Source organism: Sorex fumeus, unplaced genomic scaffold (assembly GCF_029834395.1).
Source record: "Sorex fumeus unplaced genomic scaffold, SorFum_2.1 ptg000017l, whole genome shotgun sequence".
Lineage (NCBI taxonomy): Eukaryota > Metazoa > Chordata > Mammalia > Eulipotyphla > Soricidae > Sorex > Sorex fumeus.
In genome coordinates, this window is record NW_026606074.1 from 1,487,085 (window position 1) to 1,545,563 (window position 58,479).

The 58,479-nt window shown below is 67.9% G+C and overlaps 8 protein-coding genes across 11 annotated transcripts; 5 read left to right on the forward strand and 3 right to left on the reverse strand.

Moving 5' to 3' along the window:
- Nucleotides 1-2,420: 2,420 nt before the first annotated feature.
- LOC130021539 (histone H2B type 3-B-like) lies at nt 2,421-2,832 on the forward strand. The gene has a single exon (XM_056112300.1). It carries the CDS (start codon nt 2,439-2,441, stop codon nt 2,817-2,819), a length of 381 nt encoding a protein of 126 aa, XP_055968275.1. The 5' UTR covers nt 2,421-2,438; the 3' UTR covers nt 2,820-2,832.
- A 2,787-nt stretch (nt 2,833-5,619) lies between these two features.
- LOC130021538 (histone H2B type 3-B) lies at nt 5,620-6,007 on the reverse strand. The gene has a single exon (XM_056112299.1). The coding sequence runs from the start codon at nt 6,005-6,007 to the stop codon at nt 5,627-5,629; it is 381 nt and encodes a 126-aa protein (XP_055968274.1). The 3' UTR covers nt 5,620-5,626.
- Nucleotides 6,008-6,352: 345 nt separating this feature from the next.
- Nucleotides 6,353-6,885, forward strand: LOC130021537 (histone H2A type 3). Its single transcript, XM_056112298.1, has one exon. The coding sequence runs from the start codon at nt 6,382-6,384 to the stop codon at nt 6,772-6,774; it is 393 nt and encodes a 130-aa protein (XP_055968273.1). The 5' UTR covers nt 6,353-6,381; the 3' UTR covers nt 6,775-6,885.
- A 4,473-nt stretch (nt 6,886-11,358) lies between these two features.
- Nucleotides 11,359-14,285, forward strand: TRIM17 (tripartite motif containing 17). Its single transcript, XM_056112303.1, has 6 exons — nt 11,359-11,816; nt 12,213-12,308; nt 12,394-12,624; nt 13,430-13,452; nt 13,537-13,637; nt 13,730-14,285. The coding sequence occupies exons 1-6, from the start codon at nt 11,388-11,390 to the stop codon at nt 14,275-14,277; spliced, it is 1,428 nt and encodes a 475-aa protein (XP_055968278.1). The 5' UTR covers nt 11,359-11,387; the 3' UTR covers nt 14,278-14,285.
- Nucleotides 14,286-15,653: 1,368 nt separating this feature from the next.
- On the forward strand, nt 15,654-22,800 carry TRIM11 (tripartite motif containing 11). Of its 2 annotated transcripts, none has more exons than XM_056112266.1 (6): nt 15,654-16,106; nt 20,754-20,849; nt 21,205-21,432; nt 21,668-21,690; nt 21,756-21,856; nt 22,019-22,800. In XM_056112266.1, exons 1-6 carry the CDS (start codon nt 15,699-15,701, stop codon nt 22,564-22,566), a joined length of 1,404 nt encoding a protein of 467 aa, XP_055968241.1. In that variant the 5' UTR covers nt 15,654-15,698; the 3' UTR covers nt 22,567-22,800. The 2 variants fall into 2 exon arrangements, with proteins under 2 accessions (XP_055968241.1, XP_055968240.1); XM_056112265.1 differs by having other exon boundaries at nt 21,202-21,432; nt 22,019-22,585.
- Nucleotides 22,801-28,007: 5,207 nt separating this feature from the next.
- On the forward strand, nt 28,008-31,030 carry GPX3 (glutathione peroxidase 3). Its single transcript, XM_056112293.1, has 5 exons — nt 28,008-28,163; nt 29,825-29,978; nt 30,124-30,241; nt 30,323-30,422; nt 30,503-31,030. The coding sequence occupies exons 1-5, from the start codon at nt 28,089-28,091 to the stop codon at nt 30,719-30,721; spliced, it is 666 nt and encodes a 221-aa protein (XP_055968268.1). The 5' UTR covers nt 28,008-28,088; the 3' UTR covers nt 30,722-31,030.
- A 161-nt stretch (nt 31,031-31,191) lies between these two features.
- Nucleotides 31,192-38,370, reverse strand: TNIP1 (TNFAIP3 interacting protein 1). The gene is made up of 17 exons (XM_056112260.1): nt 38,358-38,370; nt 37,521-37,550; nt 36,473-36,608; nt 36,259-36,363; nt 35,878-35,963; nt 35,468-35,725; nt 34,610-34,704; nt 34,146-34,230; nt 33,981-34,046; nt 33,807-33,872; nt 33,303-33,434; nt 32,856-32,984; nt 32,662-32,757; nt 32,485-32,589; nt 32,004-32,144; nt 31,808-31,895; nt 31,192-31,520 (listed from the first exon to the last, which is right to left on the reverse strand). The coding sequence occupies exons 3-17, from the start codon at nt 36,597-36,599 to the stop codon at nt 31,516-31,518; spliced, it is 1,584 nt and encodes a 527-aa protein (XP_055968235.1). The 5' UTR covers nt 36,600-36,608; nt 37,521-37,550; nt 38,358-38,370; the 3' UTR covers nt 31,192-31,515.
- A 3,143-nt stretch (nt 38,371-41,513) lies between these two features.
- Nucleotides 41,514-55,491, reverse strand: ANXA6 (annexin A6). Of its 3 annotated transcripts, none has more exons than XM_056112255.1 (26): nt 55,445-55,491; nt 51,318-51,355; nt 50,720-50,810; nt 50,449-50,543; nt 50,253-50,366; nt 50,083-50,173; nt 49,536-49,615; nt 49,270-49,326; nt 49,007-49,100; nt 48,717-48,812; nt 48,204-48,262; nt 47,607-47,729; nt 47,463-47,521; nt 46,733-46,811; nt 45,817-45,898; nt 45,609-45,703; nt 45,137-45,250; nt 44,694-44,784; nt 44,526-44,605; nt 44,177-44,230; nt 43,751-43,768; nt 43,451-43,544; nt 43,213-43,308; nt 42,444-42,502; nt 42,036-42,158; nt 41,514-41,740 (listed from the first exon to the last, which is right to left on the reverse strand). In XM_056112255.1, exons 2-26 carry the CDS (start codon nt 51,333-51,335, stop codon nt 41,681-41,683), a joined length of 2,022 nt encoding a protein of 673 aa, XP_055968230.1. In that variant the 5' UTR covers nt 51,336-51,355; nt 55,445-55,491; the 3' UTR covers nt 41,514-41,680. The 3 variants fall into 3 exon arrangements, with proteins under 3 accessions (XP_055968230.1, XP_055968232.1, XP_055968233.1); XM_056112257.1 differs by lacking the exon at nt 55,445-55,491 and adding an exon at nt 52,211-52,232; XM_056112258.1 differs by lacking the exon at nt 43,751-43,768.
- Between the last annotated feature and the right edge of the window lie 2,988 nt (nt 55,492-58,479).

A 58,479-nucleotide genomic window follows, 5' to 3' on the forward strand; every position in this document is an offset into this window, starting at 1 on the left:
CTGGGAGAGGGGCCGGTCAGAAGGGCCCAGGTTGGCCCCGGCCCGCGCGCACCTTCCCGCGCGGTGCGCTCCTCCGGTGCTCGGCGTCGGGGGTCTCGGGGCGCAGGTGGGAGGCGCGGTATAGCGGGCCCGCGTCCGCGCGGCACAGCAGCTGCAGCGCTGCCTCGCAGGCCGCGCCGTCGCGCGTGGGCGTCGCGGCCGCCTTCTCGAGCGTTACCAGGCGGCGGCTGAGCGGCGGGCGGCCGGGCCCCACGGCGCGCTGCCAGGGGCGGCCGGCGCACGCGGAACACGGGAAGGGCCCATCGTCTCGCTCCCAGACGCGCAGCGCGCACGTCCGGCAGAAGCGGTGGCCGCAGTCGGCGCGCACGGACTCGCGGGGCACGCCCTGGCACAGGGCGCAGGCGGCCTGTGGGGGGCGGGCGCGCAGCGCCAGGGCGGCGGCCGGACCCCCGGAGGGCGCGGTCACACCGTCCAGAATGTGGGACCCCGGGAGGGCGCGGTCACACCGTCCGAGCGACTGTGAGACCCCCTGAGGGCGCGGTCACACCGTCCGGGCAGCTGCGGGACCCCCAGAGGGCGCGGCCACACCGTTCGGGCGGCGGCGGCGGCGAGACCCTAGGAGGGCGCGGTCACACCGTCCGGGCGGCTGCGGGACCCCCAGAGGGCGCGGTCACACCGTTCGGGCGGCTGCGGGACCCCAGGAGGGCATGATCACACCGTTCGAGCGGCTGCGGGACCCCCGGAGGGCGCGGTCACACCGTCCGGGGAGCGACGGCGGCGACGCGCTCCGTGCAGGGACCTCGCCGGGATGCGCTGAGCGCTGTCGCGGGCGGCGCGCTCCGTGCCAGGTCCTGGCAGAGGTGCGTACCACTCGGCCCGGTGCCCGCCGCCGGAAGCTCCACTCTCCGGCCCGCGCCGCTGGCCCGCGTCCTCGCACCCCGGAAGTCCGACTGGAATCGCCGCTCTGGCTACAGCTGAGCCGTGGAGAGGCCACGCGGCATTATGCGGAGCGCCACCGAAAGGGCTTTGGTAAGCTGCTAAGACCTGAGCCGCCGGCCGCTCAGCGCCCGCGCGGGGCTGGGGCGGGGCCGGCAAGGACTGCGTGGGTCCCCCGCGCGCCACGCCTGCGCAACCCGCCTCGCTCGCGGTCAGCGTCCACGGCCACTCGCAGCGACTCCCTGCGGCTGCCCCGGCAGCCCCCCTGAACTGGAGGGGAGGGGAGCGCAGAAACGTAAATTAGGACCCAGGAGGGGCCGGCCCGCTCAGGCATCTCTTCCCCACCTTGCTGGTTCTCTGGCTTTCCAGGGCAAAAAGCATCTCGTGTGGGGTTCTTCAAATCTGTACCTTTGTTGGTGCCCTAAAGCGCCCGGCCAGAGCCTCTGACTAGCCGTTTTGCCCGGGGAACGGGCGGCGCTGGAAGCAGGGAAAATGAAGTGTCCGCTTGGCGCTCGGGAGCTGCGCTCGGAGCCTACGTCGCCTCCAGACCGCACAGAACTGCAGATGGTGACGTGCACAAGGACCTATTCAAGGCGCAGACTCTGATGCAGAACCTTTGGGCGAGGGCCCGGGATTCTGTATTTCTACCGAGCTTCCCAGGTGAAGCTGAAAACTGTGAATTCCTGCCATTCTGTTTCTATCTGAAGCTAACGGGGCATGTCAGCCTCGTGTATATAGGAATTAATTTAAGGGGAAGGGAGGGGCAGTTCAGGAACTATTGACTTCCATAATCCTGTGTTGATGGATAATTAGGGGGTAATAATACGACCTAATTAGGAGATACCAGGAGACAGATGTGATCGCTGTAATAAGCTGGTAGGAGGGTTCAGCGTTTGCTTTCAGACCAATTTCTTCCCTTCTCCAGTTACGTCGTCGGCCTCGTTGCTCCACTCGATGTAAGAACCTTAATATATTTTCCAGTGCTTCCTAAAGAACCGTTAGCATTTGCGCTTGGATTCGAGAAAGAATTGATCTCGGTGGCTTTGTGAGGGTGGGAGGGGAGATGGGAGATGATGTTGAAGAGGCAGCCGGAACCCGCCCTCCCAGTTTCCCTAGGGCTGCGGGCCCCGCTCCTCTGCTCGTGGGGCTCGGGATCACCCCCATCCCCGTTGCCCTGTAGCCGGAGAAGATCGCGCCGAGGGGTGAAGGCGCGGTTTTGCGTCCGTGCGTCCAGACTCCCGGCTGAACAAAGGGCCCCTCCCCGGGATGCTGCAGAGGGAGGTCCGCACGCAGGTGCCCGCCGGACCGGGCGCGCCCGAGGCACCTTCGGATTGGCCGGACGACGGGCCAATAGCAAGGACGAGCCGGCATCCGCGATTTGCATAGCGCCTCGGAGCCGGCCGCCGTCCAATGGGGCGCGAGGGCCCGGGAGCCCTCATTTGAATAGAGAGCCGATAAATAGCGGCGCGCGCGCGGGCCGCGCCCGTGCCCAGCCCGGCGTCATGCCCGACCCGTCGCGCTCGGCGCCCGCGCCCAAGAAGGGCTCCAAGAAGGCCATCAGCAAGGCGCAGAAGAAGGACGGCCGCAAGCGCAAGCGCGGCCGCAAGGAGAGCTACTCCATCTACGTGTACAAGGTGCTCAAGCAGGTGCACCCCGACACGGGCATCTCGTCCAAGGCCATGGGCATCATGAACTCCTTCGTCAACGACATCTTCGAGCGCATCGCCGGCGAGGCGTCCCGCCTGGCGCACTACAACAAGCGCTCGACCATCACGTCGCGCGAGGTGCAGACGGCCGTGCGCCTGCTGCTGCCCGGGGAGCTGGCCAAGCACGCCGTGTCCGAGGGCACCAAGGCCGTCACCAAGTACACCAGCTCCAAGTGAGCGCGCCGCGGCGCCCGCACCCAAAGGCTCTTTTCAGAGCCACCTCCGGGTTCAAAAAGGAGCTTGCAACCTGGTCTGGCCGCGGCCGGCACTGCGTCCGGGGGGATGGGGTGGGGGGCGGGCTAGTCGCATGTTGGGGGGCAGGGCCGGCTGAAAAGCTAAGCTCTCCGGGGGGAACATGAACCCCAAAGACCTACCGGGTCAGTGCGTTTCATCCCCTGCCAGAAACCTGGGGGGTTGCGGAAAGCCCCTCCTAGCGACGGCGTCAGTGCCTGGGCGGGAGCAGGGCTAAGATCGCCCCCTGGGAAGCCTCACAGCCTCCCTCTCTACGCCCCTTCTGCCCTTGACTGATCAAAACGGTGGGACAGTTACTGGTCTGCACCTTCATCCCGCAGCGAAAATGTCTGGTTAGGTGGTATGGGTTCTTGAAGCTGAAATAAATACACTAATGTTTTTCAACCTTGTTACTAGATGGAATTCTCTTGCCTTTGTAATAGGAGCGGAGATGAGCTCTCTCCCTGCATGGCAGGCACGTCTATGGAGGGCTCCGGTGCAGTGGCCTTGTACTGGAAACATACAGCCCTAGTGTGGCCTGGTCACAGACGACACAGCCCAGCAGCTGGGGCTGCTGTCCTGTGTTTCCCCACATTGACTCTCTTCTCTAGCAAGAAAGTCGTTCGTGGGATTTGGGGTATTTGGATGTTTTTGTGGGCGTGCGCTCCCTCCCCCACCCCCCATCTGCGGATGGGTTTGTTTTTGCTTTGGGGTCGTGCTTGGGAGCTAATTTGCTTGGGACTTGAGGTCCTCTCCAGGGCTCCCTGCACTCCGTCCCTTTAAGCCATCCCCCCACCATTTATGGACCTTGGAGAGGAGGGGTGGAGGCACTGCTGAGGCATCATGTGCCAGGGTGCCATGGACCCTGGGGTTAAACAAGCACCTTAGCCCCTCTCCCTCTTCAGCCTTTTGGCTCCTTAAAAGAACAGCTTTCCCTTCTAAATCTTTGCTTTACTCCATAATTAACATATGACCAAAGATTTGCAGCCAATGGGGCTGGAAAAATAATACAGGGTAGGAAGCTTGTCTTGCATGCAGCTGACCCAGGTTTAATCCTCAGCATTCCTTATGATCCCCTGAGCACCACCAGGGGTAACTGCTGAGTGCAGAGCAGAAGTAACGCCTGAGCACTGCCGGGTGTGACCCAAAAAATTTTGCAGTCAAGAGGTCCGAGAGAGGGGCTGGAGCGATAGCACAGTGGGTAAGGCATTTGCCTTACACGTGGCCAACCCGGGTTCGATTCCCAGTATCCCATATGGTGCCCTGAGCACCGCCAGGGGTAATTCCTGAGTGCAGAGCCAGGAGTAACCCCTGTGCATCGCTGGGTGTGACCCAAAAAGCCAAAAAAGAAAAAAAAAAAGAGATCCGAAAGATAGTATAGCAGGTAGGGCACTTGCCTTGTACATAGCTGACCTGAATTTGATCCCCAGCACCCCATAAGGTCCCAGGGTCCACCAGGAGTGATCCCTGAGCTGAGTGTAAGCCTCAAGCACTGTTAGGTGTGCTCCCACAAAAAAAAAAAAGCCATGTAAAATACTTCATACCTCATTGTTGAGGCCAGAGATTCATTAGCAGTCTGGGGCACAGGCTCTGAGTGCTTGGAGGCCCAGGTTCAATCCTGGCACTGTATGGTCCCCTAAGCACTGAACCAGGAGTAGCCCTGGAGTAGCACCAGTGTGTGGTCACTTCTGGCAGTGCCAGACATTGATCCAAGGTCAGCTGCATGCAAGGTCAGTGCCTATAAAATCTTAACCCCTATACTCTATGGCCCAGAATTTATTTTTCTTTTTGGGTCACACCCGGAGATGCTCAGGGGTTACTCCTGGCTCATGCACTCAGGAATCGCTCCTGGCAGTGCTCAGGGGACCATATGGGATGCTGGGAATCGAACCTGTGTCGGCCATGTTGGCTGCGTGCAAGGCAAACGCCCTACCCGCTGTGCTATCGCTCCAGCCCCTGGCCCAGAAATTTTAACTATTTCAGTTTAGGGGCCACACCTGGCCATGCTCAGGACTGACTCCTAGCTCTGTGCTTAGCGATCACTCCTGTCAGAGCTCGGGAGCCCATTTGTGGTGCTGGAGACATAACCCAGGTCATTTGCATGCAAGGCAAGTGCCTTCCCCATTGCACTGTCTCCAGCCCTCCATCAGCATACACCCTATTTACAAATAAAAGGGGGAATTGGGCCCTCATGTTAAACCTCTCACGGAGAATTGCTAGGCTCCCTGCCCCAAATAGGGCAAAAGAAGAAAAGATCACAAAAAGGCTAGATGTGCTTTCTTTCCCTTACCCAACTTGTCTCTCCCAGTGAGTGCCCAGTTCAGAGCAAGGCTGCTTGGCATCACAGAATCCAAGGATGCTGATGGAGGAGGAAGCTCGTTAGTACAGAAAATTTACTTTCATCTCCCTTCCCCAAATTAAATCTGCAGCAGGGACGGGGGTCAGAGTCTGCTCGCCCCCGGGTGCCTCCTTCGGGCTCCAAGACCCAGTGAATCTGCTTTTCTGGGGCAAAGCATGGTGCGGGAAGGGATGCAGCGCCGGCGCGTGGCCAGTGGTGCTGGGTGACATCACCGGGGCGTCACCCAACGAGGCGGGGGAGGCGCGAGGGGCGGGGGGCGGAATGGCACAAGGCCCCCTCGCCCATTGTCTCCTCGGACCCGCCGCTCGGGCGTCCTGAGACCGTGTTCCAGCCCCTTCCTCGGCCGTGTGGGTGGCTCTGAAAAGAGCCTTTGGGTGCGGGCGCCGCGGCGCGCTCACTTGGAGCTGGTGTACTTGGTGACGGCCTTGGTGCCCTCGGACACGGCGTGCTTGGCCAGCTCCCCGGGCAGCAGCAGGCGCACGGCCGTCTGCACCTCGCGCGACGTGATGGTCGAGCGCTTGTTGTAGTGCGCCAGGCGGGACGCCTCGCCGGCGATGCGCTCGAAGATGTCGTTGACGAAGGAGTTCATGATGCCCATGGCCTTGGACGAGATGCCCGTGTCGGGGTGCACCTGCTTGAGCACCTTGTACACGTAGATGGAGTAGCTCTCCTTGCGGCCGCGCTTGCGCTTGCGGCCGTCCTTCTTCTGCGCCTTGGTCACGGCCTTCTTGGAGCCCTTCTTGGGCGCGGGCGCCGCCTTGGAGGGGTCGGGCATGACGCCGGGCCGAGCTGGGCTGGTCGCGGGCCGAGCCGGGCACGGGCCGCGCCGGGCACGGGCGGCACCGCCGCCGCGCGCCGCTATTTGTACTTCCTGTATGCAAATGAGGGCTCGGGCGTCCCCGGCTCCCGATAGGGCGGGCTCCGGGGCGCCGCGGCCGCGGGGCCGCCCCATGCAAATGAGGGATGGCAGCCTCGCGCTCCGATTGGCTCCCCGCGCGGCCCAATCGGAAGCCGCCGCCCGGCCGCCCTGCCGCCCGTATATAAGCGCGGGGGCGCGGCGGCGCGCCGCTGTGTGGGCTCTGGTCCTGCGGCGCGCGGTCCCCCCGCTCGCGCCGTCCCCCGCTCGCGCCGTCCCCCGCTCGCGCCGGGATGTCGGGCCGCGGCAAGCAGGGCGGCAAGGCGCGCGCCAAGGCCAAGTCGCGCTCGTCGCGCGCCGGCCTGCAGTTCCCCGTGGGCCGCGTGCACCGGCTGCTCCGCAAGGGCAACTACTCGGAGCGCGTGGGCGCCGGCGCGCCCGTGTACCTGGCGGCCGTGCTCGAGTACCTGACGGCCGAGATCCTGGAGCTGGCGGGCAACGCGGCGCGCGACAACAAGAAGACGCGCATCATCCCGCGCCACCTGCAGCTGGCCATCCGCAACGACGAGGAGCTCAACAAGCTGCTGGGCCGCGTGACCATCGCGCAGGGCGGCGTGCTGCCCAACATCCAGGCCGTGCTGCTGCCCAAGAAGACCGAGAGCCACCACAAGGCCAAGGGCAAGTGAGGCCGCCGCGCCCGCCCGGGCCCGCCGGGCCCAGAGACAACAAAGGCTCTTTTCAGAGCCACCCCCAGCCTCGAGAAAAGAGCCGCACGGCGCGCGCGGGGCGCACGCGGGCACCGGCCAGGCCGGCTCGCCCTTGGGTGCGCGGCAGTCGGGCGCGGGGAAGACCCACGTGCATGAGGATTGTTAAATGTCAGGACAGTCAGCTCTGCCCAGCAGGACAGGGAGATCCCGTGGTTAGCTGTCAAATATACTGAGCTTGAGTGGTCCAGATTTTTAAAGGTCTGGTCTAGGGGGGCTTGAAGTGGTCGCGTTAGCCTTGTGGAGCCGGGCTGTGTGTGTGTGGGGGGGGGGTGGATAATCGGATACGTTTCTTTGGATTTATTATTTAATCAAGCCCAGGGCCTGCCAGGCATGTGCTCTACGCATCCCTGATGCACTGATCCTGAGATGTAAGCTTTCAAAGAAATGTCATTGTAGGTTGCATATTCAGAGGAATTAAAACGGTCGAAGATTCCTTTAGTTGATTGCTAAAATCAGAATAAAATAATTTTGTGCAGTTTGACAAAGAAGCAAGGTTTGCAGCTGTAGTAAGTGTGCACTGTGGGGACGTCCAAAGGACCAGGTTATGCAATGTGTGTGCTATTTCAGAAAGCAACGGTGGGCACCATTTTCTATGCTGAAGCTTGGCTGGAGAACCCCAGAACACTGGCGCAAGGCAGGCTGAGAATGGGGTGTTAGCGCCTCCCTCTCAGTCGGGGCTTTTCCAAGAAACGCATACAATCAGGTGGACGTTGGATAGTGTGAAAAGACAAAAGCAGAAAATCTGCTGCGATCTCCATTTATGCTGCTTTGGGGCCACAGCTGGCATTCTCAGGGGTTACTCCTGGCAGTGCTGGGGAGGAGGACCCTATGGGATGCTGGGATCGAATCCTAGTCAGCTACTTGCAGGATTAACACCCTAACCGCTGTACTGTCTATCACCTAGCCCCGGTATTTTGGTCTCTGTTACAACAGTGAATTCAAACCAGCAACCCAATTAATTCAGCAATATTCTATACCACTTAGCTTACTAAGGAACTCAGAAGGGCTCCTTGACAGCATCTGAGGCTGAGCATCTGGAAGCCTGCAGGAAAGATAGAAAGCAAGTCCCGGGAGGCTTTTCCTTCCACAGTTGCCCCCGAGAGCCTGTTCTCACTCAGCAGGGGTGCAGTCAGGTTAGTGGAACCCCCGGGGCCACTGGGATCGCCTCCTCTGGTGGAGGATGAGTTGCAAAACCCGAGTCCCAAGACCAAAGGCCGGGAGCCAGCAGGGGGCGCAGCATCTCCCCTCCTCAGCCCCTTCCCAGCACTCAGCGCCGACTCAAGGATCCTTCTTGGATCCCTCTGGTCTCCAACGCAGGAGCAAGCAGATCCCCGCGGGTGCCCCACGCACACTTTGTGGCCATTTGCTGGGGCAGCCCCAGGGCCCAGGGGGGTGGACAGTAGGCGGGTGGGCGGGACAGTGCACCCACCCTCTCCTGTTCCCCAGCTTTATAGCATCCCCCCTCTGCCCAATACCAAGACGTGTCACTCTCTCTTGATTGCCTCTGTGAAGACCCTTTCCAGAACCAGCTGACCCAACTCAAGTTTGCTGCTTTCATCTGTGCCAGAGGTCAGGGCTTAACCTCTTCCCACTGGGATCCCTTTTCCCCTGGAAGTGCAGCGTGTTTGAGCACTGTCAGATAGATTCGGCGTGTGTTTGATTTCTCGTTTTTTCGCCAGTTCAGACATCTCTTATGTAGCCACATTTTTTTTCTCAACCCGACATTCAGTTCCACGGTCCCTATGGGGTCATGACCCACAGTTTAAGAAATGTGGAAGTTTCTTCACTCTTGCTGAGGGAAGTAGTGGTCACACTGGGCAGCCTCTCCTGCATGTTGGGCATGTTGCTCCGCTTTGCAACAGCTCGGCCTGCACCCCTGGGTAAGATTCCGGCAAGGACCCAAGAGTGTGTGTGTGTTTGTGTGTGAGTCTGAGGGTGTGTGTGTGTATATATATGAGTGTGTGTGTACTTGTGTGAGGGTGTGTGTATGTGAGTATGAGAGTGAGGGTATGTGTGTGTTTGTGTGTGTGCGTGAGTGTGAGGGTGTGTTTCTGCCTGGAGATTTCTTAGTGGGACGCACTCCGAGGGGAGCATTGAGGGTCTCAGGGGTGTGCCCGGTCTTGCAGGCTGGCTATCCCTGAGTCTCATCTGAAAGAAACAATTTCTTACTTTCTGGTCTCGGATTTTGTTTTTCAGAGTAGAAGGGATGGGGAAGTCCTTTATCCAGGGCAGGGGAATCTCAACACTGTCACCACACACACAAAGTCAAATGTCCACCTCAGGCTTCTAGAAGGTTCTTCCCATTCCTGCCCCTGGGTGAAAGGAAGGGGAGTGCTGTGGGGAGCAGAGGCTCTGTGCAGGGACAAGTGACAACCCCAGGGGCAGGAGCTAGAGTACAACGGGAAGGGCATCTGCCTTGCATGAGGCTGACCTGGGTTCGATCCCCGGCATCCCACATGGTCCCAAAGCCGTGGAGTAACCCCTAAGCACCACCAGGTGTGACCCAAAATGTCAAAAAAAACAAGTGAAACCACAAAGATAGAACCAACTGGACCCACACTGTAGCGTTCTGTTGGGGGCTGAGACTCTAAGTCCAGGTGTCCCGCCCACAGCGCCCCACGAGCCAATTGGAGCGCTGCTTCTTGTGTGTCAGGCCGGCCCACCTGTGGTAAGGCAGCAGCCCCCATAAAGCAGGACCCGTGGGGTGAGAAGGGCCAGTTCCTACTGCGGACACGGTGGGCCTGCACGCCAGCCTGAGCCCCATCCACAGCACAGGCGTCTGCGGACACGCCGGGACCCTGCAACCGCCCGGGGACGCCTCAGCCACAAGCCCACATGCCTGTACCGACCCCACAGCCCGGAGAAGCCGTCCAGAGCAAGGGTCAGCCGGGCTTCCCTGCCCGCGCCTGACTATCTGGTCCCTCCCTGCCCTGCTCCCGTAGTGTTGTTACAGAAGCTCCACTCCTTCCTGGGGCCCGCTAGACTTGCTGGCCACGGCAAACCTGGGTCCGGCTTCCCAGGGCTCACCGCCGCCTGCAGGGGTGCGAGGTGCCGCTTTAGAGCAACTCAGCACAGCTGAGGGCCCTGCAGAGACCAGACGGCGCTTCCTTGTCGGCTCAGGCGCTTCACCGACTGCCAGGAGCTGTCAGGACCCTCACTGGTGGGGTCGTGCAGCCCCATGGCCTGGAATGTCCCCGCGGCAACTGAGGTCTTCAAGATCTGCCCCTGGGGGCCAGAGTGATAGTCGGGGGTAGGGCACTTGCCTTGAACCTGCCTCTGAAGCAGTGGATGGGTGCTGTGGCGTCCGCCTGAGGCGGTAGATGCTGTGGCATCCACCTCTGAGGTGGTGTGTGGCACTCACCTCCAGGCCATGGATGCTGTGGCATCCACTTGCCAGGTTTTCCTGCTCAGTGGGTGGGAGATCTCCCCCAGCGATGAGTGAGGGGAGATGCAGAGAAGTGGACAGCTGGGCCCCCAAGGTGTGAGAGCTGGTTTGCTGAGACCCGAGGTGAGGGCAGAGTAGGGGGTCTGAGGGCGAAGGTGAGGTCAGGGCAGAGGGGGGCTGAGGACAGAGGTGAGGGCGGAGTAGAGGGGGTCTGAGAGCGGAGGTGAGGGCGGGTAGGGGGTCTGAGGACGGAGGTGAGGGGGGTCAGTCCCGCAGCCCTCGCGCCGCCCGGCTGGGCTCTGCCAAGCCCCTTGAGGAAGCGCTTTCGCAAGTGTGCTGGGACCCACCTCAGGCGGAGGAGCCCCTCGCCCGGGAAGCCCCGGGTTCCCTGCCGCCCCGCCCCCGACTCACATCCCAACGGGCGCCAAGGCGGGGCGACGGGGCGGGGTCTTCTGTCCTGTCCCGCCTCCCCCACGCCGCGTCCAGGCGCCCTGGCCCTGCTGACGCCACAAAGGCCCGGCTGGACCCCAGCCCCACTCAGCTCTGGTCTGGCTCCGGTTCCGCCGTGGCCGGGCTCACGCTCCGGCGCCCCGTTGCTTCCCAGAAGTGGCCATGCTGGGTGCGCGCCTTCCCGCCCGGGTGTGGTCCCGGGAGGGGGGTGGCCCGGGTCCGCAGCTGCCCTGTGCGCCCGGCGCCCGTGGCGGTGCCAGAGCAGCGGCCCACGCAACCCAGGCCGCGCATGGGAGAGACAGGCGGGAGCCGCTCCACTGCCGGGGTGGGGGACTCAAGCCCGGGCACCCTTGGGACTGGGGTCGTGGGCTCCCGAGACAGGGCCAGCCCTCCTCCTGGCTCACGCCGGTCACCCACCACCGGCTCTCCTGCCTGGGCGCTGCGCGGAGTCTCAAGTCCACAGCAGAGCGGAGGGGGCCAGACGGGGGCGGGGGGTGATAAATGTGGGCTCCCGTTGCCCAACTGTCTTCAGGACCCTCGGGTTTGGGGCTCAGGGCTTGACCGGACGTCGCGGATTCTCACGAGGCGGGAGTGAGGTCCGCTCCGGCCGCTCCCAGAGGTCAGGGACCTCTCGCCCCGCCCCCCTCCCATTCCAATCTGGGAATCCGAACTTGGGCCCGTGTCCTGCCCAGGAGCCATGGACGCTGTGGAGCTGGCCAGGAAGCTGCAGGAGGAGGCCACCTGCTCCATCTGCCTGGACTACTTCACCGACCCGGTGATGACCGACTGCGGCCACAACTTCTGCCGCGAGTGCATCCGGCTGACCTGGGAGAAAGCCAAGGGCAAGAAGGGGCGGAAGAAGCACCGGGGCTCCTTCCCCTGCCCCGAGTGCCGGGAGCTGTCCCCCCAGAGGAGCCTGAGGCCCAACCGCCTGCTGACCAAGGTGGCCGAGATGGCCCGGCTGCACCCGGCGCACCAGCGCAGCGAGCTCTGCCCGGTGCACCAGGAGCTGCTCAAGCTGTTCTGCCAGGACGACCAGGGCCCCATCTGCGTGGTGTGCAGGGAGTCCCGGGAGCACCGCACACACATGGTGCTGCCCATCGAGGAGGTCGTGCAGGAGTACAAGGTGGGCCCGCCCCCGGGCCCTGCGCCTCTCAACCTGGTCTTGGAGAGACAAGCGGGCGAAGGGCTGTGTCCAAAGGCGGCTGCGGGCGGCGTGGGTGAGGCTGCGGCCAGGGCCTCTGGCTCCCAGACCCTCCCCCGCCCCCCACCCCCGGCTGTGCAGGAGTCCCACGCCCTAAACCACACTCATCACCTCATCCTGCCACGCTGGGGCCCCCAGAGCTGCCCCTGGGCCATCTTGTGGCAGGAGAGGCTGGTCCAGGGGTCCCCAGGGTTTTCAAAGGCTCATAGAAGGGCCCAGAGGGACCCTCCTGCCTCGAGGCACGTTTGGGGTGGGCTGGCCTGGTGGCGCGGGCAGCGTCCTACAGCCGCACCCCCACGCGGGGACCGCGTCCCGCAGCAGAGGCTGAAGGAGGACAGGGAGCAGCTGAGGGAGGAGATGGCCAAGACCCGGGAGCTCCAGGCCGAGAAGGAGCAGAGCCTGGCCGCGTGGCAGGCAGGTGCGGGGGGGGGGAAGGGTGGGTCGGGGGCGGGCGACCACCTCGGGCTCGCTCACGGGGGCTGCCCGACGCCGCCCCCAGGAGCAGGTGGAGGAGCGGCGGGCGCGCATCACGGCCGAGTTCCAGAAGGTGAGCGTCCTGCTGGAGGACCAGCGGGCGCGCCTCCTGCGGGACCTACAGCAGGAGCAGGAGGAGACGGCGGCCAGGCTGCAGGGGGCCACGCGGGCGCTGGAGCAGCAGGGCCAGGCCCTGGAGACGCGGCTGCTGCGGCTGGAGGACCAGGAGGGCCGCACGCCTCTGCAGATGCTGCAGGTGAGCGGCCCCGCCAAGGGCGGGCTGGGGCGCGCAGAGGCCCTTGCGCGTGCGCACGGACCTGGAGGCCGGCCCCTCACGCGCGTGGGGCACGTATGTGGAGGCCAGGCCCTCACGCGTGTGGCATGCGCGTTCTCGTCGTTCAGCCGGTGATGCATCCGCTGTTCCGCCTTGGTCTTTCCCACACGAGCACGGCCTGCCCCCAGGACACGGCTGCCACCGTCACCAGGGGAAGCGTTTCTCCACTATCCAAACACCAAGACCGTGGGTGGCGCAAAGGCTGTGTGCGTGCGGTGCCAAGCTGAGCCCTGGCACTGGGAGGGCCCCCACGAAGAGTTCCACACCTCACCCCTGCCCTGCCCCCCCACCTCTGGATGGGGCAGTGACCAGAGGCTGCCAGGGCATTGTTAGGGGGTCCCTTCAGACCCGTCCCCCACTCCCAGAGTAGCTGAGTCTTCTGAGCACCACCTGGTACCCTGGGCCCTCACTGTCCAGTGCCCACGGTACCCCAGAAGGGTACCGTGTGTGCCTGAGGGGGCAGGGACTCGCAGACACTCCACTCCAGCGCATAGCCCAGGGATGGGACGGGCCCGCGGATTCCGTGGCAGTGCTGACTGGAGGAGCCCCTGCCCCCAGTACAGCTAACTGCCCCCAGTGTCCCTCGGGACGCTACTCTCGCCACGGATCCCGAGACGGGGACTCCAGCGGGGCCTCGGACACAGCAGGGCTGAGGATGGTGCGAGCTCAGGGGGCAGGGTGGGAGGGGGTGGGGAGCCTCACTCTGCTCCTCCCGCCCTCTCTCCAGGATATGAAGGACCCCCTGGATAGGTATGTGGCGGCCCAGGGGGAGGGGGCATGGCGCGGGCGGGCTCTGCGTGGGGCGGGGGGACAGTGAGGCTGTGTCCACTGGAGGAAGAAAAGCGTGAGCGTGCAGTACCCCGAGACGGCGCCCGCCACGCTGAGGACCCCCTGCCGCGTCCCGGGGCAGATCGACGTGCTCAAGAGGTTCCAGGGTAAGCGCGCGCGCGCGGCCCGCGGGGGGCTGGGGGCTGGCCGGGCGGGGCCGGGCGGGGACTGAAGCCCCTCTCCCGCCGCGGGCCTGCAGAGGACGTGCTGCCCGACCCCGCCTCGGCCTACCCCCACCTGCTGCTGTACGAGAGCCGGCTGCGGCGCTACCTGAGCACGGCGGGCGGCGCGGCCGGCGGCCAGGACCGCTTCCTGGCCTACCCGTGCGCCGTGGGCCTGGAGGCCTTCTCGTCGGGCCGCCACTACTGGGAGGTGGGCGTGAGCCTGGCCGGCGAGGCGCCCTGGGCCCTGGGCGTGTGCCGCGACGACGTGAGCCGGCGCGAGCGCGTGCCCAAGTCCCCCGAGAACGGCTTCTGGGTGGTGCAGCTGTCCCGGGGCCCGCAGCCGCCGCCGCGGGCCGGCCCGGCGCGGGCCCCGGTCACGCTGTCCGAGCCGCCCAGCCAGCTGGGCGTCTTCCTGGACTTCGAGGCGGGCGAGGTGTCCTTCTACAGCCTGAGGGACGGCTCGCACCTGCACACCTACGCCCAGGCCGCCTTCCCCGGCCCGCTGCGCCCCTTCTTCTGCCTGGGGACCCCCAAGTCCGGCCAGATGGTCGTGTCCACCGTGACGCTGTGGCTGAAGGGCTAGGGCTGGGGGCGGGGCCGGCCGGGGAGAGCCCGTCCGGGGACGTGCGGGCACGGCGGGGGCTGACCACGAATAAAGCAGGACGCTATGAGCCCGCGTGTGCGCTGATGCTGCTCCGACGCCCGGGGGGCCCTGCCGGCTTCTCTGCTCACGGGGTGCCCCGGCGGGCGGGTCCTGAAGGGGGGCTCCCATCTAGACGAGCTGGGTGCCGACTCCAGAAGAAGGGGGTCTTCCGCGGGGGCCAGACCGGCCCGGGCAGCGCGCCCAGCGCCTAGTGCACCCCTTGCCCAGCGCCCAGTCTGGCGACCAGCACGCCTCTCACCCAGCGCCTAGTGCACCCCTTGCCCCAGCGCCCGGAGTCTACCGATCAGCGCGCCCCTCGCCCTGCGCCCCTTGCCCAGCGCCCAGAGTCAGGCGACCAGCGCACCCCTCGCCTTGCGCCCCTCGCCCGGCGTCCAGCTCGGCCCTCGTCCAGCGTCCAGTGCGCCCCTCGCCCAGCACTCAGCGTCTGGCGACCAGCGCGCCCCTCGCCCAGCGCCCAGAGTCAGGCGACCAGCGCACCCCTCGCCTTGCGCCCCTCGCCCGGCGTCCAGCTTGGCCCTCGTCCAGCGTCCGGTGCGCCCCTCGCCCAGCGCCCAGAGCCTGGCGACCAGCGCGCCCCTCGCCCGGCGCCCCCCGCCCGGCGCCCAGAGTCTGGCGACCAGCGCACCCCTCGCCCGGCGTCCAGTTCAGCCCTCGTCCAGCGTCCAGTGCGCCCCTCGCCCAGCGCCTAGTGCACCCCTTGCCCAGCGCCCAGAGTCTGACGACCAGCGCAGCCCTCGCCTTGCGCCCCTCGCCCGGTGTCCAGCTCGGCCCTCGTCCAGCGTCCAGTGCGCCCCTCGCCCAGCGCCTAGTGCACCCCTTGCCCGGCGCCCAGCGTCTGACGACCAGCGCAGCCCTCGCCTTGCGCCCCTCGCCCGGTGTCCAGCTCGGCCCTCGCCCAGCGCCTAGTGCACCCCTTGCCCAGCGCCCAGAGTCTGACGACCAGCGCAGCCCTCGCCTTGCGCCCCTCGCCCGGTGTCCAGCTCGGCCCTCGTCCAGCGTCCAGTGCGCCCCTCGCCCAGCGCCTAGTGCACCCCTCGCCCAGCGCCCAGAGTCTGGCGACCAGCGCGCCCCTCGCCCAGCGCCCCCCGCCCGGCGCCCAGAGTCTGGCGACCAGCGACCCCTCGCCCGGCCCCTCGCCCCGCCGCGCGCGGCCCCGCCCAGCGTCCTCAGGCGCGGGCCGGGGCGGAACCAAAGGGCGGCGGGCGCGCGGCGGCGGCCGGAGCGGCACCGGCGGCGCTTCCGCGGGCACGTGGGCGGCGGCGGCCAATCGGGGCCGGCCGGGGCGGGCGCGCGTCGCCCCGCGGCCGCTTCCGCCGCGCCGCGCCCGCGCCCCCCGCGCCATGGCCGCCCCCGACCTGTCCACCAACCTCCAGGAGGAGGCCACCTGCGCCATCTGCCTGGACTACTTCACCGACCCGGTGATGACCGACTGCGGCCACAACTTCTGCCGCGAGTGCCTGCGGCGCTGCTGGGGCCGGCCCGAGGGCCCCTACGCCTGCCCCGAGTGCCGCGCGCCCTCGGCCCAGCGCTCGCTGCGGCCCAACCGCCCGCTGGCCAAGATGGCCGAGCTGGCCCGGCGCCTGCGGCCGCCCTCGCCCGTGCCCCAGGGCGCCTGCCCCGCGCACCGCGAGCCGCTGGCCGCCTTCTGCGCCGACGAGCTGCGCCTGCTGTGCGGCGCGTGCGAGCGCGCGGGCGGCCACCGCGGCCACCGCGTGCGGCCGCTGCAGGAGGCGGCCGACGAGCTGCAGGTGGGCGGGGGGCGCGGGGGCGGGGGCGGCCGACGAGCTGCAGGGGGGCGGGGGGGCGGGACGGCCGACGAGCTGCGGGGGGGCGGGGGCGGCCGACGAGCTGCGGGGGGGCGGGGGGCGGCCGATGAGCTGCGGGGGGGCGGGGGGGCGGCGCACGAACTGCAGGGGGGCGGGGGCAGCCGACGAGCTGCAGGTGGACGGGGGTCTTGTCCCGGAGCGGGGGGGGGGTTGTCTTTTTCGGCGGGTCCCGGGGAGGCCGGGGCGGGGGTCTTGGGACACCGGGGGGGAGGGGAGGCGGCGTTCGGGCCGCGGGGATCTCGGGGCGGCCAGGGGACAGGTCCCGGGATCCGACTCGGGGGTCTCCGGGCGGCGGGGGCCGCGGCGTTCGGAGCGGCCGGGGTCTCCCGGGAGACGGGGGGTGGGGGTCGCGGCGCCTGGCGGTCCCCACGGGCCGGAGCCCACCGCAGTGTGAAGCCAAGCCGGGGAGTTCAGCCGGGGGTCTGGCCTGCCCTCGCGTGGGGGTCCGTGCTGGGCTGGGCGGGGGTGCGGCGTCGCCCCGAGGGAGGGAGTCCGCAACCCTCAGGAGGGGTTCCGGGCGCCCCCTGGGCAGGGGCCAGGGGCCGCTGGGGCCTCTGCGTCAGTGGAGGCCAAGCGCTTGCTGGCCTCGTTCCCCCAGTCTGCGGGTCCCTCTGCGCCAGGTCAGCATCCGCTGGTCCCCCCTCAGATGCCAGGCCCATCCACCCCCCACCCCCTGTGCTCCGGGCCCCGCTCCTGTCGGGCAAACACCCCCTGCCCCCACCCTCCCCACTGCCCCATCCCCCTGGCCCCCAGTCCCACCACGTTTCTTTCTGTGTCTTTTTCCGGCTCTGGGCCCAGGGATCACTCCGGACAGTGCTCAGGGGACCGTGATGGGGCCAGGGATGGAGTCTGGCCAGTCATGGCAGGGCTGTCCGTCCCAGCTGCCCTGCCGCCGGGCTGGTGTGTGCCCGGGACCCACAGGAGAGAGGGTGTTTCCCCCACACTCACCTGTCAGCACCAGCGCTCACCTGTCCTCCCCGTGGGAGCCTTCCCGCTGACCCCGATCCCACTGGCCTTGGGGCCTAGTACCGGTGGCTTCCTCCTTCCTCACTGCCAGACCCCAGTCGGCGGTGGTTGCTCCAATTTGCATTTCCCTGGTGATCGTTTGCTGTTGCTCAGCTGTATGTCTTCTTTTTTAGTGCTTGACTTATTTATTTTGGTCTCAGGGCCACAACCGATGGTGCTCGGGACTTACCCTGATTGCCCGGGGCCCTCTGGGGTGCTGGGCACCGACCCTGGAGGTCGGTTTGATTGGGTGTTGCTGTTTGTGGTTTTACAGGCGCCTCGGCTAGCTCGGACATCAGCCCTTGAGTAGTGGGCGAATGTCCTCTGCCACTCAGTCTGGGGGTGCCTTTTGATTTTTCACTTATTTTTTTGGGGGGGTTGCCTTTTTTTTTTTCAGCCTGATTGTTGTTGTTTTGTGGTACAGACGCTGCTTGATTTCGCGTCGCATTTGTCTGTGTGGCCAGTGGCACAGGGAGGCCCCGCAGTCCCAGGAGGGGCGGCCGGCTTCCCTCGCTGTCACTGGTAGATTCCAGTCTGGTATCGAGGTCATTGGTCCAGTTGAGTTGACTTGGTGTGATTTGGGGTCTGACCTGGTCTTCCCGGCACCCGCTCTGAAGAGGCTCGCCTTGTGCGGCTGGTGACCTTCCTGAGGACTAGCTGGTGGTATATCTGACTTTCTGCTTTCCTCTCTTGGGCTTTGGTTTTGGTTTGGGCCACACCCAACGATGCTCGGGGGTCCCTCTCGGCGGGCTCAGAGGACTCTGGGGGCCAGGGATGAAACCCAGAAACCCAGGGGGGTTGCCTTCCCTGCTGTCCTGTCACTCGGGCCCTGACCCATCTTTTGGTCTGCTTAAGCGCGTGGGGAGGGGCCGTGTTCTTCCCGCAGTGGCACTGACGGTCCCACCCTCTGGGCAACTACCTGGCAGTATTGGCCAGTGGGCAGGGCTGTCTTGGGCTGTAGGGCCGTGCTGGGCAACTGGGCACCTTCCAGATGAGCGTCCATGCCCTTCCCCGATGCCTAGTCTGGGGCATGCTGGGGCCCTGGGGGTGTAGGGCATTTCCCTCTGGGGGACCCACCGGCCAGTGCTCAGGCCCGCGAGCCCCTGTGCTTTGCTGGGGCTCCTACTGGTCCGTGCACAGCCTGTGGCCGGTGTTTCTCAGGGACACGCCGGCCTCTTGCTTTCCTCCGGCACCGTTTGAGGCAGGGAGTGTGATGCCTCATTCTTGCTCTCAGTTATTTGGGCTATTGCGGGCTTTCGCGATTCTCTGCGAGTCTCAGGATTGGGTGATGCCAGAGACGGAGCTGTGGACCCCCTTGGGCACAGCCTGGGCCCTGGCCCGCAGTGGTGTCTGACAAGCAGTCTCTGCCATGCTCAGGACTGACTCCTGGCTCTGCACTCCGGGTTCTATCCTGGAGGGGCTTGGGGGACTGCGCGGGTGCCGGCAATCAGACCCGCTGGCCATGTTTGTTTCCATGAGAGATTCTGTCTGGCCCTCTCCTCTGCCTGACTCCGTTCGGCACGGAGCTCTCCAGATCTGCCCACGTAGCAGCAAATGGCGTGATTTCGTCTTTCCCATAGCTGGGTAACGGTGGTGCTCAGGGCTGACTCCTAGCAGTGCTTGGGGGACCATCTGGGCTGCCAGGGATTGAACCCGTGCTGGCCACGTGCGGGGCATTCTGCACCCCTGGTGAGCCCTGCTTGGTGTCCGATGCCTCTGATGACCGCGGGGTCTGGTTTGCTAAAGTCTGGTAAGCATCTCTGCTCATCAGGGTACAGGGCTCAGGGCTTCAGGGCTCTGGTTTTGGTGTCAGCGTGACGTTTGCCTCATAGACGCTGGCAGGCTTCCTGTGTCTCCGACTCTCTGGAAGAGCCCGAGAGGATTGGGAACAGATTTTCTCTCAAGGTTCGAAAGAGCTCAGTAAACTCCCTTTCCCCCCAGAGTCTATCCCTTCCCCCCCCCCCCATTCTCCAGTTTCATGGCATAAAGATTTTCAAAATAATCCCCAGTGAGACATTTTGGGTTTCTTTGTTAAGATAATCGCCGTTTTTTGTTTTTTTTTTTCAAGTTTGGTTTGTCTTCTGTCATTCTCTGGGAGTCTCATTAATAGTTTGTCAATCTTTTACTCTTTCAAAAAAAAAAATCTGCTCTTGGGGCTTTAGCAATAGTACGTCTGGTGTGACGCTTGTCGTGGCCGCAGCCAACCCAGCTTCGATCCCTAGCCCCCCGCCCCCCAGTCCCCCAGGAGTGACCCTCGAGCCAAAATTGGGAGTCAGCCTCAGGCATCCCCAGGTGTGACTCAAAAAACAAAAAGGGAAGGGAAAAAATATCAGCTTTTGGTTTTGTTGATTTTTTTGCATCGTCTGTTAAATTTACATTTCCTTAATTTCTGCTGGCGTATGTGTTGGTTTGGTTTGGGGGGCACGCCCTGTGATGCTCAGGGCTTCCTCCCGCTCTGCTGCACGGGACCACTCCTGGCGGGGCCCAGGCAGCCCGTGGAGCTGAGGGTGTGCCCCGGTGGCCAGCCCGTCCCCCAGGCCTCTGCCCGTTGTTCCCTGGCTCCCCTTGGCCCCCTTTGGTGGCCTCTTCTAGCTGTTTGTTGCTTGGACTCTTTTCTCTCCTGACAAGTGCTTGCCTTGCCTTGGGATGGGTGACCCTGCTGGCCACCCTACAGGGCACATCTGGAGCTGTTCGGGACTCCGCATCGGGGATCCCCCCTGGAGAGCTCAGGACCCTGTGGGTGAGCTGTGTGCAAGGCAGGTGCCCTGCTGCTGGGCTGCCCCTGGCCCCAGCTTCTCTTGACTCTCCTTTGGCTGCATCCGTGTCCTTGTATCTGGCGTCTTCATTACATCGTGTCCCATCGTGTCACGGTGCAGGGCCTGACTTTTCCCTCGGGGTCAGGGATAGCTGCCTTTAGTCACCCCACTGAAGGGAGATACTCCGGCCGCCCATGGAGGGCGATCCCTGTCCTGTTCCTGCCAGCGCCAGGGGACAGGCGGGCACGTCCACTCCTGCCCTGTTCTCTCAAAGGCACAGGGAGGGCCCTGCTGGTCACGAGTGGCCACCCAGTGGGTGCAGGAGGGATGAGGCCTCAGTGACCCTGATGTCTTAGTGGCCTCGTCTGGTGCAGGGCAGCCCCTGGGCTTCCGCGGTGCAGCTGGGACACAGAAATGCATGGTTGGTGCTGAGGGCCTGTGGCGTCCACCCCCTGCCCTCCAGGCTCGGTCACTCTGAGACCCTCAGACCCTCAGACCCTCCTGCCCTCAGTGCCTCAGTTGGGCTGGCTGCGGAGTTTCGCGTTGGTGCCACTGGGAGGCCCCAGCCTGAAGAGGGCCGAGGGACGGGTGACCGTGCTGGCCACTCTGCAGGGCCAGAACATGCGTGCGCATAGCCTGGGCTGGGCAGAGGCCTCTGGTGGGGCCAGTGCCCGTGTGGGGCAGGTCCCTCCCACTGTCACGCCCGGGCGGCTCCTGTCCGCTGGGGGGCTTCAGCTGGGCGAGGGCAGTGGGGTCACTGTGGTTGGATGGTCCCTGTTCCTGGGTTCACCTGCCCTCTACCCCGCAGGGGACGCTGCAAAAGTCTCTGGAGCACCTACGGAAGCAGATGGAGGACGCGCTGCTGTTCCAGGCCCAGGCCGAGGAGACCCTGACCCTATGGCAGGCACGTGGGGCAGGGGCCCTGGGGGTCGGACCCTGGGGGAGACCCTGATCATGGGGGGGCCTGACCCTGGGGGGGCGTCCCTGGGGTGCGATCCTGACTGACTCTGGGGGGGGCCAGACCCTGGGGGGCCCTGCCCCTGGAGGCCCTGACCTGGGGGGGGTCTCACCCTTGGGGGGGAAACGACGGGGACCTTACCCTGGGGAGGACCTGACCCTGGGGGCGCTGACCCTGGGGTTGACCCTGACCCTGGGGGCCTGACCTAAGGGGTTCTTCACCACGTGGGGTCCCTGACCCGTGGCACGCGTGGGGCGGGGGGACAGGCGGCAGCAGGTGACGCCCCTGCGCCCCGCAGAAGATGATCGAGAGCCAGCGGCAGAACGTGGTGGGGGAGTTTGAGCGGCTGCGCCACCTGCTGGCCGAGGAGGAGCGGCGGCTGCTGCGGGCCCTGGAGGAGGAGGAGCTGGAGGCGCTGCCCCCCCTGCGGGAGAGCGCGGCCCGCCTGGGCCAGCAGAGCGCGCAGCTGGCGCAGCTCGTGGCGGAGCTCGAGGGGCGCTGCCGGCTGCCCGCCCTGGGCCTGCTGCAGGTGAGCCCGGCGGGGGCCCTCGCCGGCCGTGGGCGGGCGGGCTGGGCAGGAGGGCGGGGGCCGAGCCCCGCGCGGCCACTTCACTGGCCTCTGCCCTCCCTGGGTGCAGCCCGGCTGTCTTGGGGGCCAGTCGCTGTGGCCCCCAGAGGCTCCGGCTGGCGTGGGGGGGGTGGGCCGCGGGCGGACTGGGGGCGGGCCGCAGCCCACCGGCCACTGACGCGCGTCTCTCCCGCAGGACGTGAGGGACACGCTGTGCAGGTAGGCGCCCGGCCGCCCGGGGCGGGGGCAGGCGGGGACGGGCGTGACGGCCGCTGCCCCCGCAGGGTCCAGGATCTCAAGCTGCAGCCGCCTGAGGTGGTGCCCATGGAGATGCGGACCGTGTGCCGGGTCCCGGGGCTGCTCGAGGTCCTGCGCCGCTTCCGAGGTGGGTGTCTGCGCAGCGCCCTGGACCGAGCGAACGTAGAAACCACGGGCCGCCTTCTGGCACGCCCCGCGCTGCGATTTCCCGCCGTGGAAAGCGGGTTTCCGGCCCGCGGCGCCAGGCCCCCGCGTGCCGGCCGGGGCTAACCCTGGGCTCTGTCTGCAGGGGACGTAACCCTGGACGCGGACACGGCCAACCCCGAGCTGGTGCTGTCGGAGGACGGGAGGAGCGTGCGGCGGGGGGAGCTGCGCCAGGCCCTGCCCGACAGCCCCGCGCGCTTCGACCCCGGGCCCTGCGTGCTGGGCCGCGAGCAGCTGAGCGCCGGCCGCCACTACTGGGAGGTGGAGGTGGGGGACCGGGCCAGCTGGGCGCTGGGCGTCTGCAGGGAGGATGCCGACCGCAAGGAGCGGGGCGAGCTGTTTGCTGGCAACGGCTTCTGGGTCCTGGCCTTCCTGGGCGGCTGCTCCGGCTCCACCGAACGCGCCTTCTCGCCGCTCAGGGACCCGCCGCGGCGCGTGGGTGTCTTCCTGGACTACGAGGCGGGACACTTGTCGTTCTACAGCGTGACCGACGGGTCGCTCCTGTACGCCTTCCCTGAGACGTCCTTCTCGGAGGTGCTGCGGCCCCTCTTCTCCCCGCTGTCCAGCAGCCCGACCCCCATGACCATCTGCAGGCCCAAGTGTGGGCCCGGGGACGCTCTGGCCCCCCAGTGACGGGGGCTGCCCAGGACCCTCGGGTGCCCCGGGCCCTCCTCCCCGAGCCGCTCCCACAGGCCCGCCAGCCCGCCCGGGCCTGGGGCGCTGCCGCGATGCCCAGCGTCTAGAGGTGCGGGGTCCTCGGGCGCCCGGGGTCATAGGGAGGGCGCGGCGAACACGTGCGGGTTAAGGGGACCAGAGTTGGACGCGGCGTGCGGGGGCACCCGGGCACAGCCCCCGCCCAGGATCCGGCCGTGTCAGGAGGACAGTTCTCGCGTGAATAAAGGTTGTTGTCTGTCACCATCGTGTCAGAGCCGGGACTGGCGGGGGGGGGGGGCGGCAGGTGCCCACCACAGCCCACAGGGTTGGGTCTCGGTGCTTGGCCAGGCATGGAGGCTGCCACGCGGTGCCCCCCTCCCAGTCACAGAGCGCCCCGCGCCCAGGGGAAGGACATAGCCACTGGAGGGCGGGCAGTGGATACGCCGCATCCCCGGGCCACACGTGAGGGCCCATGGTCCTGCCGTGACAGACTTTCGGCTATCAAAAAGAGGTTCGAGGGGCCTGGCGCCATATCACAGTGGGGAGGGCGTTTGCCTTGCACGTGGCCGACCCGGGTTCAGTCCTCAGCATCCCATAGGGCACCACCAGGAGTAATTCCTGAGTGCAGAGCCAGGAGTAACCCCTGTGCATCACTGGGTGTGACCCCCCCCCAAAAAAAAATATTCGGGGGCTGCAGTTGTAGTACAGGTCGCATGGGCAGAGGGCGCTGCCAACCCAGGTTCCATCTCTGGCACCCTTTAAGCTCCCCTGAACACAGAAACAGGAATTCGCCCTGAGCACCACCAGGTGTGGCTCAGAAACCCAAAAGGTTCAGTGGAAGGACGGAAGCGAAAAGGGGAGAGACAGACCTGGTGGGGTCCTGGCCAGGAGCACCCCAGACGCTGGGGGAGCCAGTGGATGGGCCTGGGAACGCCTGTGTCACTTTTCCGTGTCGGACCTGCTAGAGCCCTCCGGCCGCCTGCCATGCAGTGAGATGTGCCCGTGTGTCTGCAGAGGGCAGGGGACACCGTGAGCTGCCTCCAGCTCTGTCCCCTGGTGCCTGGGTGCCTGGTTCTGCCCACGGCCCAAACCCCACCAGGCAGCCTGGGCTGGGAGCTCGCACAAGGGCTGGCGGCCAGCGGGCACATCGGGCACGAATGCCCTCTGGGGACAGAGGGCGCCCTGGGCCCAGGCGGTCAGTCTGAGCTCCCCTGGCGCCGACGACGTCATTCCCAGAGCTCATTACAGAGGGCCGCATGAGTCACTCCCAGAGAGGCCAAACTCGGGGCGGGCCCTCCGGCCATGACCCGCCCACAGCGCTGCCCATCTGGCCCGTGCCCAGAGATAAATCTGCTTCCTGAGTCCTGGTCAGTACGTGGGCTGTTGACCGAGCGGCCAGCCGACGGCCACCTGCCAGGAGGTCACGCTGCCTGAGTGCTGAGGCTTCCCGTAAACCCTGGGTCTCGGGGCCAGGCCCACAGCTGGCCCCCCTGATCCCAGCGTGCATTAGGGCCGGTCTTTTCTCTGCCTCAGTTTCCCTGTTAGGGCGACGTGCACGCAGGCACTTCTCACACATGGCTCACCCCGACCCCGCTCCAGCGTTGGCAGCCACCCCCAGGCACTCCTGACTGGGGCTTGGAGGGGAGGGGGTGGGTTCAGGGCCGCTCGGGCCGCCCCTGTTCCGTGGCCCCAGGCCCCCTGAGCGTTGCTGTGTGACTTGTGTTCTGGGGTTTTGCCACACCCGGTGCTCAGGTTGCTCCTGGCAGCTGGGGGCCCCGGGATCCCGGGATCAAACCTGCGTTGGCCACGTGCAAGGCAAACGCCTGCCGCTGCACTGCCCAGCCCAGCCCAGCCCGGCCTGAGATGGGAGTGGGCACTCCCCCAGCCAGGCGTCTGCCCCTCTGAGCCGCTGCCTTCCCTGCCGTAACTCCCTCTCCAGGGGCTGTGTGAGCTGCAGGACCGGCGGGGCGGAGCTCTGCAACTGCCTGTCCTGGGGTGAGTCCCAGAAAAGGAGCCCGGAGGTGCCCAGGACGCAGCCCTGAGAGAGTGCCGTGTCTGCCTGTCGCAGTGCAGGGAGGGACGGGGCGCCACGGGCGGTGACTGCTCCGGGGGGCATTGCGGTTGTGGTGGCTGAGCTGTCCAGGCCACAGCAAGGCCCCTGAGCCCACAGAAGGACCGAGAGGGGCCCTCCGAGCTCTGAGGCAGGTGGACCCTGTGGCTGCCGGCAGGGCACAGCCCTGGGCTCCCCACCTCTCCAGCAGTTGGGGACGGGCCCCTCGGGCCCTGGCGCCCGGTCTGGAGTGGGGATGAGCCGGGCTGGGAGTCAGGGTGTCCCGCGGCCCCGCTCCCTGCCAAGAGCAAGCTCAGCCGAGAGCTCGGAGTGACCTTGGATCACAGTCTGGCTGTGGATCAACTGTCGCAGCAGATAAATCACTACAGTGACGTTTTCGGGGCCGAGTGATGGCGCAGCGGGGAGGGCGTTTGGTTCCTGAGCGCAGTCCGGAGTCAGCCCCGAGCACTGCTGGGTGTGGCCCGAAAGCCACGATAAAAGCAGTTTCTGACTGCCGGTCAGGGAGGCCTGAGCTGCTTTCGGCCCACCCAGCCAGGGCTCGTGCCGGGCACGCCTGGACAGGCCGGGTCAGCGTCAGAGGCCAGCGGGCAGGGCACCACAGCGCACTGGTTCTGCCCCCAGTGCCAGAACGCTCTAGTCGGCTGTGAGGGCCGGGCTATTATACCGGGCCCGAGAGAAAGAGAGGGCCAGAGCTGTCAGGTCCAGCCCGCCCTTGCGCTGGGAGCAGCAACCCCCTGCCTGTGTGCCCCTTGCTCTCCCGTCCTCAGCCCCCTCCTCCCGGAGCCGTGGGCTGCCTCCGTGGGCGCTCGCCAGGGCCTTTCAGAAAGCCGTGCGACGTGTCCGGCCTCCGTTGCACCCAGGAGGGACACGAGCGGGGCGCGGCGGGGAGGGCGCAGGAGTGACCGGGTGGGCGTGTGCAGCGGGCAAAGGGCAAGGCCGCCCCCTGGCCTGTGCGCCTGGCCGGCCTGGCTGGCCTCGGCCTTATCTCTCGACTTCCCCTGACCTCTGCCCCGCACAGGACAGAGGCCGGCAGAGCTGGGGGCAGAGCGGCCGACTCGCCCCAGCCTGTGCCCCGGACCCAGTGCCGCTGGGGCTGCCGCCCTGGCCCCAAGTCCACGTGGCTGTGGACAGCTGGCACAGCGGGCCAGGGGCAGCCGCGCGCACACATGCACATACACACACACGCACACATGCTCGCGCGCACACACGCACGCAGGCACGCACGTCCCACTCAGGGCCTCTAAGCCGTTCCCTAAGCTGCCAGGAAATAAGCTAACCTCGGGGTATTATGTCTTTAACCCAAGATACTAAAGTATCCACGTTTCAACATCGCGCCCGGATACGTATTGGGCAATTTTTACTCCTTTTGTTTGTTTTGCTTTGGGGCCACAGCTGGCAAGTAGCAGGGGTTACTCCTGGCTCTGCCTCAGGAATCCCTCCTGGTGGTGGCGGTGGGGGGGGGGATGGACCCTAGGGATACGAGGGACGGAACCCGGTTGGCCGCTTGCGAGGCAAACGCTCTCTCTGCTGTGCTGTGGCTCCGGCCCAGTTTTCCACATTCTTTGCATCCGCCTTCAGTAACCGGTGTGGGGGTCAGGCCCACGGCCCCCCCCCACGCACGCACGGGGTGCCGCCCCCTACCCCCGCTGCCACCGCCGGGGGGGCGGCCTTCCTGGTCGGTTCATTCGCCTGCCAGAGGGGGGTCAGGAGCTCAGGAGCGTCCGTCAAGGGTCCGTCTGAGCCGTGTCCAGGAGACCCAGCAGTGGTGGAGGCCTGGCTGGGCCCTCGACCCTCCGGGGGGGACGGGCGCTGTGTCCAGGCCGCCGCCTCCCGAGGGACCGTCCCTGCGGACTCTGGCACCCGCCCGCTGTTTGGGACGGCAGCGCCAGCCCGTCGGTCCTGCAATTCTTTCGATTGCGAAACAGCCGCTGTCTGGGCTTGGCTGGGCTCCCTTCGCTGGCCGACCCCGGCCCCCGTCCAGCACTCCGTCACCAGCGGTGGCCGGCGGCCTGCCCTTGCCCCTGCTGCCCAGGGCTGGTGTCCGTGGGCAGCGGCCTATGCGTGTCCAGCGGGGTCTGAGGAGGCCGCGTGTCCGTGTCATCTTCACGCGTTGGCCTGGCCCCTCTTGCTGGCTTCTGTCCTCTGCGGGGCGGGGGCCTGCCCACCTTCCCCACTCCTGAGCACCTGCGGCCTTGCGGCTCTGGGCAGGGAGATGGGGGGACGTGGCTGGTGGCGTAGGACGTGGAAAGGGAGGCCAAGCCTCCAAGAAGGGCCCTGAGGTCGGAGGGCGGGTGCGGGGAGCCCAGCGGAGAGAAAACAAGGTCAGCTGAAAAAGGCCCAGGGCAGGCCGGGCGCCCGCAGCCCTGTCCGCGGGATGCAGGCCTCGCTTGGTGGAGGCCTGCGTTGCTCAGAATGCGGGCTTCGAGGTCACGTGCATGGGCAGCGCTGCCCCTCCGGAGTGCCCTGGGAGTGTACTCCTGTGACCGAGGGACCCAGCCAGGGGCGGCCTCTGCCTCCTGCTGAGCCCCCTCAGGGGTGCCCAGAGGCGGAAGGCCCAGAGCCCTGAGCCCGGCAGGCATGTGCTTGTGACTCGGAGCAGTGGGCACGGATGGCAGAGGTGGCCGAGCCTGGAGTCCGGGGGGCACTTCAGGCCCGTCAGTGTCCGCTGCCCGCGGCTGAGCCCATCTGCTGGCGTCAGGGAGCCCCGTGAGTCTGCAGCCCCAGGGCACACGTCGTCAGCCCGTCACATGCTTCTGACTTGATCTCTTCGAACGTCTTCCTGCCCAGCTTGCCAGCAGTGCTCAGAGGCCTTGCCCGAGAGTGGACAGACCATGCCCCCTCCCACCCACCCCTGTCCACTTGGCGGCTTCACGGCCACCTTGGAACAAGTTGGGGGCAGTCTTAGCCTGTCTCGGGCCCCAGGACCGTGCCCTAGAAGCTTCCAGAGGCCTCTGGGAGGTCCAGGCCCGGCTCCTCCCCCACCTGTGGATGGGACCTGCTCCTACCCGCCTCCCCCCCAACGTGTGAGCTGGGTAGTGCAGGCATTAAGCGCCTGCTGTGTGCAGCCAGGGAGCCAGGGACTCTCCTCGCAGGCTGTGCTGTCATCTCCCCGTCACCAGCCGGGACACCGGCCCGGGTGAAGGTTCTGGAAAGTGGTTTTGGCTCACTTGCGTCCGTCCGAGGGCAGAGGGTAGGGGAGTGAGCGGGAGGCGGCTGGATTCCCCCACCCTCTCCTGCCAGAGTGGCCGAGTGGCCGGCCGGGCGGGACCAGGCCCCGAGCCAGAAGCTCAGCCGCCCGCCATTGGCTGCAGGACCCTGGCCGGCCGCCGATTGGTCACCGCGGGCGCCTGAAAGGGACCCGGGGCCCTGGGGCCGCCGCAGACAGGACAAGGACTCTGGAGGGACAGAGGGACGGCGCCCCCTGCCAGCCATGGCCCGGCTGTTCTCTGCGACCTGCCTCCTTCCGCTGCTGCTCTCGGGCCTTGTCCGGGGGCAGGACTCCAAGGTGAGTGCCTCCCACCCGCTCACCTATGGCGGGCCACTCTCTCTGCCCCTGTGGGTGCCCCATGCCTGAACCTTCCTCCAGGTGCTCCGGGCCGCCCCCAGCGGGGAGTCGGGGGCTGTAGGTGCCGTTTCCTCCAGAGCCCCGTCCCCCACCCAAGAGAGTTGCTGCGGGTGTGAGCGCCGGCTCCCGGGCACCCCTGGGTGATGGGAAGAGCACGGGGCTGGGCCCACTCCTACGCTGGCCTCTGCAGGCCACCCACCGCGCCTCTCCTGGACTCCTGCCCCGTGGTCCTGCCAGGTCTCCTGGGCAAAGGCCTGCGGAGAGGTTGGTGCCGGCCCCCCACACAGACATGCTCACACAGGCATGCACATACACACATACCTGCACACACATGCACACACAGACATGCACACATGCACACCTGCGCACACAAGCTTCTGTGAGCTTAGGCTCTGTGTCTGCCCCTCGGGCCTGTTCCCGGCTCTGGGGTCCTGCGTACCCGATTCTCCCCATGACCCCGCCATGGCCCAGGGGCCTCTGTGACAGCGGCGGGGTCCTTCTCTGTCTCTGCCTCTCCGCCCTGGACTGAAGCCTCTCCCGTCCACTCTGGAGACCAGCCTGGAGTGGGGTGAGGAGTGGCCCCTCCCTGGCCTCTGCCCTGCCGGCCCCCTGAACCAGGGTCCAGGCCCCCTCAGGACGGCCCGCCCGCAGCCTCAGCCCTGCTCAGGTGCTGGCCGGTGTGGACGGCCGTGGACACCCAGTTCGGCTGAGGGGTGAGGGAGAGGCGGGTCCGAGAGGTGAGGTGATCTTTTCCGATGGCCAGCTCGGACTTGCTGGGAAGGACAGTGAGGCACGCCCTGGCCCCCGGGGGAAGGGCAGTGTGGGTAGTCGAGCCAGGTGAACGCCTGACGCCCGTGCCGGGAGGGGCCCGCAGGAGGCCCCGGTCAGTGCCGCGTGCCCCCCACAGGCAGGCCCCAGCGACTTCAGAGGGAGGAGTGCCCTGCCCGGGGCCACTCGCAGCAGGATGGGAGGTCCGGCGTCTGTCCATCCGTCTGCGTGTCAGTCTCCTCCCTGGGTGGGGGTTGGAGGCTTCGGCTGCCGGCTTGTTTGCATTTGGGGGTGGACTCGCCTGAATGCCCCCAGGAGCAGGGCTGGGAGGAAGGGGATGCCAGGGGTGAGGCTGGCCTGGAGTCCGAGGGCTTCCAGGTGGAGGCGGCTCTTCCTGCTCACTCAGCAAAGCTGCCCTCCTGCCCACCCCAGTCCCTCGCTCCTCCTGGGAGCTGCTGTCCAGGGAAGGGCCACAGGACAGGCTGGCTGGCCCCTGTGCATGGACAGACCCCCGCTGCGGACGCCGAGGGCCACCCCACCCTGCCCTGGGCACTGCAGGAGAGGCCCAAACCCAGTCTGTTCGAGGGCGTGCGGCCGTGGCCACAGCTCTGGGTCACCCCGGTCACCCGCAGTGACCCGCCTGTCCCCACGCCCACCCAGCAGTGCAGCCACCCGCACCGGAACGAGTGTCCATGTGCCCACAGTAGGCCCCCCGCAGGCCAGCCAGCACCTTGGGGCGCTCAGGACAGGTCAAGGGCCCGCGTGCTGCAGCTGCCTGGGGCCTGGGGGTGCGCGGGGTGGGCAGGCCCGTGTGACGCCAGGCGCCCCTGCAGGTGGACTGCCATGACGGGGTGACCGGGTCCATCTACGACTACGGGGCCCTGGCCATCGACGGCCAGGAGTACATCCCCTTCAAGAACTACGCGGGCAAGCACGTTCTCTTCGTCAACGTGGCCAGCTACTGAGGCCTGACGGGCCAGTACGTCGGTAAGGCCCCGCGGCGCGGCCCGGCAGTGGGGAGGGGGTTGCGCCGGGAACTGCGGCTGCGCGTGTGGGCGGGGTGGGGCGCCCGGATAGTGGGGGGGGCGCAGAGCGGGCGGGACCCCTGCCACCGCCTACCCTCTCTGCGCAGAGCTGAATGCACTGCAGGAGGAGCTGGAGCCCTCGGGCCTGGTCATCCTGGGCTTCCCCTCCAACCAATTCGGAAAGCAGGAGCCGGGGGAGAACTCGGAGATCCTGGCCACCCTCAAGTGAGCCCCGCCCCAGCCGGCCCGGGTGGGGGAGGGGGACCCCCGGGGGCCTGCAGGGTGTGACGCGGGACCCCCTTGCAGGCACGTCCGGCCTGGCGGCGGCTTTGTCCCCAAGTTCCAGCTCTTTGAGAAGGGGGACGTGAACGGGGACAAGGAGCAGAAGGTGTTCACCTTCCTCAAGGTGAGGGGCCGGCGGGGCGGGGCGGGGGCGGGGTGGGGGCACCCGGGACGCGGCCGGCTCACGCCTTCCCTGACCCCCAGAACGCCTGCCCGCCCACCTCGGAGCTGCTGGGCCAGCCCGCCCGCCTCTTCTGGGAGCCCATGAAGGTCCACGACATCCGCTGGAACTTCGAGAAGTTCCTGGTGGGGCCCACCGGCGTGCCCGTCATGCGCTGGCACCACCGCACCCCGGTCAGCACCGTCAAGGCGGACGTGCTGGCCTACATGAAGCGGCTGGAGGCCCCGGGCGCCAGGAAGTAGCGGTCCGAGGCCGCTCAGGGAGGACCCCTTCTCTTCTCCGGCTGCCACTGCCCAACCCGCCTGTTCCCCACCCAGCCGTGACCCCCAGAGCAGCCAGGGTGACAGCCGCGCGGGAAGGCCAGGTCCCGGGGCGCATCTCCATGACGGCGGGGCCCGAAGCCTCCGGGCGGGCCTCCCCCGAGCCCGTCTGCCGCCGGCCCTTGTGCATTCAGGCCGAGCCACAGGCGGTCGATGCCGCCCCAGAACCCGCCTTTCCCGCGGCCCCTGGCCTGCTCCCACCCCCCACCCCCAGTAAAGGCCTTTGCAGCAGCCCGCCTCCGTGTGCTTCCTTGCTGGCCGGCAGAGGGGCTCGGAGGGACCAGCCTGGGCTGTCGGAGGGACCAAATCCCCCGCCACGGGGCCCGGGGCACCTGCTTCACGCGCGGCACCCCCCCCCCCCGCCCCCACACGCAAAGCAGCAGACCCAGCGCTGTCCTTCACGGTTGGGTTTATGTTCAAGATCTGTGCAAACAGTTGCCGGGCAGCGCAAGCCCGGCCCAGCCCCGGGCTCTGCCAAGGCCCACGGCGGCTGGATGCTGTGACCGCGTCCAGCCCCGCGGGGTCCCGGGCTACAGCTGAAGCAGAAGGCAGAGGCACGGACGGGCATTTGCCCTGGGCGTGTTGGCAGGGTCGGCTGGCAGCCCACTCCCTCGACGGGCGGCCGGGGGGCACCTCCCCCCGGCCGGGCCTTTTGCACACGCTGCAGTGACGGGCAGTCAGCGGCTCCGACACCGTCTCGCTAAGGCTCCTCCAGGTCATTCTGTGTGGACAGTCAATGAACACACGCTGCGAGGCCTTCCAGGGAGACCCGAGCGCACCCACCAGGCCCAGTGGCTCAGCCCTTGCCCTGCGAGGAGGCGCAGACGGGGCGGGGACAGGACAAGCCCCCGGGGGTGGAGACTGAGACTCCCAGGGACAGGGCAGGCCCTCGGGGGCGGGGACTTAGGAAGGGCTGCCCCAGGAAGCTCCTCCCTCCCACGGCCGCCCCTCCCAGTGGACTACTTGGGGGGCTCTTGGCTGGCCTCTGCCACCTCCCGGGCTCCTCACCTGGGTCTGCGGGCTGGGCAGGGGGGGAGGCCGGCGCCTGCGGGGTGTGGTGGTGTGGCCTGGTGCATACTGGCCGCCAGGGGTGCTCCTTCCAGAGAAGATGCCCGGGCACAGGTCAGGAGAGGGCGGTGCGCGGTGCCCCCCTCCCACCCCCCCGGGGGAACAGGAACAGCGAAGGGAGGGGCAGGGGCCTCACCGTGTGGCAGGCGCAGGCGTTGGGCGGCGGAGGGTAGTGGATCTGGGCCCAGTCGTCCGGGCCGCGCGCGGGCAGGGCCGGGTGCACGTAGGGGCAGGGGCAGGCCCCGCACAAGTGCTCCGGGAAGCTCTCCACGGGCACCTGCGGCGGGACAGGACGGGCGCTCGAGCACTGCCGGGGGAGGCCGGAGACCCCCGAGGGGCGGGGACGGTGACTCCTGGGGACGGGACAGGCCCCTGGAGGCGGGGACGGAGACTCCCGGGGACAGGACAAGCCCCCGGGGGCGGGGACGACGGAGACTCCCAGGGAGAGGACAAGCCCCCGGGGGCGGGGACTTAGGCTCCCGGGGGCGGGAACTGAGATTCGAGGGGGCGGGGACTGAGACTCCGGGGAATGGCACAGCGCCCCGGGGGCGGGGACTCCCAGAGGGCGCGGACCCCGACGTGGCCGCCCCCAGCCCCGGCCCGCTCCCGCCGCGCACCTGGGCCCGCAGCTGGCGCAGCTGGCGCTTGAGCGCCTCCTTCTCCTCGTTCATGCGCTCGCGGTCACTGCGCTCCCGCCGGAAGTCCTCCTCGAAGATCTTCACCTGCGGGAGGCCAGGTAAGGCCGGGGACCGCCCCGCCCCGCCCCGCCCCGCCCCGCCCCGGCGGCCGCCCACCTGCTGCTTGAGCAGCTCGTTCTGCGTGACCAGGTCCTGCTTCCGGAGGCGGCTGCCCACCTCGGCGGGGGTCAGGCTGAGCGCCTCCTCCAGGGCCTGCGGGCGAGGGGCGTGAGTCGCGGGGGCCGGGTTCCTCCACGGCCCGGGGGTCGCCCCCGCGGGCGCTGGGGAGCCCTAGGGCCGCGGGCGCCTACCTTGTTGAGCCGCTGGATCTCGCGCTCCTGGTGGTCGCGCTGCAGGGTCAGCGGGCCCAGCCGGTCCTGCAGCGCCTGGACCTCGCGCCGCAGCTCCTGGGCCTCGGCCGCGCGCTGCTCCTTGTCGGTCTGTGGGAGAGGGCGCGGCTCAGGGCGCGGGCAGCGGGGCCTGCTGGGCCGTTCTCGGTCCGCACCCCGTGCAGGAGGCTCGGGACCCTCAAGGGGGCCAACCGGGAAACCGAGGTAGGAGGCCCTGGGCCTTGGGCACGGCCCTCCAAGGGGGGGGCCTTAAGGAGGGGTCCGCAGCCCAGGGGCGTCAGGGAGGGTGGGCGCCCGGGGGCCCTTAGGGAGGGGTCCGCAGGGGGGTGGCGAGTGGGCGGGTGGGGGGTCGTCAGGGCAGGGTCCACAGCCGGGGGGTCCGGGACCCCCGGCCGAGCCCCCGCTTGCCTCCTCGGTCTGGATCTTGGACTTGGCCAGCAGCAGTTTGCGGTCGAAGTCGCGCTGCTTCTGTTCGCGCTCGGCCTCCAGCGCGGCCACCTGGCCCTGCGCGGCCGCCAGCTTCTGGCGCAGCTCGGTGATCTGGGGGGCACAGGGCGGACCGGCCGGTGGGCAGGGGCAGGGCGGGGCCGCGCGGGGGAAAGCTGCCACGGGCGCGCGCAGGCGTGGGAACAGCGGGGCGGGGCCGGCACTCAGCCAGGCACGTGAGAGGGCGGGGCCAGCCTGGGCGTGGCAGAGGGGGCGTGGCGTCGCGTCACGTGGGTGGCGGGGCGGGGCATCATGCCAGGGCGGGGCAGCTTGTCACGTGGGGGTCAGGGCATCACGTGGGCAGCAGGGGGGGAGTCAGGGGCGGGGTGGGGGCGCATCACGTGGGCGACAGGGGGCGGGGCCTCGCGTGGGAGGGGCATCGCGGGTGGGCGGGGCTCGCGTCACGTGGGCGGCGGCCGGCCCTACCTTCTGCTCGCACTGCTGCTTCATGGAGCGGAAGTGCTGGTCCCACTGCTTGTTCACGTCCAGCAGCTGCGGGCGCAGGCCGGTGGGTGGCCAGGGGCGTGCAGCGGCCAGGCCTCGGGGGTCTCGGTCCCCCCCCCGTCCCCCCGCCCCGTCCCCCGCCCCGCGCCCACCCACCTCCAGGCGCTGCTGCTCCAGCATCTTCACCTTCTTCTCAGCCGCGCCCAGCTCGGGGGGCTTCGCCTGCGGGCACAGGGGTCTGTGGGCGCCGACCCCCTGCGGCCGGCCTCGCGCCCCCACCCCCCCCAGCCGCGTGCGGGGACCCCCGGGCTGGCCCCCTACCTGCCGCCCACCCGCCGCTGCCGCCGCTGCCGGGCCGCCCTCCGGGTCCTCGCCCAGCCGCCGCCTCAGCTCCGCGTTCTCCTCCCTGTGGGCCGGGGTCGGTTCCCGGGTCAGCACGGCCTTCCCGCGGCCCGCTCCCGGCACAGGGACCCCCGCTCGGGCGGCCGGGGGCGCCTCTGCTCCCGTGGCCGCATGCGGGGGCTTTTCTCAGCGGCCGCTTGAGAGCAAGTGGCCAAGGGTGTGCCATGGTCAGTCGGGCCACGGCCACTGTCGGGGGAGGTGCAGGCGGCAGCCCACAAGGGGACCACTCTAGGGCGGAGTCCCCACCCCAGGAAAAGGGGCACCGCAGGGCAGTCCCCACCCCAAGACAGGAGCACTGCAGGGCAGAGTCCCAGCAGCTCAGCCTGCAAAAGACCACCGGCCAACAGGCTGGAAGCCCACCCCGGCCGCCCCAGCCCCCTCACCGCAGCTGCTGAGCCGCCTGGCTGCGCTGCTCCAGGCCCTGGTCCAGCTTGGCCTTCAGCACCTGGTTCTCCTGCCGTAGCTGCTCACACAGGGCCTGTGGGAGGCCCCGGGGGTAAGGGGGGCCGGCGGGGAGCCACCGTGCCCAGCCCAGCCCCAGACTCGGTGTCCAGCGAGGGAGGCTGGTAGGGGCCCCAGCCCTGGAAGGTGACCAAGCTGACACAGGGCTCGGCTCCTGTCCAAGGGGTCACCACGGGCGTGACTTGGACGGCCAAAGCCCAGGGACCGGTCGGGGACTGGGGGCAGAGCCGTGCTGCTGGGGCCCAGGCAGTGGACAGCCTTCTGCATGTGCAGAAGGTTCTGGAAGGAAGCCCACAGGGAGGGCAGCCGGAGGGGACAGTGGCAGCCACCATCCGGGTGGCCTTGGGCAAAGGCCCAGTCCCTGAAGGGGCCCAGCCTGCCCCACCCCTGCACTGGCCAGGTCCTTTCTCTCTTGTAGCCTGGGCCAGCAGCCCACACCCCAGGGGCCCCAGCAAGACACCCTGTGCCCTCCCCTGCATCAGGGACGCCCCTCACCCACAGGACAGATGCCCCCGCTCACCTGCAGCTCAGACTCCCTGCCCGCAGCACAGACCCCCCCCCCACCTACAGCACGGACCCCCCACCCAACGCAGACCACCCACCTGTAACCCAGCCCGCCATCTGTAGGACAGACCCCCAACCTACAGCGCAGACCCCCCACCCAACACAGACCTCCCCACCTTCAGGGCAGACCCCCACCTGCAGGGCGGGCCCCTCACCTGCAGGGCAGACCCCCCACCTGCAGGGCAGACCCCCCACCGGCAGCCCGGACCCCTCACCTGCAGCGCGGAGGTCCTTGTCTCGTTGCTGTGCACCTTGGCGGCCAGCCGGTTGAACTCGAGCGCCATGCGGCCCAGGTGCGTGAAGAGCTGGCCGTGGTCGGGCTCCCGGGCGCACACGCTCAGGGCGCTCTCCAGACGCTGCAGGTGTAGCTGGAGGTTCTCGCTGGCCGGGCCGCCGGGCTCCTGGACGGACGAGGCTCCCCCGGGGGGGCTCTGCTCCTCGGGGCCCACGAGCTCAAACTCGGAGGAGGAGCCCTGGGGGCAGGCGGGATCTCAGACGTGCTCCAGGGGTGCAGGGGACCCGGGGATGTAGGGGCAGCCCGGGCCCAGCTCCATCCGGGTCCTCCCCCAGGGTACCACCAACCCCGCCCAGGTCGCTAGAGTGACCCCTCCACCCGGCAACTTACGCTGGACGGGGGCCTGGGGGCCAGCTCGGGCGTCTCTCTGGGCTGCGTGGGGTCAGGGGGACAAGTGGGGACAGCGGCGTCCTTTCCTGCAGACAGGACAGCAGGGGGAGGCACAGCCTGGGCTGTCCAGTGACGCCAGGCCAAGCTGTCACCACCGGGCCTCAGGGACAGTGGTCCCCGAGAGGCAGCATCCCCGTGGCCTCTGCCGACTGTGCGAGTGGACGGAGGGGCTGGCTCAGGCCCAGGGACGTAACACACCGCCAGGCCCCCTCTGGGCTCAGGCTGTGACCCTACCGCCTGGGGCAGGGCATGGACGCCAGTGGGCTGTGGCCGGGCCGGGCCGGGCTGGGCTGGGGCGTGAGGGCACGGGGGTCTCCATACCTGCGGGCTCGGCTGCCGCCGACAGTGGGGGGCTGTCCCCCACCAGGGCCTCTGCCTTCTGCCGCAGCCGCAAGGCCTCCATCTGCGACTCACCCAGCAGCTGTCCTGGGGGCACAGGCTGCTCAGTCCACTGCACCCCGGGGCGCCTCACGCAGGGGGGGAGGAGAGGGAGGGCGGTGAGGGCCCCGTGCTGTGGGGGGGAGGGGGCCCTTACCGAGTGTCCTCATGCCCTGCAGTTGCTCCTTCAGGCGGGAGTTCTCCTCCGTCAGGCGCTCGAGGGCGGCCGAGGCCTCGGCGCTGCCCCCTGGGTCGTAGATGCGGTGAGGCCCTTTCCCCTCCATGGGGCTCAGCTCAGGGTGCCCACCTGCAGGGACACAGCGCCACACTGCCAGGGGTCGAGGGGGGACGCCCGGGGTGACTCCCGGCCTGGAAACGGACAGCGGGGGGCGGGGGGTCAAGGCCACCAGCAGACCCCCAGGGTGGTGGGGCATGAGCTGGGGGCTCCCAGCAGGAAGGGCAGCCCTGGGAGCAAGTGGCAGCGGGAGACTGACCTTCCCCCCACCCGCCCCGCCGACCCCTGTCCCTGTCCCACCATGTGGTCTCCCCCAGGAGGGCGTCCAACACTGACTGGGTGCAGGGGTGCTGGGTGGACGTGTGGAGCCCGATCACACCCCCTACTGCCCCCTGATCACACCCCCAGGATCCCGGTCACTCCCCCCATGATGGGCCCCAGACCCCAAACATGCCCTCACTCCACACACCCCGGACCCCCATCATGCCCCACTCCCCCTGGGACCCCTGATTATGGCCCCCAGCCCATCACACCCGGGCTGATCACACCCCTACTCCACACCCCCAGACCCCGTCAGGGCCCCCACTCTCCAGGGACCCTGATCACACCCTCCAGGGCCCTCTAACCCCTAATAAAGCCCCCCACTCTCCCCGGGGGCCCTGATCACACCCTCCAGGATCCCCTGACTTCTGATAAAGCCCCCACTCTCCCCAGGGACCCCGATCACATCCTCCAGGACCTCCTAACCCCCAATCACACCCCCCACTCTCCCCAGAGACCCCGATCACACCCTGTAGAGCCCCCTGACCCCCATCACAGCCCCCACTCCCCCCAGGACCCCGATCACACCCTCCAGGGCCCCCTAAGCCCCCAGACCCTGACAGGCCCCACCCCACCACACCCCGGCTGATCGCGTCCCCCTGCCCGGCCGGCGCCAGTCCCCGGGGACCCCCCACTCGCAGACCCTCACCTCCGAGGGCTACGGTCCAGGCTCCGGCTCGGCCCGGCCCGCTCCGCTTCGGGATCGCGGCCCGGCCCGGCCTCGGCGGGTCCCGGAAGTGGCGGGGCTGCCCCGCGGGAAAGTCCCGCGAGTGACGGGCCGCTCGGCCAATGGCGCTGCGGCGGGGGCGGGGCGAGCGCGACCGCCGGGCCGGGCCGGGCCGGGCCCGGCCACACCCGGACCCGGACCCCCGCCCCGCTGCGGTCCGGCCCGGCCGCTGCCCCTGGCCCGGGCGGGCGCTGCTGCCCCCCTCCCGCCCCGAGGTCGGGTTTCACGCTCACGCCCCGGGGCTCCCCAGGCCGGTGGGCGCTGCTGGGACCTGGACGGGCCGGGTCCCCGCTCGCCTCTCGGGCCGGACCCCGGAGCCCGCGCGCTGCTTGGCGGGACGCGCTCGGGGCGCCCCGCGCGTCCACTCGCCCCGGCCGGCCCGCAGCCTGCGGTGGTCCCCCGGCCCCCGGGGGCGCGGGTCCGGCCTGCCCGCGCTTCTCACGGGGACAAGACCCGGCCCGGGCCTGCGCCCCCCGCTGCGCCCAGCACTGCTTAGCCCCGCCCGGCCCTCCATGCCAACCCCCACCCCCGTGGCCCTGGTCTCAGTGCCCCTGGCCCCCTGCGCGCCGGCTCCCAGTCAGCCCCTAGTTCCCCCCTGGGCGCAGGGCGGTCCTTGCGCCCTGCTCTGGGCTGGGGTCAGCACTCCCCAGAGGGCCGTCCTCGCCCACGTGAGCAGCCGGTTTCCTAACCCCGGGAAACCCAGCCGAACCTCGGCCCAGCCCGGCCTCCTCCCCACATCCTGCGCCAGGGACTTCCCAGGGCACCGCCCGGCTGGGAATCTGGACTGGGCACAGCCTGGCCTGCTCCAGTGTCCACCCAGAGGGCCGGCGGCCCACCCGTGCCCCCCCATGACCAGGAGGCCATAGGTGCCACTGAGTCTTCTCAATAGCAAAAATGCCCACAATGTCCACACACACACACACACACAGAGGATCAGCGCACACCTGCTGTGTCCACAGACACACACAGACACAGTAGACGCTCACACACAGTATCAGCACACACCCACCACGACCACAGACACACATAGCAGACACTCAGACACACACACACACACACACACACAGGATCAGCACACACCTGCTATATCCACAGACACACAGAGTAGACGCTCAGACACACACACACACAGGATCAGCACACACCTGCTATGTCCACAGACACAGTAGATGCTCAGACACACACACAGAGGATCAGCACACCTATGTCCACAGACACACACAGACACAGTAGACGCTCAGACACACACACACAGGATCAGCACACACCTACTATGTACACAGACACAGACACAGTAGACGCTCAGACACACACACACACACACAGGATCAGCACACACCTGCTATGTCCACAAACACAGAGTAGGTACTCACACACACACACACACAGGACCAGCACACACCCACCACATCCACAGACACACACACAGTAGACGCTCAGACACACACACCCCCACACACACATGCGAGGCACACAGCCCCACTGACTGCTGTCCTCACGACACTGTCCCGGCAGCTCTCCTGGGGACTCGTGCAGTCACACGTGTGTGCACAGTGTTGCCTTCTTGGCTGGAAGGGAGCGAACCAGCCCCTCGTGGCAGGAGGGGGGTGTACCCGGTGCAGGGTCGCTGGGCAAGGGGTGTGGGCGTCCGCTCACCTGGCTGGGGCCGCGTCCCTGCGCTGTCCCGTCCCTGGTTCCTGTCCGTCTGCTCTGCAGGAAGTGCAGAGGCCCCGGGGAGGGGAATTCCCGGGCACCGCCCCTGGCCACGAGGCCTGGCCCCCAGGTCCCGGCCGTCCCCCCCAGACTGGCCACCCTGTTCCGGACCCTCCTCTTCTGCACTTCCTCCTTGGGCAGCTCCCGCCGGGGGGCTGCTCTGTGGCAGGTGGGCCCACGGCCCCCACTGGACACAACAGCCTGGGGCCCCTGCAGAGACCCCCAGTGCCCCTCTCAGCTGTGACCCCCAGGGGACCCCACGGGACAGGACTCAGCACGGGTTTCCCACGGCGGGGTGTCTGTCCTGGGCAGTGTGACCCCAAAGGTGGCCCCGGCCGAGACCCGCTCCGGGACAGTGTTCCAGCAGAAGCAGTTCCGGGTTGGGCCCTTCGGAGCACAAGGCAGAGGAAGCCCCCACAGCTGGGCCGGCCAGTGGCCAGTGACTGGCTGGCGGGTCTCAGGACACAGCTGCCGACACAGCAGCCCAAGGGCCAGTGCTGGGCCTGTGGGTGCCCCCAGACGCCACCTGGTGGACAGGAAGTGACCAGGTCCTGGATTACCCAGAACGGGCCTGCAGGGCCCGGAGCCACCTGCTGGCCTGGGCCTGTCTCTGTCCCGTGGCCTCCTCCACCGCCTTGACCCACGAACATCCTGGCCAGTGGGACCCTCAGTAGGGGAGCTTCAGAGGCAGAGAGGGGGCGAGAGTCAGAGGGTGAGAGGGGCGGGCCAGTGCCACCCTGTGTGTGGGGCGGGGCTCTGCAGCCTCACCTGGGGGTCTAGGGGGGTCTTGGGAGGAGCGGGCTCTGCAGACTGACCCGGGGGTCTGGGTGGGGCCTCACGGGGCGGGGGGGGGGGGGGAAATGGGCTCTGCAGCCTGACCAGAGTCAGCCTCCCCGGGTCAGGGGCCCTGAGGACATGGACGCAGCCCCGTGCTCCCTAGAGACTGCCCCGCCCGGGTGTCTGGGGAACAGCCTCCAGGAGGCATTGTGCAAACCTGTGTTTTCCGAGGGCAGGTCACGGTGTGGCAAGACTACCACAGGGCTCCCAGATGTGACCTTCCCCAGCCCCAAGGCACAGGGACTAAGGCCTGTCTAGGGCCCCCTGAGGGGGGCGTGGGGCATCCCAGGGCGCAGCTGCGGGAGGGGCCGCCTGGCTTGGAGGAAGCTGTGGGGGTTTCCCAGAAACCCACCGTGCAAATGTGTCTCTCCCTCCCAGGCACAGCCCCACCCCCACCCCACCCCGGCCACTGGCTGCTGGACAGGCCAGGCCGTAAGTCAGCAGGGTGTCCTCAGCACTCACTCGCTCACTGAGGCCAGTTCCAGAACGTTCTGAAGAGGCGGTGGGAGGGAGGGTGCCTGGGGAAACTGCCCACTGCTCCTCACAGCCCACGTGCTGCCCACCCGGACCCGGCCCCAGCCGCCATGCCTGCCCCTGGCGTCCACCCTGCCGTCCCTGCTGTCCCCCACACCATCCCTGGCCTCTCCTGACAGCCAGGTGGGCTGCACTGGTCCAGGGCCATGGCCACGGGGGGCCTCACATCCTCGCTCTCTGCTGGGCCCACATGGCCACAGCCACCAGGTCAGGCCCTGCCCCATGGGCCACAGGAGAGGGGCAGGTTCTGGAACATTCCGGCACAGCTGAGCCCCATCAGGGTCAGGCCAGGGACGCCCCATGGCCAAGACAGAGCCTGCCCTGCCCTTGCACAGGGGTCCGCGGGAGGGTCGCCAGGACAGACGGCAGGGTCCTGGAGCTGAGGATGTGGCACGGGGCCCCAAGAGTGACCAAGGGCACAGAGGGAAGGGGCGGTGGGGATGGAGTGCTTGTTATGAGCAGCAGCCGAGGACACTCAGCCGGGCGCACAGCCTGGGGCCCCTGCAGAGACCCCCAGTGCCCCTCTCAGCTGTGACCCCCAGGGGACCCCACGGGACAGGACTCAGCCCGGGTTTCCCACGACGGGGTGTCTGTCCTGGGCAGTGTGACCCCAAAGGTGGCCCCGGCCGAGACCCGCTCCGGGACAGTGTTCCAGAAGATGGCAGAGAAGCCATCCCCCCGCCCCTGCCGGGGTCACCCAGCCCAGCCCCAGGAAGCGTGTCGGGGCGAGAACCCCACACAGGCACAGCCGACAGAACCCGCCCCACGGAGAACAGCCGCGAGCCAAGGCACAGACACTCGGACCAGAGGTCGGAGACTTTCTGGATTTGAGAGGGCCGGGCAGGGAGGGGGCATGGGCTGTGTTGGGCGGGCGCCGTGAGGCGGGATGACTCAGTGGGCTCCGTGGGCAGCCGGCAGCGGCTCAGGCGTGGGCGGGAGCGAGAGGCCTCCTCCTCTCGCTGTGGAGTGGGCGTGTGACCCTTTCTCGCTGGGCCGGGCTAGTTGTCACCCCCGCAGATGGCCAGCAGCGCCTTGCAGAAGTCCCCGGAGGTGTCGCCCTATGGACAGGGGGGCGGTCAGAGCACGGCCGGGCTGGATGTGGCGGCGCCTTGCGTGGCTGGACCCGCTCCTCGACGGGCCCGGGTAAGCACCAGTGGTCAGGGCCATGGAAACAGTCGGCTCCCCCAAAGGCTGCTGCCACCCGGCCCCCTCGGATATACCCCCGTCACGGGCAGCTCCCGGGGCTGGACACACTGCAAAGACGGTGCCCAAGGCAGAGCCCTCGGACTGGGAGGTGAGATGCAGGCGTGGGTCTGCTGCCCGCGGACCGGGCGGGACCGGGTCCTGCCTCACCTCGATGGCCTGGTGCAGGGACTTGTCGTACTTGTCCAGGAACTCGCGGCGGATGTTGAGAAGGTCAATCTCGCTGCGGGACACCATGATCCGGGTCAGCGTCTTCTCATCTGTGCCCGCGCCCTGCACGCGGGGGGGGGAGGGACCGCGGGTCAGGCCAGGGACGCCCCATGGCCAAGACAGAGCCTGCCCCGCCCTTGCACAGGGGTCCGCGGGAGGGTCGCCAGGACAGACGGCAGGGTCCTGGAGCTGAGGATGTGGCATGGGGCCCCAAGAGTGACCAAGGGCACAGAGGGAAGGGGCGGTGGGGATGGAGTGCAGCGGCCGGCCCTGCCCGGGTTCAGGAAACCTCGCAGTGCATGGAGGGGCCATAAGCGGGGCACAGGCGGACGGAAGGACGGGCCGCACCTTCATGGACTTGTAGAGCTTGTCCGCGAAGAAGAGGGGCTTGTTCCGGACACTCTGCACTGTGGGGAGATGGACACACTCAGGTCAGGACCCACTCCGGGCACAGTCAGCCTGACCTGAGGCCACAGCCATCCCGGGTACCACTGCCCCGAGTACACTACAAGTACCACCCCGAGTATTCTCTACAAGTACCACCCCGAGTACTCCACAGATACCACCACCCCAAGTACTGTTTACAGGTTCCACCACCCTGAGTACTCAATAGGTACCCGTGCAAGTACTCTCTACAGGTACCATTTCCAGAGCACACTATAGGTACCGCCCTGAGTCTCTATGGGTACCACCGTCTCAGGTACTCTCTACAGGTACTACCATGGTCCTGAGGTTACTGTGGCCCCATGTACTGAGGCATGAGACCACACTGACCCTGGCCACCTCCCTGCTCACAATGCCTGTGAGGTGTGTGATGTGTGCATGTCCATGTGCTGTGAGACATGAATGTGTCCATGTGCTGTGGGGCGTGTGATGTGTGCATGTGCTATGGGGCGTGGGGCGTGTCCGTGTGCTGTGGGGCGTGGGGCGTGTCCGTGTGCTGTGGAGTGTGAGAGTGTCCCTGTGCCGTGGGACGTGTGCTGAGTCCGTGTGCATCGTGGGGCGTGATGTGTGCATGTGCTATGGGGCGTGTCCGTGTGCCATGAGGCGTGTGCCGTGGGGCGTGGGACATGTCCGTGTGCTCTGGGGCGTGCACATGTCTGAGGCCGGCGCTCACCGATGGCCACGAAGGCGTCCTTGACGTCCCCTGACATCTCCTTCTTGATGACGTGCTCCACGTCATAGTTGGTTTTCTTGACAAACTCCTGGAAGACTGCGCAGGGCGGGGCATCAGGCGGGCCGGGGCGGGGCATCATCAGGGAGGGCGGAGCGTCGGGTGGGCGGGGCATCAGGGAGGGGCGGGGCGTCAGGTGGGGCGGGGCATCCTGCGTCCCTGCGCCCGGCGGGCAACCTACCTCTCCGCAGGTGCTGGTGGCTCTTGGTGCACAGGATGGTCATGAAGCGCGTCTCCAGGGAGTCCTTGTCCCCGCTGGTGGTGTCGGCGATTTCCTGCGGGGACACGGCCCGTCACCCCAGCGCTCCCTCGGGTCACCCTGCTGGGCCCCGCTCTGGGGACCACCCTGGCTCAGGGGCCGGCGGGCGGCGGGGGGAGCATGCGCTGCCGGCGGGCTCCACGGAGGCCCCGAAGGGGGGAGAGAGAAGCTGCGGGAGCCCCCGGCCCCTGATCCTGCGCGGGGTCAGTGGGGGTCACTCACCAGGATCTCTGCGGCCACCTGGCAGGGGAAGGGGAGAGAGGAGGACGCAGAAGTCAGAGGCTCGGGGCCCGTGTGTGGGGGTGAGGCCCCCTAGAGTCCCCGGCCCCACCCACAGGCGGAAGACAGAGACAGAGCGAGGGCAGGAGGGGTCCGAGGGATGAAGAGCCAAAAGCAGGGTGGGCGCTCAGCTCGGGGGTCGGGGCCGCCGGCAATGGCGCCTGCTGCCCCCCAGGTTCTCTCTGGCCCCTTCTGGCCTGCCAGCCGCGCCAACAAGGGCCCCAGCCCCCGGGGACACCAGGTCCCAGCACCAGCCCCCGGGACGCCCAGCCCGGCCCCCAGCCCCAGCCCTGCAGCCTGCCAGCACACAGCAGGTGAGGCCGGCAGCTCTGGCCCGCTGCAGGGCGACCTTTGAGGACGGCGGCTCACCTGGGCGTCCTCCCGGGCCTGGTCCCGGTCTTCTCCTCCCTCCTCACGGTTGCCCTGCAGCAAGGGTCACGGGAGAGGTCAGTACACCCGCCTGAGGTGGCAGGGGCCTCCACTGACCCCTCCCAGCTGGCCTATGGCCTCTGGGGACAGGGAACCCACAGACAGGGAAGGTGCAGAGCACCCCAGGGCCTGGTCGTGTAAACAGGGCACCAGAATGAGGCTGGGAAGGGGTACCCAGGAGGGCTGCCTGGAGGAGCTGGCTGCAGGGCCACTCTGGGAAGATTTAGCTGGAGAAGCTCCTGGGAGACTCTGAGGGGCAGGGCAGGACCCCCCACCCCCGGCCCCTCACCGTAGCCAGAGAGATGAGGATCCTCCGGAAAAGGCCGGAAGTGTCAGAGCTCAGGGCATCCTCCAGGGACTTGTGGTAGTCTGCGGGGGAGAGAGGCGTGTGGGCTGCGGCCACGTGGGGGGCTGCGACCCCCACCCCTTGCACCCAGGTTCTCCACAAACTCCTCACCCTCCTTGTACGCCTCATTGATGGCCCGGATCTCCTCGTTGTTCCGAGTGGCCAGGATCTCGATGAGGGTCTTCTCGTCGGTGCCAGCACCCTGGACACAGAGACAGGCTGAGGCCCAACCACCCTGACCTCTCGGAGGGGAGGGCACGTTGTGCCAGGAGCACCCAGACCAGTGGCCGAGGTCCAGGCAGGGCCCCCCATGGCTGCCCTCACCTCCAGACCCAGGGGAAATGCCTCCCCCAGTCAGGAAAGAGCTACAAGTAGGAAGGGGCTGTGGAGCATGCAGGACAGGGACACGTGTGTGCAGGGACCGGGCATGTATGCAGTCAGGGACCCGGCATGTATGCAGTCAGGGACACGTGTGTGCTGGGACTGGAACGTGTGCAGGCAGGGACACACGTGTGCAGGGAGCGGGCACGTGTGCAGGGCAGGATCACACCCACCTCCATGGCCTTTTTCAGCTGCTTGGCATCATAGTGGGCTGGTGGCATCATGAGCCCCAGGATCAGCCTGGCCAGGTCCCCTGAGATCTCTGACTTCAGGTCGGCCATCAGGTCCTGCTCAGCCAAGTGCAGCCCTTAGTGGAGGCCGCACCCCGCTCACCCTAAGCTCGGTGCCAACCCAGGACCTGGCACCAAGATGTAGCTCTCAAGCCACACCCACCGAGACAGGACACGCCCACTCGTAGAAGCCCCACCCAAAGACACGCCCACTCACTGAAGCCCCGCCCAACACACGCTTATTAAGGCCCTACCAAGACACGCCCACCAGCCGAAGCCCCGCCCATTCACTGAAGCCCCGCCCATTCACTGAAGCCCCGCCCATCGGTCCAATCCGCGCCGGCCCCGCCCCTGGCCGGCCCCACCCCTGCCCCGCCAGCTGCCAGCTGCGGTGGGCTGGGTGGGCTGTGCTTACCCTGCCAAAGTGCGACTTGAAGGTCTGGCGCAGCTGCTGCCTCTGTGCGTTGCTGCGGCGCGTGATGATGTTGATGATGGTCTCCTCGTCGGTCCCTGCGCAGAGACCGGCCTCCTCCAGGGGGCCGCCTCGCCCCCGACCCCGCCTGGCCCAGCCCGCCAGCCTGACCCCCCGCCTGCCCTCACCAACTCCCCCTCCCCGCCCTCACCGAGCCCCTTCATGGCTTTGCGCAGGGCCTTGGCGTCGGCATCGGGGTCGAAGTTGTCCGCGGGGCGCACAGTGCCCTTGAGCTGCGGGAAGGGGAGGGACTCTCAGGGCCCAGCTGGCGGGGCAGGTGTGGCCTGGCCCCCTCGCCGGCTCCCGAAGACCCCCGGAAGCAGGAGCGAGGGCCTGAAGGGCGGGCTAGTCCCCACCCGCCCCACCCAACCCAGCGCCCAGGCGGAGACCCCAGCCATGTCCTGCACAGACCCTGGGGAACAAGATGAAAACGGGGCGTGGGGGGCTGCAGCCTCAGACCCCGCGGCACCCCAGGCGCCGTCTCCCCTGCGACTCTGCTCCTCTGCACCCTGCCCCTGCTCCCAGCGTGTCCTGCGCTGGCCAGAGCCCCTCGCCCTGCCTCAGGAGGCCCAGGCGGGCGGGGAGGGTGCCCAGAGCCTTCCCGCACCCGTCTGCCTGGCAGCCGGCCCATGGGGAACTTGGTTGTTCTTCCTTCATTTTTGGTTTTGGTTCTAGGGCCACACCCGGCAGTGCTCAGGGGACCCGGTCCTTGCAGTTTGGGGGAGGCCCCCAGGGGTGCACAGGGCTAGAGGCCCGGCAGCGGAGCCGGGATGCTCGAGGCTGGCAGGTGCGGTGTGGGACAGATCTGGGGCCTCAGGCATGCGGGGAGGTGCAGCCTCTGCTCCCAGGGACGCCCCTGGGGACAGCCGAGTCCTGAGGGGCCAGCCCGGTCCCGTGTGAGAGCGTGCCAGAGCAAATCAGGGCCTGTTAGTGTGCGGGCGTGTGCCAGGCAGAGGGGAAGCAGGCAGCAGCCGGCGAGAACACCGCCCCTCGCCCGAGAGAAGGCAGAGCCCACCCTGGGCAGCGAGAGAGAAGCAAGGTCAGAGGTGGAGCAGGGGGGGTCTGACCTCTACGCGGGCCACCGCGCTAAGCTCCCACATCTGGTAGGCCACCTGCGCGGCCTCGGGGAAGAACTGGCCGGCGGCACTGGAACACGGAGAGGGCGGGAGGTCACGGGGGCACCCCCACCACCCCCATGGGCTGCCGGGAGGGCACACACGTACACACACCCGCACGGAGGCCCAGCCACACACATACTCCCAGGTGCACACACACACACACGGACAGGCACACACACATACGAGCACACACACACGAGCATACATGTGTACTACACGCATGCGTGCACACACAAGCACACACAGGTACACATATCCACAAGTAAGCACACACAGAGCATACACATACTCCCAGGTGTACACACACACAGACAGGCACACGTGGGAACACAGGCATGCACACATGTGCACACACATCCACACGTAGGCACACAGACTCCCAGGTACACACACTTGCACACACATTTACAGACACGGGCACATATGCACACTCATGTACAGGCACACACCATAAGGTGCACACGTGTACACATACGTACACACAAACACACGTGCACACTCACATGTACAGACACACAGGTGCACACACAGGCACTCAGGCCCCTACTGAGAGGTGTCCTGGCTCCAAGGGCCCCGGGCCACACCTCAGGCCCTGAGCTCCCTTGTGCCCACCCTCCCGCCCTGACTCTCACCCCTCCTCGCCCCACGGCCCCCCGCTCCCTCCTCGTCCCCCACTCACTCGTCGTCCCCGCCACACAGCTTCAGCAGTGCCCGCTTGTAGTCCCCGGACGTGTCGTTCTGGGGAGAGAGGGGACGGTCACCAGCGGCCCGGGAAGCCCGACACCCGGCGGTGCACCTGGCAGTGCCCCGGGGAGGCCCGCACCTTGATCATGCTGTACAGCGACTTCTCGTACTTGGTCCGGAAAATCTCGCGGATGTCCATCATGTCCAGCTCGCTGCGCGTGACCATGATGCGGATCAGCGTGTTGTCCCGCGTGCCCAGGCCCTGGGGAGGTGTGTCTGCGGGTGAGTGGTGAGCCGCCCCACCGCCCCCACCCCGCTCCCAGCCCCGACCCTGCTCCGCCACCCTGGGGTCTGCACTCGGGTTGGCGGAAGCCGGAACATCCGTAGGTCCCACCCGCTGCCATGTTAGTGTGTCTGTGTGCCACACATCTGTGCGTGTCTGGGCAGCACACACATGCTACACATGTATGCCTTGTTCTGTGCGTGTGTACACGTCTGTGTGTATACCTGTTGCACGTGTGTCTATTGCATGTATGTCTGGTGCCACACACGTGTGTGCACTGGCCCCGTCGTCTGCTGGCCCCTCGGCACTGTCTCGGGCCCAGTGAGGTGGTGATGGAGTGACCAGGCCGTGTACTGGCCCAGGACCAAGTGCCCTCCCTGGCCCTGCAGCCGGGGGCCCTGTGGATGGGCCGAGCCCCTGCCCCCGCCCCAGCCCACCCGGCCCTCCCCTGACCTTCATGGCCTTGAAGAGTCGCTCAGCAAAGTACTCCGGGGTGCTGCGGACACACTTCACTGCAGAGAGGGGGCAGTGTGGGGGGTCACTCAGGGGCACTCAGGGCTCACACAGGGGGCACTTGTGGGTCAATTGGGGAGGCCATTTGGGGCCATTTGGGGAAGGTCACTTGGAGGGGTCACTCAGGGATCACCCGGGATCACTTGGGGATCGGCCAGGGGGAGTCTCTTGGGGGTCACTTGGAGATCACTGAGGGGTCGGTCAGGGGGTGAGGCCCAGGAGGCCTGTCCAGGAGGAGCTGTGGCCAGAACACTGGCCGGAAGGGGGCGCAGAAGTGGTGGGGGCGGGGCTGGCTGAGGCCCTGGACAGTCCACTCTTGGCCCCCCGCCCAAGGTGCCCCCCCCTTCCCGACAGGCCTCGGGGACACCCAGGTCACAGGGAGGGGCTGGCTCCACCCACTGCCCCAAGCTCACGGCCCTCCTGCCTCCTGGGTCAGCGCCCACCCTGACGTACCCACGGCCAGCATGAGCTTCTCGAAGTCCCCGGACAGCTCCCCACGGATGCTGGCCTCGATGGGCTTCCCCGTGGTCCTCAGGTACTCATCAAACACTGGGGGACAGGGGGACCTTGGCTCAGGCATGCACAGGAGGGGCCGTGCTGGCCACCCACACTCGCAGGAGGCGCTGAGGTGGCCACTGAGCACTGGCGGCCGAGTCACACCAAGGCAAGCCCATGGCACACGCGGGAGGGCTGTGTCCCTCCCGTGCATGGGGGGCTCGCTCGGGGGGCAGTGCCAGGCTTACCTAGACGCAGGTGCTGCTTGCTGCGGTTGCCCAGGATGTAGATGAACTGGGCCTCGTCCGTGCCCCACTTAAGCTCCCCGGCCTCGTACAGGTCCTGGGTGGGGGGGGGACAGGGCTCAAGAACAGGCACCCCACCCCCGCCAGCACCTCCTGCCCACCCGCCTCTCGGCTTGGGGGTCTGCAGTGCTGCCAGGGGTGGCCTGACACCCGTCCACCCTCGCTGTGAGCTCAGAGCCCCGAGGGGAAGGAGGAAGCAGACGCACCTGCACGTCCTGCTGCACCAGCTCCTCACTGACCACGTCGTCCTCCTCCCGGGTGCCCTGCACACATGGCGCCAGTCAGGCCGCAGGGCCAGCGCGGGGCTGACCAGCCCTGCCCCGTGGGCGCCAGGGGCCTCTCGGGGGGATGGTCTGGGTTCCCTGGGCAGGAGCTGAGTTCGTATCCCGTGGGTGGGCTTCGGCCCTGCACTCCTGAGGGATCCCAAGAGCACCCCCTCCCCCACTGCCAGCGAGGGGGGAGGCCCGCCCACCTGCAGCAGGACCACCAGCATCTTCTGGAAGTGTCCAGACGTGTCTCCAATCACATCGGCCTCCAGGTCGCGCTCGTAGGCTGCAGAGAGGGGCTGGGCTCAGGCCTGGATGTGTTACCCCCTCACTGGCTCCCATATGGGTCCCCGGGTGGGGCCACTCTCCAGGCTGCCCCTGGGAGACCCCGCCCGCGCACTCTTGCCCCCACGACTCCCCATTGGCCCTGCTGGCATCCGCCTGGGACCTTGGACCTGCCGTCCCCTCCCCTCCACCTGCCCGCAAGCAGGACACCCAGCTCGTTGGCCGGGACCGTGTCCCCAACATGCAAACACGGATCCCGTGTGCCCGCCCTCATCAGTCGCCTCTCAGTCTCTGAGCACCTAGAGGGGTCCCCAGGTCCTGGGGAGGGAGGGAGGGAGACAGGACGAGGGACAGACAGGACGAAGGGCGGGGGACAGTCAGGACGAAGGATAGGGGACAGTCGGGACAAGGGACGGGGGTCAGTCGGGATGAGGCCCACGGAGGGCCGGGCGGCCACCCCTCACACACCGTCCTTGTAGGCAGCGGTCAGCGCATGCATCTGCTGGTTGGTGCGGGAGGCCAGGATCTCGATGAGGCACTTCTCATCAGTGCCGGCGCCCTGGGGACACACATGGGGGTCAGGCGTGGCTCAGTCCTGCCCGCTCTGGGACCCCCACCCACCCGCCCACCCGCCTCACCGAAATGGCGTCCTTGATCTCCTTGGCATCGCAGTAGGCGAGGGGCCGCATGAGCCCCACGATGAGCCGCTCGAACTTGCCCGTCAGCTCGTACTTGAGGTCGGCGATAAGGTCCTGGGGCCAGCGGGCAGGTCAGTGCTGGCCCTCGAGCCCACCCCGGCGTCCCCTGCCCGGCAGCCCCCGTCCCGGGTGTCACCTTGCCGTAGAGCGACTTGTAGCTCTGACAGATCTCCTGCCTCTGCCTGTTGCTGCGAGAGGTGATGAGCTCCAGGATGGCCTCCTTGTCGCTCCCTGGAAGGGACGCCTGCACTTCACCCTGCCGCCTCCAGGAAGCCTCCCAGGGCTGCCCCTCGTGCCAGGAGAGGGTCCCCGCCTTCTGGTCCCTGGGGGTTAGGCACCCCATCTCACAAGTGTCCCTCCCCCCCAGCAAGTGTCGAGAGAGGCCCAGGTCCGCCCCCCACACCCACCGAAGCCCTTCATGGCCGTGTACAGAGCCTCTGCATCCTGGCCTGGGTCGAAGTCCGGGAAGTCATGGACGGAACCTCGGTACCGGGCACCCTGCGGGACAGGAGGGCAGGCTGTCAGTGCCCGGGGCTCGGGGCCAGCGCCCACCTGGCAGGAGCCGCCACCCCCACATCAACCAGCGTCCAGCCATGATGCTGTCAGGAAGCGGCCACAGTCCCCTGGGCAGGGCAGGGTCCCCCGGGCAGAGACGGGTAGCGGCTGGTGGGCAGGGCTGCTGAGGGACCTCAGGCAGGAGGCACAGCACGGCTGAGATGGGCCCGGGGAGCAACAGTGAGGGCCACCAAGGGGACAGAGGGACAGGCTGACGGGAACTCTCAGCTCCAGCTGGGGCCAGACTGGCACAGAGGTGGCCACTGCCTGACACCCTGGGGCGCACAGGGGCTCGGGTCAGGGTGCCGGGCAGAGGCCTGCCTGGGCCCGGGGGGGCCATCAGAGCAGCCGGCTGGACACACAGTATATGAGGGTCAGCCAGCACCGGCCAGGCCCAAAACCCAGAGTGTCCGGCGGAGAGCACAGGCCCCAGCGTCTCCCGGTGCTCACCTGTGTGTTCTGGGCCATGGTGTCAGCTCCGGCAGAGGCTGTGGAGAAGAGGGAGGCGATGACCCCCGGCCCCCCGCCCCCCCCACGACCCTCTCTCTGCACCTGCCCATGTGTCCGTCCACCCCCTCCAGCCCACCTGCCTCAGGAGCTCCCTCCCCACCTGTCCTGCCGTCCCTCCCTCTGTCCATCCCTCCCCCGCGTGCCCCGTCCCCCTCATGCAGTGTCCTTGCCCGGAGTGGCCCTCTCTCTCTCTCCCTGCCTCAGGACCCCGCCTGGCCACACGATGGCCTCGGAGCCTACAGAGACCCCTGGAACCCAGACTCTCAGGAAAGGGCCGGGCCTGGCCCTGTGGCCTCCTTCCTGGTCAGCGGGGGCCGAGGAGGGGACCAGCCCACCGAGACCAGCACAGGGTCAGGCCAGCACTAGGCCCTACAGGGCCCGGGGGCTGTGGAATGGCATGACCCTGAGGGGCAGAGCTGGGGGCTCTCTGGGGAGCAGCGGGAGACCCCTAAGGCTGCATGGCCCGTCTGCACTGTGGGAACCAGCAGCCACTCAGCTGCCAGCAGAAGCAGAGCTGGACGCGATGGGGCAGGGCAGAGGACAGCCCCCCGCCCCCCCCCCCACAGGGTCAGGGCCCCACGGGGCAGCAGAGGGCAGGCAGGGCCAGTGTGCGGCCCTGGGCTGTCAGCAGTGACCGAGGGCTGAAGGGCGCGGGAGGAAGTCTGGTCGCCCTGGCAACCGGGACACAAACACAGCACACACACACACCCCCCCCCCCCCCCCCCGCAAGGGGCCCCCTCTCGCCCACATCTGCCGGTTCCGGCCTGCGGGAAGGGGAAGGGGATGGGGCCCAGGCGCGGGGCTGACAGGAAGTGGCAGGGAGCAGGCGGCACCTGCCCGGGCCTGCTTGGCTTGCCCGCCGGAAACTTCCACCGCTGGACACAGCCCAGCCCCAGCTGGACGGATGCCCCTTTCCATGGGGCACCCAAGGAGGATGAGCGTGGGGTGGTCACCCCAGGAGGCTGGGGGCCCCCGTCCTCAGGGGTCCCGCTGGGAGCTGCCATGCACATACAGAGACACTGCAGAGGTCACGCAGGGACCCCCAGGCCCCCAGCCCCAACAGACCACCCAGCCCTGGGCCCCTCCCCAACCCTGAGACACCCCCAGACCTGAGACCCCCCAAGACCCTCCCAGCCCCGAGAGACCACCCAGCCCCAAGACCCTCCCCAGCCCCGAGAGACCCCCAGCCCCACTGATGTTCCCCTCCCGGGCCCAAGCAGGGTCTCCTGTGGGCCCATTTCCGGCCAGGCTGGACTGACCACGGCTGCCGCTGCAGCACACCTGCAAGGCCAGGCTGGCCACATGCTGGTCCCACACATGCTGGGCTCACTTCCTGAGGGAGACTGGGCTGGGACTGACCTCAGGACCATACCAGGTGGGTCCCCCTGACCACCCCAACCTGATGCCACGAGGCTGGGCTGCGTGGGGGTCCCAGGCAGCCAGGCAGCGGCTGAGTCCACACCTGCCTGTCCACCTGCCCCGTCACACCTGCCCTGACCACCTGCCCCGTCACACCTGCCTGGTCACACCTGTCCTGACCACCTGACCCATCACACCTGCCTGGTCACAACTGCCCCGTCACACCTGCCTGGTCACGCCTGCCTGGTCATACCTGCCCCGTCACACTTGCCCTGTCATACCTGTCTGGTCACACCTGCCTGGTCACACCTGCCCTGACCACCTGCCCCGTCACACCTGCCTGGTCACACCTGCCCTGACCACCTGCCCCGTCACACCTGCCTGGTCACACCTGCCCTGACCACCTGCCCCGTCACACCTGCCTGGTCACAACTGCCCAGTCACACCTGCCTGATCACACCTGCCCTGTCACACCTGCCTGGTCATGCCTGCCTGGTCATACCTGCCCCGTCACACTTGCCCTGTCATACCTGTCTGGTCACACCTGCCCTGACCACTTGCCCCGTCATACCTGCCCCATCACACCTGCCCGGTCACACCTGCCCTGACCACCTGCTTCGTCACACCTGCCCTGACCACCTGCCTGGTCACATCTGCCCCGTCACACCTGCCTGGTCACACCTGCCCTGACCACCTGCCCTGTCATACCTGCCCAGTCACACCTGCCTGGTCACACCTGCTGCATCATACCTGTCCCAGGTCACACCTTCCCTGTCCAGCTGCCCTCTCTGCCTGTCCCTGACCTTCTACTGGTGCAACAACCTCAGACCATCACCCCAGACCTGAGACAGGCTATGGCTTCCCCCCGCACCCCGACACCCCCTGTACTCCGACACTTCCCCCTGCACCCGGATACTTTCCCTGCACCCCGTGCGACACTCCCCCTGCACCCCAACACTTCCCCCTGCACCCCGACACTTTCTCACACCCCGACACTCCCGGGCACTTCGGTGCTTTCTGCCCCACCCCAGTACTTTCCAGTTACACCCTGCACCCCCATTGCGCCCCAATATTTCCCATCGCACCGCAAGATTTCCCCACTGCATCCAGCACCCCTCGTTTCACCCAGCGCTGCACCCCGACGTTCTTGCACGGCACCCCACTCTTCACCTCTCACCCAGCACGTCCCCCGCCCCCGACAGAGCAAGGTGACAGGGCACCCAAGACATTCGGCCGTGGGGCAGCCCCCCTTGCTTGAGGGTCCCGAGGCCCCTGTGTGCAGACACGCAGGCGCCCCACTCCTCCTCGAGGGATGCAGGCACAGCGTCTGCACGCGGGAACCCCACGCCCCGCCAGGCTCTGGACTGGAGTGGACGCCATGCCCGCACCCAGCCGCAGCAGGAAAGGGGTAACGCTGTCCCCAGGAGGAAGGAGGCGGGAGGGGGCTGGGTGTGGCCTCCCGCTGCCTCCAGCCTCGGGCAGCTGCGGGCCGCAGTGCGGGTGTGGGGGCTGCAGCAGCTGCTCACAAGCCCGGCACAGATGCGGCCACACCCAGCCCCGCCTGCAGGCGCAGACAAAGGACAGGCCTGCCCGGGGGGCTTCACCCGCAGCCCCTGGCCGGGAGTCCAAGTTTGGAATTGCAGGAAGCCCCAGGCGACCCAGCAAGCTGGAAAGGAAGCAGAGGGGGTGGTCCCTGGGCCCTGGCCAGTGTCCCGGACCCCTGAGGGACCTGGAGGCCATCAGGCCTGATGGGTACTCATGGCCATCTGGCTCCAGTTTCAGCGGGTCGCCAAGGCCCTGGGGCACGGGGAACAGTAAAAAGTGGAGACCCCACCCGGGTCTCCTTGGTGGGCAGGCAGGGGTCCAAGGGATGCAGGGTGTGGCCGGGGGTGTGGCCTTGGGGTTCCCCGCAGCACAAAGGTCATCCCAGCCACTGCACCCTGCGGTCCCGGTCCCGGAGGCCCGACCCGCTCCAGACCCGCTCCAGACCCGCTCCAGCCGGGCCTTGGCCTCCGTGTCCTGCGTTCTGCATCCCCACCGCGCCGCCTGCCAAAAACGTCCCTGGCGGCGCCGCGCCCACCCGCAACCCCCATTCGGGATCCCCCAGTTCCCGCGCGCCCTGAGCGCACTTCCCCCGCGCGCGCCCCAGCACAGTGCTCGCAGCGCGGGCCCCCGCACCCGCGGGCCCTGCCTCGCCCACTCCCTGGCTGGCCCCCCGCACCCTGGGCCGGGCCCCCGCACCCCAGGCCGGACCCCCAGAACCCTGCACCCAGGGCCGGGGCCCGCACCCTGCACCCCAAGCCAGCCCCCCAGCACCCCGCTACCGGCTCCCGCACCCCCAGCAGGGTCCCCCGCACCCGCGTTCCCCGCCTCGTCCACACCCCAATCTGGCCCTCCCGCACCCCCGGCTGGGACCCCCACACCCCACACCCGGCTCCCCGCTCCCCCGGTCGGGGCCCCAGCACCCCTGCCCGCACCCTGCACCCCTGCACCCCAGGTCGGCGCCCCGCACCCGGCCCCCCACACTCCGAGCCCAGCCCCGCACCCGCCGGCCCCGCCTGGCCCGCACCTCCAGCAGGGACCCCCCCCAACCCAGCACCCGGATCCCCGCACCCCTGCCCCCACTCTGCACCCCGGGCCGGGCCCCCCGCACCCAGCCGGGCCCCCCGCCCCGGCCCCCCGCGCGCCCCCCGCGCGCACCCGCTCACCTGGCGTGAGCAGAGCTGGCGGGACCCGTTAGCCGAGGCGGCGGCGGCGAAGGGGACGGGGCTCCGGGCGGGGGACACGTGTCCCGCGGGCGCCAATGGGCGGCAGCCCCGCCCCGCTCTCCGGAATCCGAGAAAGTCACCCCCGGCCCGGCCGCCACGACACGGCGCCCGCGGGGGCCCTGCCCACCGCCCTGCCCACCCGCCCGCCCGGCCGCCCCGCGCAGCCCCCGGCCCGCGCCTCGCGCTCCAGGGACCCGGAGGCCTAAAGGTCACGCGGCCCGCGTCCGCCCCGGGCGGAACCGGTTCCTCCAGGCCCCGGGCCTGGTCCAGTCTCGGGACGGGGGGGGGGGGGGGGGGGGGGGGCGGGGCGACGCCGGAGTCCCCCGGGTCCCGCCCAGAAGTAGTGGACACCCAAGTCCGGGGCGCGGAGGGGGGACTTGGCTCGGGGACCCGGGAGGCAGCGCGTCACTGACTGGTTTCAGGCCCTCTGCTCCGCGGGCGGCCGGCCTGGACACTCGAGTCCCCTGGACAGGGTCCCGGGACAGTCAGCTTTGCCGGCTGGCCCAAAGGAGCGCCGCCTCCCTCCTGGCCTCCCTGCCGGCCTCCTTCCCGCCTTCCCTCTCTCCCGTCCCTCCTTCCCTCCTTCCTTCCTTCCCTCTTTCCTTCTCTTCTTTCCCTCCCTCCTTCCCTCCCTCCTTCTCCCTTTCCTTCCCGTCCCCTCCTCTGTTCCTTCCCTCTCTTTTTGGACCATCCCCACAGCCCTTACTCGCAGCCCTGCACTCGGGGCTCAGAGACTGCATCGTGCGGGATGGCACCAGGCAGTGGGCTTCCTCCTCTCCCATCCCCACGCTCCCACCATCTTGGTCTTGTCCGGGGGCCACCCCCAGCGGTGCTCGGACTCACTCCTCCAAGGCAGTGCTCAGGGACCACATGCTGTTTGTTTGGTTTTTGTTTATTTCTGTTTGGGGCCACACCTGGCGCTGCTCAGGACTTACTCCTGGCTCTGTGCTCAAGGTCACTCCTAGGCAGTGCTCAGGGACCCCTTGGTTTTTGTTGTTTGTGTTTGGAGTCACACCCAGCAGTGCTCAGGACTTACTCCTGACTCTGTGCTCAGGGGTCACTCCTGCTGGTGCACCACATGGGTGCCGGGGACGGAGCCTGGGTCAGCAGCGTGTGAGCAAGCGGCCTCCCTGATCCCTTGGGCCCCTCAGGTGTGGTGCAGGGTAGGACCCTGGCCAGGCACGCGCCCTCCCTGTGCTGACCCTCCCTGCGGGGACGGCGCTGCCTGGTGCCCCTCCCGCTGGGCCTCAGGAAGACCCCACCCCAAACGCTGATTCCCAGCAACCTCTTCTGAGCCCCTGGGGTTTGTCCTGGAGGCAGGGACTCCTGGCCTTCCCTGACCAGCCCCAGGCCGACCGTGGAGGCCCCTGCCCTAGCCAGGGAGGTGGCAGGAGCGGGGTTCTATGCTCAGGAGGAACTGCCTACCCGCAGGGGCCCAGGGACTCTGCTCCCGCGCCCAGTCTCTGCCCAGGGGCCTGCTGCGGGCACCCCTGGGAAGGGGACGCGCAGGCACTGCCACCTGCTGGCGGGACCCAGTACTGCGGGTGCTCGGCTGGCCACCTCCCCAGACCGTCCAGGCCATCGGGCTGGTCACTCTGGGAACTCCGCTGTGGGGGCCCAGGGAGGAGTCAGGGCTGGAGAGAGCCGCTGTGTCGGAGGTGGGGCCGACGGTCCTCCCGCGGAGCAGGGGGTGGTGTGTGGCCAGCCCAGAGGGACACACACGTGCCGGGCGGGGGCAGCGCGTCCATGGAACGGGACTTCAACACGCTTCATCTCTGACAGGTTTATTGCGAACCTCGTCCGACGCAAGTGGGGCTCCTCAGGAGCCAAGGCACAGGGCCGCAGGGGCCGGGAAGCAGGTGGGGAGCGCGCCTTGCACGCGGCCAGCCAGCTTCGACCCCTGAGCACCGCCGGGAGAGAGTCCTGAGTGCAGAGCCAGGAGGAGCCCCTGAGCACTGCTGGGCCTGGCCCCCGAGCAAACGGAAACAAAAACCACAGCACCAGATCTCTGGACGGAGCTTGGCGGGCTGAGCGAGCATACGTGTATGTGCACGCGTGTGTGTGCGTGTGTGAGCACCAGAGCTCAGGACAGAGCTCCAAAGGTGGAGGGTGTGTGGTGGGTATGCATGTCTGTGTGCACGCATGTGCAGGTGTGTGAGGGCTGGGGACAGCTCAAAGCGTGGTGCATGTGCACATGTGTGTCTGCACGAGTGCGAAGTGCATGCACACGTGTACATGTGTGTTCCTGTGTGTGCACGCGTGTGCGCTCACATGTGTGTGTCTGTGTGCACACAAGGTTCCCAGCACCTGGTGGCCCCCGTGCCCCCAGGCACGCCCCCAGGCAAGCCCTGTGGGTCCAGGCTGCTCATATCACGATGTCCAGCATTGAGCCGCTGACCCTTGTCTCTCCACCCGGTAGCTGATGAAGTCTACAGCCCTGCGTCTGTCTGTTGGCTTGGGGTGACACTGGGGCCCACCATCTGTCCTGAGCCTGTGCCTGACCCCACTCTCAGGTGTGGTGATGTGGTGGCCGTGCCAGGGACAGGCCCCGCGTGGGCAGGGCCTTCCTCTGTGCCCCATCCACCCGTGCCAGGACACAGCTTCCTCAGGGCTCGCTGCAGTGCCAGTGGGCGTCAGTCACATCAAGCTTCCAAAAGGCACCTCTGGCCCAGCCACTCCTCTCTGTCCATGTCCAGGGCCCGTCCAGCCTGAGCTCCCACAGGGAGGAGGCGGTCACCCAGTGTGACACGGCCCTGGGTTCTGGCCTCCACCAAGACCCCCATCTGCCACCGAAGACAGGAAGCATCTGGGTGGGGGAGGCTGTCTGTGGGTGCTGGGTGGGTCCCCCGCCCACAGGGCTTCCTGGGGAGATCGCACCTCAGCCCATGGGTGGGGCCAGATCCAGGCAGGGGTGGGGGGCGGGCGGGGGGACAGGCACCTGGCTTCCCGAGTCCCAGAAAGGAGGTGCTGGTGGG

What these genes read in the sequence shown, in the direction of transcription:
- LOC130021538 (XM_056112299.1), bottom strand. Translation starts at nt 6,007, where the DNA reads ATGCCCGACCCCTCCAAGGCGGCGCCCGCGCCCAAGAAGGGCTCCAAG.
- LOC130021539 (XM_056112300.1), top strand. Translation starts at nt 2,439, where the DNA reads ATGCCCGACCCGTCGCGCTCGGCGCCCGCGCCCAAGAAGGGCTCCAAG.
- LOC130021537 (XM_056112298.1), top strand. Translation starts at nt 6,382, where the DNA reads ATGTCGGGCCGCGGCAAGCAGGGCGGCAAGGCGCGCGCCAAGGCCAAG.
- TNIP1 (XM_056112260.1), bottom strand. Translation starts at nt 36,599, where the DNA reads ATGGAGGGGAAAGGGCCTCACCGCATCTACGACCCAGGGGGCAGCGCC. An exon ending in CAAGGACCTCCGCGCTGCAG is followed by an intron (nt 34,705 to 35,467) that starts GTGAGGGGTCCG and finishes GGCCTCCCACAG; the next exon opens with GCCCTGTGTGAGCAGCTACG. An exon ending in TGGAGCAGCAGCGCCTGGAG is followed by an intron (nt 33,873 to 33,980) that starts GTGGGTGGGCGC and finishes CTGCGCCCGCAG; the next exon opens with CTGCTGGACGTGAACAAGCA.
- ANXA6 (XM_056112255.1), bottom strand. An exon ending in CGCTGTACAGCATGATCAAG is followed by an intron (nt 47,522 to 47,606) that starts GTGCGGGCCTCC and finishes CTCTCTCCCCAG; the next exon opens with AACGACACGTCCGGGGACTA. An exon ending in CAAAGCCATGAAGGGGCTCG is followed by an intron (nt 45,704 to 45,816) that starts GTGAGGGCGGGG and finishes GTCTCTGCGCAG; the next exon opens with GGACCGACGAGGAGACCATC.
- TRIM11 (XM_056112265.1), top strand. Translation starts at nt 15,699, where the DNA reads ATGGCCGCCCCCGACCTGTCCACCAACCTCCAGGAGGAGGCCACCTGC. An exon ending in AGACCCTGACCCTATGGCAG is followed by an intron (nt 20,850 to 21,201) that starts GCACGTGGGGCA and finishes TGCGCCCCGCAG; the next exon opens with AAGATGATCGAGAGCCAGCG. An exon ending in GTGAGGGACACGCTGTGCAG is followed by an intron (nt 21,691 to 21,755) that starts GTAGGCGCCCGG and finishes CTGCCCCCGCAG; the next exon opens with GGTCCAGGATCTCAAGCTGC.
- TRIM17 (XM_056112303.1), top strand. Translation starts at nt 11,388, where the DNA reads ATGGACGCTGTGGAGCTGGCCAGGAAGCTGCAGGAGGAGGCCACCTGC. An exon ending in CGCCTCTGCAGATGCTGCAG is followed by an intron (nt 12,625 to 13,429) that starts GTGAGCGGCCCC and finishes CCCTCTCTCCAG; the next exon opens with GATATGAAGGACCCCCTGGA. An exon ending in ATGAAGGACCCCCTGGATAG is followed by an intron (nt 13,453 to 13,536) that starts GTATGTGGCGGC and finishes TGTCCACTGGAG; the next exon opens with GAAGAAAAGCGTGAGCGTGC.